Source organism: Microcaecilia unicolor, chromosome 1, assembly GCF_901765095.1.
Source record: "Microcaecilia unicolor chromosome 1, aMicUni1.1, whole genome shotgun sequence".
In the NCBI taxonomy this organism is placed as follows: domain Eukaryota; kingdom Metazoa; phylum Chordata; class Amphibia; order Gymnophiona; family Siphonopidae; genus Microcaecilia; species Microcaecilia unicolor.
In genome coordinates, this window is record NC_044031.1 from 670,096,298 (window position 1) to 670,168,386 (window position 72,089).

Consider the following 72,089-nt stretch of genomic DNA (forward strand, 5'->3'; position numbering starts at 1 on the left):
TCTCAGTGCAATTAGTGCTTACCATCTCCGTGTAGGAGGCAAGCCCATCTCTGTATAGCCTCTAGTTGTTTGTTTTATGAGAGGTTTGATGTTGACAAAGCCCACCCGTCAAACCTTCCACCGTCAAACCTTAGTACAAGAAGAGTGCTGGGCAGACTTCTACAGTTTGTGCCCTGAGAATGTCAAGGACAAATCAAACTCTGGTATACATATAAAGTATCACATACCATGTAAAATGAGTTCATCTTGTTGGGCAGACTGGATGGGACCATACAGGTCTTTATCTGCCGTCATTTACTATGTTACACTGTGTCAAGGGATCTCAACGCTGTTCTCACCCAGCTGATGAAAGCTCCTTTTGAGCCACTTGACTCCTGTCATCTGAAGTTTCTGACCTGGAAAGTTGTGTTTTTGGTGGCAGTCACTTCAGCTCACAGAGTCAGTGAACTTCAGGCCCTAGCAGCTGATTTTTTTTTTTTTTTTTGTTACATTTGTACCCCGCGCTTTCCCACTCATGGCAGGCTCAATGCGGCAGGCAATGGAGGGTTAAGTGACTTGCCGGGAATCAAACTCAGTTCCCCAGGACCAAAGTCCACCACCCTAACCACTAGGCCACTCCTCCACTCCACCTTAAACTAGGTTTCATCATAATAGAGTAGTTCTATGCTCACACCCTAAGTTCCTTCCTAAGATGGTGTTGGAGTTCCATCGTGACCACTCAATTGCTTTTGCCAACATTTTTCCCAAAGACACTTATACCCATCCTGGTGAAGGCGTACTGTATACCTTAGACAGCAAGTGAGCCTTAGCTTTCTATCTGGAGTGGACTTAAAGCCCATAGACAGTCCATCCAGTTTTTGTTTCTTTGGACCCCAACAGGATGGGGGTAGCCATCAGCAAATGCACAATTTCTAGTTGGCTAGCAGATTGCATCTCTTTCACTTATGCCCAGGCTGGGCTGACTCTTGAGGGTTATGTCAAGGCTCATGTCAGAGCCAAGGCTATATCGGTAGCCCACTTGAGGTCAGCCTCCCTAGAGGACATTTACAAGGCTGTTATGTGATCTTTGGTCCACAAATTTACATTTCACTACTTCCTTGAGTAGGATACCCAACGTGACAGCCGGTTCGATCAGACAGTCTGCAGAATCTGTTTAGTGTCTAGAATCCAACTCCATCCTCCTAGGCCCAATTTTGTTAAGTTCCAGGCTGCACCTTCACAACTAGTATATTTATAGTTTCAGGATAATTGACTTCCAGGCCTTGGTGTTTTGAGTCCCTGTTGTCCTAGCATTATTGTTTTCAGTGAGCCTGGTAGCCAGGGATTCCCACATGTGAGAATACAATTGGGCCTGCTTGTCATTGGAGAAAGCAAAGTAAATTACCTGTAACAGATGGTCTCTGAGGACAACAGGCCAGGTATTCTCACATACCCTTCCACCTGCTCTAGGAGTTGTATTCCTTTAGCGATATTACCCGACTGAAGGACCCATACTTGTGTGTAGGAAGGCATCCGTGCATGCACAGTGGTACATTGCTAGAATTTTCTTGAAACATCTATACACTAACCAGTGTCCCCACCGGGCTCCATCAGATGACCTCACCCACTTATGAGCACACCTAGCCTGCTTGGAGAACACCTGCTACAGGTGAGTAACTTCACTTTACCATCGTCTTGACTTTGGTTTGCCCTCCTATATATTCATACAGACATATGATAATCTCTTTTTTATTCTCTAGTCCCTCCCTAACATTTTATTTGCTTTTTTGGCTGTTTCGGCACCCTGAACTGAGGATTCATTGTATTGTCCACAGTGACACCAAAATGCTTTTCCTGAGTGTGGTAATTCCTAATGTGTAACCCAGCATTACATGTGTACACCAGGTTTGATGCAAAGTATATGCATGCTTTCCCTTTGAAAATTGCTGAGAGTGCAAAGTACCCACAGACTTTACATTTGCTTTTGTTACAAATAAAATTTCAATGGAAAATAATGATGTAACTTTAAAAATACAATCTACCAACATTATTTTCTGACCCTGCCCAAAACAACTCCTCTCCTCCCCCCCCCCCCCTTATTGTGGCTAAAAGTATGCAAGTTTTGAAGCAGTGCACATACTTTAGTTGCTGGACAAACTTCAGACAGCCTTCCTTAGTTAAATAAATAGCTTTGATAATTGCCTTGTAGGGGGACCTGTTTGATGAAGGTTTCTTCTTTCATTGTACCTTTGGGAAAAATGCTTATTAAATAGTGATATAGTTGGGATTTTGAATTTTCTGAACATGCATCAGTTTATGCTTGTCCACATTAAATTTAATCTACCTTTTTAGACATCTAGTCCCTGTGCCAAGATTGTTGTGATCCACTGGAGCAGATTCTATCTGCAACCTGCAGACTCATGCAACTTGTGCAGTGGCATGAATTAAATTTTTGTGTATGTGTTCTGCCTGGACAGTTTTAACAAATCTGCACCACAGTGGGGTGCCCTGGAAGAACGAGGAATTAACAATTCCTGGCCTTAGTGTTAGGTGAAAGAGTGTTTTGGGTTTATAATCCCATTAGTGAACTCTCTATCAAAGAGTTAGTGGCATTAGACTATAGACTTTTCTGCATTGATCTCCTTTAACAATGGAATTGTTATTATGGGACAGCTGACCTCTGGTTAGCTATAAGTAACTAAGGTTTGGTGGCATCAGCTGAGACCTTTGTAGCAGGTAAATTGCTCTGCAGGGAAAACTCCAACAGGTACTGTGTGACAATTATGGCTTTAAGCAGTCTAATCTTCTAACCCTCAGCCACAACAAAATTTGAGTTGCCAGGAGCATGTTGCTGAATAGAAAAGGAGGCAATGAGAGGTAGAAAATAGGATCACTGCTAATATCTGGTGGTGACATTATTCCTTTTTATGTTTTCTCTTTGCAGTATGCTGTACTCTTTTTACTGGGTCTGTTTGTGCTGGTCCACCGAGAGTAAGCAGTGCTGACTGCCCTTCAGAGCCAAGGTGCTGATGCTTCTGGCAGCATAGTGTCTCAGAAGAGACCAAGGATCCGTGACATGCATGAGGAAAAACATGCAGAATATTATTGATGCTTCTTGCCAGCACAGGATTTTAATTTTCTTTTTTTATTTTTTTTATATATTTCAGCAGTGTTTTCTTTTGTAAGAGTAATAATCACAGTATTTAAAATGTACTCATCTGTCATACTGTGTAGCCTTTTTGTACATGGGTGAAATTTTTTTATATTAAAAGTTAAAACCAAAGTCTTCAGTGTTTGTACATAGGAGCCCAGATTTCCTTTTCTAAAGTGCCTACCCACGAGTGCTGTTGTATGTAAGTGACATGCTGTAGTGACTGATACCTGTAATGCTGCCTTGCTTTTTTTTTTTTTTTTTCTGGCGGTGCAGATGGGGGCTGTAGCCGAGTTGATCACCACTCTAGGACCTTTGTCCCTGAACTTGAATAAAAGACTTTGCACATCGTGTCATTTCTCCTTTCCCGGTCTTGCTTTTTAGTCAGAGCAATAGAAAACTCATTTTGTATTGCAGCCCCAGGGAGAAGCTTCTTCTGTTTACAAAGAAAGGATCAGCTGTGGGATTTTATGAATTACAGCCTTGCCTTAGAAAGGGACTTTAGTAGCCCTGAAAACATGCATCTGTGAATATCCTTTAGCCTTATAAAGTTATTATCTCTACTCCGTTATTGGTTTTATTTCGATGGATTTGATTTTTGTTAGGCTAACCTGGTACTATTTATGATGTATGTTATCACTGGAAAACAATGTCAGATGCTGTTTTAATAAAACACCAGTTGTGAGTTTGGCTTCTGTTCCTTTGGTCTGGTAAAAGCAGTTATTCATAATCTTTTGTGGTACTCTAGCAAAACTATAAAGAATGAGTTATTTTTTGATGCACTTATTCCATAATTTATTTTGATGTAATATGATGTTTCTCTTCATTTTTGCTCATTAGAGAGATTGTGCTGATAGGATACAGGAATTCAATATCCTCCTCTAGCACTGGGGCATGGAGTTCCTTTGGCAAGTGAATAGATACTGTCATGTGTTATCATTCGCGTCCTATATTCTGTTTTGGAAGTGTTCACTTTCATGTAGAAAGGGATACCTTAACTACTGCAAGTTCCTTGCTGGTCACTAGTGACCAAAAGTTGTCATTCTCTGACTGCCATTTGGTTGTCTGTCTACATAAGCTGATGGTCTTAGTCCTGCTCCAAGTGAACAGGTGACATCACCAAAAATCACTCTCAATAACAGGCACTTTCATTGGCAGTTTCTTATACATTGCCAAACAAGAGAGGCTAACATCTGCATCAGCCAATGGTAAAGAGTCACAGCAAATCAATATCGCAAACCAAAGAAAAAAAGATGAATGTAAGTTTATGATGGCGGATGTTCTTGTTTTGGACATCTGAAAACTGGCAATTAGATGTCCATATTGCATAGACATCCAAATCTCAATTTTACAGAAGCAGAATATGGATGTCTAACACTGCAGTACATCCATATGGCAAGGGCTGTGTCATCTGTGCTTGACTAGGGAGGGCCCAAAATAGGAAGGCTATACTCTGATGACAGAAGGGGAAGAAACATCTATATCAAAAAAGATGGATGTTAGACCTGATACTTGTCATGTCCAGGTTACAGAAAGGTGCTCTGATTGAGCAGCTGCCCACTGGAAGAATTAAGGCATGACACCTCGTTAATCCCCCAATGGTTGCTGTATGCTATTCTCCTCCTCCTCCTCCCCTAAATGTGAAACTTCATGGGATACCAGGATCTATGACAGCTTCAAGTATTTATGGCCATTCTTAGTCTACTCAGATCTGCATGTTGCTTTTCTAATGGTTAATGCAGTAGACTGTGAACCATGGGACCAAGGTCAGGGGCATAGCCAGGGGCGGGCCCATCACCCAATTTGGGGTCAGGCCCGCCCAGCAGCAGTGTTCCTTCCTGCACAGCGATTTCGGTCACAGGCTCGGCTCGCAGCGATTCCCACACGCTGCCTGCCGGCTGCCGCTCAACAATCTCCTTGCAGCTACTAAGCACTAACCTGGAAGCCGGAGAGGCTTCCGGGTTAGCACTTAGTAGTTGCAAGGAGATGAAGGGAGAGATGCAGCAAAGGGGTGGAGGGGCGAGGAAGGGAGAAGTCTTGGCTGCATATGAGGTGGAGGGGAGGGAGACATGCTGTATAGAGAGGGGATAGGTGGTGAGAGGGGGAGAAATGGTGGGCATAGGGGTGGAGGGAAGGGAGAAATGTTAGAAATGATGGTAGGAGGGGAGGAAGGAAGAGATGCTGCATGGGAAGGGGAGAGAGATGTTGGACCAGAACACAAGGGAGAGGGAGAGAGAAATGTTGGACATGATGGTAGAGGGGAGAAAGGTAGAGATGGTGTATGGGAAGGGGAGAGAGATGTTGAACCCAGAACACAAAGGAGAGGGAGAGAGAGATGGTGGACAGCGGGAATGAGAGGGGGAGATGGACGAGGGGGTGGATGAGAGGGAGGGAGAGGTACACAGTAGGTGGTGAGGGGGGGGGGGATGCTGGGCCATGGGGGAGAGGACAGGAATGAAGAGAGAAGGGGCAGGAAAATATAAGGCTACCAGGGAGGGGTGGGGAGGGGATCAGATGCTGGTTAGAAGGGTGGTGGGAGGAAGACGATGGGAATGGTGGAACCCTGTGGGAGAGGCCAAGAGGGGGAGGAGGGGTGGCAAGGAAATGAATGAGAGATAGTGATTAAAGAGGGTAGAAATATGGTAATTGGAAGTAGATTAAAGATAAAAGAGAAAGTAGAGATGGGGAAGAGTAAGATGGGAAATGGGAGAGCTAGTGGGTGAAGAAGATGAAAATTTGATAGGTAGTTGAAAAGTAAAAAGGAGATGAAGGGTGAGAGAGAGGCAGAAAAGAGCTACAAAGGAATGAGCAATATGTCAGAGGCAGGAATAGTGAGGGAACAGACAGGAGAGGAGAAAAGACAAATGGACTGCAGCCGCTTGAAGAAGAATTAGCAGACGACAGAGAAGAAAGCAGAAAATAGAAATGGTAACCAGCAAGATGGAAAAATAAAATGTCCAGACAACAAAGGTAGAAACAAATCATTTTATTTTGAATGTTTTAAATGGAATATGTTAGCTTTTGGAAATGTGCATAGCAGTATTCTGTAGAAAAGGAAATGCATCTTTGTTTTATGTCTCCAGTGTTGCAGTAATGCTATGTTTAACTTCTTGGGGTTCCTTTTCAATTTTTGTCTAAATATTTTTATTTCTAATTTGTGATCCCTTGTTCTGTATTTGGTTAGGGTCTGTTGGTGTGATACATACAGTGGGGGAAATAAGTATTTGATCCCTTGCTGATTTTATAAGTTTGCCCACTGACAAAGACATGAGCAGCCCATAATTGAAGGGTAGGTTATTGGTAACAGTGAGAGATAGCACATCACAAATTAAATCCGGAAAATCACATTGTGGAAAGTATATGAATTTATTTGCATTCTGCATAGGGAAATAAGTATTTAATCCCTCTGGCAAACCAGACCTAATACTTGGTGGCAAAACCCTTGTTGGCAAGCACAGCGGTCAGACGTCTTCTGTAGTTGATGATGAGGTTTGCACACATGTCAGGAGGAATTTTGGTCCACTCCTCTTTGCAGATCATCTCTAAATCATTAAGAGTTCTGGGCTGTCGCTTGGCAACTCGCATCTTCAGCTCCCTCCATAAGTTTTCAATGGGATTAAGGTCTGGTGACTGGCTAGGCCACTCCATGACCCCAATGTGCTTCTTCCTGAGCCACTCCTTTGTTGCCTTGGCTGTATGTTTTGGGTCATTGTCGTGCTGGAAGACCCAGCCACGACCCATTTTTAAGGCCCTGGCGGAGGGAAGGAGGTTGTCACTCAGAATTGTACGGTACATGGCCCCATCCATTCTCCCACTGATGCGGTGAAGTAGTCCTGTGCCCTTAGCAGAGAAACACCCCCAAAACATAACATTTCCACCTCCATGCTTGACAGTGGGGACGGTGTTCTTTGGGTCATAGGCAGCATTTCTCTTCCTCCAAACACGGCGAGTTGAGTTCATGCCAAAGAGCTCAATTTTTGTCTCATGTGACCACAGCACCTTCTCCCAATCACTCTCGGCATCATCCAGGTGTTCACTGGCAAACTTCAGACGGGCCGTCACATGTGCCTTCCGGAGCAGGGGGACCTTGCGGGCACTGCAGGATTGCAATCCGTTATGTCGTAATGTGTTACCAATGGTTTTCGTGGTGACAGTGGTCCCAGCTGCCTTGAGATCATTGACAAGTTCCCCCCTTGTAGTTGTAGGCTGATTTCTAACCTTCCTCATGATCAAGGATACCCCACGAGGTGAGATTTTGCGTGGAGCCCCAGATCTTTGTCGATTGACAGTCATTTTGTACTTCTTCCATTTTCTTACTATGGCACCAACAGTTGTCTCCTTCTCGCCCAGCGTCTTACTGATGGTTTTGTAGCCCATTCCAGCCTTGTGCAGGTGTATGATCTTGTCCCTGACATCCTTAGACAGCTCCTTGCTCTTGGCCATTTTGTAGAGGTTAGAGTCTGACTGATTCACTGAGTCTGTGGACAGGTGTCTTTCATACAGGTGACCATTGCCGACAGCTGTCTGTCATGCAGGTAACGAGTTGATTTGGAGCATCTACCTGGTCTGTAGGGGCCAGATCTCTTACTGGTTGGTGGGGGATCAAATACTTATTTCCCTCTGCAGAATGCAAATAAATTCATATACTTTCCACAATGTGATTTTCCGGATTTAATTTGTGATGTGCTATCTCTCACTGTTACCAATAACCTACCCTTCAATTATGGGCTGCTCATGTCTTTGTCAGTGGGCAAACTTACAAAATCAGCAAGGGATCAAATACTTATTTCCCCCACTGTAAGTACATAAGTAATGCCATACTGGGAAAAGACCAAGGGTCCATCGAGCCCAGCATCCTGTCCACGACAGCGGCCAATCCAGGCCAAGGGCACCTGGCAAGCTTCCCAAATGTACAAACATTCTATACATGTTATTCCTGGAATTTTGGATTTTTCCAAGTCCGTTTAGTAGCGGTTTATGGACTTGTCCTTTAGGAAACCGTCCAACCCCTTTTTAAACTCTGCTAAGCTAACCGCCTTCACCACATTCTCCGGCAATGAATTCCAGAGTTTAATTACACGTTGGGTGACGAAAACTTTTCTCCGATTTGTTTTAAATTTACTACACTGTAGTTTAATCGCATGCCCCCTAGTCCTAGTATTTTTGGAAAGCGTGAACAGACGCTTCACATCCACCTGTTCCACTCCACTCATTATTTTATATACCTCTATCATGTCTCCCCTCAGCCATCTCTTCTCCAAGCTGAATAGCCCTGGCCTCCTTAGTCTTTCTTCATAGGGAAGTTGTCCCATCCCCACTATCATTTTAGTCGCCCTTCGCTGCACCTTTTCCAATTCTACTATATCTTTCTTGAGAAGCGGCGACCAGAATTGAACACAATACTCAAGGTGCGGTCGCACCATGGAGCGATACAACGGCATTATAACATCCTCACACCTGTTTTCCATACCTTTCCTAATAATACCCAACATTCTATTCGCTTTCCTAGCCGCAGCAGCACACTGAGCAGAAGGTTTCAGTGTGTTATCGACGACGACACCCAGATCCCTTTCTTGGTCCGTAAATCCTAACGTGGAACCTTGCATGACATAGCTATAATTCGGGTTCTTTTTTCTCACATGCATCACCTTGCACTTGCTCACATTAAACGTCATCTGCCATTTAGCCGCCCAGTCTCCCAGTCTCGTAAGGTACTCTTGTAATTTTTCACAATCCTGTCGCGAGTTAACGACTTTGAATAACTTTGTGTCATCAGCAAATTTAATTACTTCGCTAGTTACTCCCATCTCTAAATCATTTATAAATATATTAAAAAGCAGCGGTCCTAGCATAGACCCCTGAGGAACCCCACTTACTACCCTTCTCCATTGTGAATACTGCCCATTTAACCCCACTCTCTGTTTCCTATCCTTCAACCAGTTTTTAATCCACAATAGGACATTTCCTCCTATCCCATGACCCTCCAATTTCCTCTGTAGCCTTTCATGAGGTACCTTGTCAAATGCCTTTTGAAAATCCAGATACACAATATCAACCGGCTCCCCTTTGTCCACATGTTTGTTTACTCCTTCAAAGAATTGAAGTAAATTGGTCAGGCAAGATTTCCCCACACAAAAGCCGTGCTGACTCGGTCTCAGTAATCCATGTCCTCGGATGTGCTCTGTAATTTTGTTTTTAATAATAGCCTCTACCATTTTCCCCGGCACCAACGTCAGACTCACCGGTCTATAATTTCCCGGATCTCCCCTGGAGCCTTTTTTAAAAATGGGCGTTACATTGGCCACCCTCCAATCTTCTGGTACCACGCTCGATTTTAAGGATAAATTGCATATCACTAGCAGTAGCTCCGCAAGCTCATTTTTCAGTTCTATCAGTACTCTAGGATGAATACCATCCGGTCCAGGAGATTTGCTACTCTTCAGTTTGCCGAACTGCCCCATTACGTCCTCCAGGTTTACCGTGAAGTCAGTAAGTTTCTCCGACTCGTCCGCTTGAAATACCATTTCTGACACCGGTATCCCACCCAAATCTTCCTCGGTGAAGACCGAAGCAAAGAATTCATTCAGTCTCTCCGCTACGTCTTTGTCTTCTTTGATCGCCCCTTTTACCCCTCGGTCATCCAGCGGCCCAACCGATTCTTTTGCCGGCTTCCTGCTTTTAATATACCGAAAAAAAATTTTACTATGTTTTTTTTTGCCTCTAATGCTATCTTTTTTTCGTAATCCCTCTTGGCCTTCTTTATCTGCACCTTGCATTTGCTTTGACACTCCTTATGCTGCTGCTTGTTATTTTCAGACTGTTCCTTCTTCCATTTTCTGAAGGCGTTTCTTTTAGCCCTAATAGCTTCCTTCACCTCACTTTTCAACCAGGCCGGCTGTCTTTTGGAGTTCTGTCTTTGTTTTCTAATTCGCGGAATATGTATGGCCTGGGCCTCCAGGATGGTATTTTTGAACAGCGTTCACGCTTGTTGTACAGTTTTTACTCTCTCAGTTGCCCCCCTAAGTTTTTTTTTTACCGTTCTTCTCATTTTATCATAGTCTCCTTTTTTAAAGTTAAACACTAACATATTTGACTTTCTGTGTACAGTTACTTCAAGGCCGATATCAAAACTAATCATATTATGGTCACTGTTATCAAGCGGCCCCAATACCATAATGTCCCTCACCAGATCACGCGCTCCACTAAGGACCAAGTCTAGAATTTTTCCTTCTCTCGTCGGCTCCTGCACCAGTTGCTCCATAAAGCTGTCCTTGATTTCATCAAGGAATTGTATCTCTGTAGCATGTCCCGATGTTACATTTACCCAGTCTATATTTGGATAATTGAAGTCACCCATTATTATCACATTGCCCATTTTGTTCGCGTCTCTGATTTCTTTTATCATTTCTGTGTCTACCTGCTCATCCTGGCGAGGCGGACGGTAGTACACTCCTATCACCGTTTTTTTCCCTTTTATACAATGATTCAAAGGTGTGATTTGTGTCCTGCTGAATTTGTAATCTATCTGAGTCAAGGCTCTCATTAATATACAATGCTACCCCTCCACCAGTCCGGTCCACCCTATCACTACGATATACTTTGTACCCCGGTATGACAGTGTCCCACTGGTTATCCTCCTTCCACCAGGTCTCAGTAATGCCTATTATATCCAATTTTTCGTTTAGTGCAATATATTCCAACTCTCCCAGCTTATTTCTTAGACTCCTAGCATTTGCATATAGACATTTCAGAGTATGTTTGTTGTTCTTATTTGCATGATGCTTAGTACCTGACACTATTGATTTGACATCTTTTGTCTGATCTTTAGTTGTATTTAAGGGCACCTGGTCTACCACGGTCTGTTGTGCAACCTCACTATCCAGAAACCCTATCTTCCCTGTTTGTGAGGTATCTTTGCAAGATACCTTTTCCTGAACCATGCGCTTTTGAGCGACTGTCGGCCTTCCCCCCATTTCTAGTTTAAAAGCTGCTGTATCTCCTTTTTAAATGCCGACGCCAGCAGCCTGGTCCCACCCTGGTTAAGGTGGAGCCCATCCTTTCGGAATAGGCTCCCCCTTCCCCAGAATGTTGCCCAGTTCCTAACAAATCTAAAACCCTCCTCCCTGCACCATCGTCTCATCCACGCATTGAGACTCTGGAGCTCTGCCTGTCTCTTGGGACCTGCACGTGGAACAGGTAGCATTTCAGAAAATGCTACCCTAGAGGATCTGGATTTGAGCTTTCTACCTAAGAGCCTAAATTTGGCTTCCAGAACCTCTCTCCCACATTTTCCTATGTCATTGGTACCCACATGTACCAAGACAGCGGACTCCTCCCCAGCACTATCTAAAATCCTATCTAGGTGACGCGTGAGGTCCGCCACCTTCGCACCAGGCAGGCAAGTCACCAGGCGATCCTCACGTCCACCAGCCACCCAGCTATCTATATGCCTAATGATCGAATCACCAACTACAACAGCTGTCCTAACCTTTCCCTCCTGGGCAGCACTTGGAGACATATCCTCGGTGCGAGAGGATAGTACATCCCCTGGTGGGCAGGTCCTGGCTACAGGAGTACTTCCTACTTCACCAGGGTGATGCTCTCCTTCTAGGGGACCTCTCTCCTCCAAGGTAGCACAAGGGCTACTAGACTGGAGGTGGGACTTCTCTACAACATCCCTGTAGGTCTCCTCTATGTACCTCTCTGTCTCCCTCAGCTCCACCAAGTCTGCTACTCTAGCCTCAAGAGAACGGACACGTTCTCTAAGAGCTAGGAGCTCTTTGCATCGGGCGTAAACATATGACATCTCACCAACTGGGAGATAATCATACATGTGACACTCAATGCAAAAGACTGGATAGCACCCCTCTCGCTGCTGGACTGCTGACTCCATCTTAGTGTTTTTGAGTTTTTCAATAATTTAAAGCTTGCTACAGTATTAAGGATATTAGCCTAATATAAAAATGTCTTTTACTTTATATAGTATATTGTATGATTTATTTAGTAGTTCCTTCTTAGATGGTGATGAAATGTATTTAAAACTCTATAAAAGCACTCCTTGCTTGTTACCCTAATTACAATAACTGACTATAAATGAGGAGTTGTCCTAGGGGTGGGGGGGAATACTAAATTAGATCCTGCAGTGGCTGTTAGATTCTATCTGTTAATGCTGTGGTACAAAGCTTTTAAAACTAAGTGGAAAAGACTATGGAGATTAGCTGTTTTCTGTTAGATGTTGAAATTTGCTTTTTAATTTTGCCTAACACTAACCTACAATTCATCCTTTAAACCCCAATCTTTAAGTTCCCAAAGCACAAAGCAAAGTAGCGTTCACTTACCAGAGAAATGTCCTCTTCTCTCCAAACTTCTCAGAAAGATAGTAATGGCAGGTGGGAAATTGGAGGGGAGCCGAAGTGGAGAGGGGAGCCCTCCTTTATTTTCTCACCTGGGCCCAAGCAGGTCTAACACCAGTCCTAACCCTTGCTGTATAGCTGGTGAGGATTCCTAAACATCCCCAGCTAAGGACCTCCTCGAAAGGCAGCCAGAACTCCTTTCTACCAAGCTCTGGCAACAGCATCCTTGAGCCATCGACAGCTAAGCAGGTGTGGGGTGCTGGCACCAGTGGCTTAGGGTCATTGCTGCTGCCGCCTGCCAAGCTTGGTAAAAGAGAGCTCTGGCCATCTTCAGAGAAAGTCTTCAGCTGACTGAGCTTGAGGATCCTCATTAGCTAAAGTATTTGGGTGGGCCTGAGCCCAAAGGGGGTGGGCACAAACTTTTCTCTGCTCCAGCCTACCTCCACCTCAAAATAACTTTATATTTTGAGGTGGAGGTAGGCTGGAGCAGAGAAAAGTTTGTGCCCACCCCCTTTGGGCTCAGGCCCACCTAAAACTGGTGGTTTGGCTACGCCACTGACCCAGGTTCATATCCTAGTTCAGCTTTTTTTTTTTTTTTAATTGTTAGCCCCACAGAGAATCAAAAATATCTACCGTACCTAAAGATATACGTATAATGCCTGCAAGCCTGAAGGCTATTGGCTTTCTGCTAGGTACTTGTGACCTGGATTGGCCACTGCTAGAAGCAGGATACTGGTCTAGATGGATCATTGATCTGACCCAGTATGGCTATTCTTATGGTATACCCTCAGGTACTTTTCTGTTCCCGGAGGACTCGCAATATCACAACATCTGAAGTGGGATTTGAATCTGGGTCTCCTGATTACCAACCCAGTGCTCCAACCATTAGGCTACCCTTCTGCTCTGCATAGATAACTGTGTGGCCATTTTATAAGATGGACGTTCTTATTCTGTCACACAGACATCCATGGCCTTATTTTCCCCATTCATAATTTGAACATTTGTAAAACAGATGTTCATGCTGGACATTTCCAGAACATGGATATCCATCTCACATATATTTTAGAATAAACTGTTCTAAAATACATGTGTGATCGATGTCTATTTGTGATGATCTGATTGGACATTTATAGTCTGAGTTGGATGTCCTTGTAAAATTCAACTCCACCTGTACTATAGCACTTGGAGGCAAATTAAAAATCACAACTCCACCCAGCTGTGTTTTGCCAAAATGGCTGCATCAGGGGTAAAGCAAAGGCAAACCAGACAAGAACAGTGTAATAGGCCACAGATGGAACCAATAGGCGGAGCCAAGTGTGAGAGGAAGCAGCTTTCATTGACCCGACATGGCCCGCGTTTCGATGAGTGCCTTCATAGGGGCTCTACAAACATAAAAATATTACAACTGCATGTCAGATATGTATGTGCTGAAAAAAAAATAATTAAAAAATAAATAATTGTAATATAATTTAAATGTAGATAAAAAAAAATGAACATAGATACTAGAGTGATGCTAAAACAAGCAAGCTTCTTGTCTGAATTCAACAGTAACAGTGTTGCAAAATCCAGTAAATTGTGAAAAGACAACAACTATCTTTAATTATAATACAAAGTGAGGACAAATTGTAATAAATACTACTACAAAATGAGTTGTATTATGAAAAAATTCCATCTTGGTAAACAATAGAAGATAAAAAACAAAAAAAAGTCATAGATTCCGGTTAGTTGGGACACACCAGGACTCCTGTACTTTGCCCCACTTAAGCAGCTGCCCCAAATAAATAACATAGTAACATAGTAGATGACGGCAGAAAAAGACCTGCACGATCCATCCAGTCTGCCCAACAAGACTACTCATGTGTGCTACTTTTTGTGTATACCCTACTTTGATTTGTACCTATGCTGTTCAGGGCACAGACTGTATAAGTCTGCCCAGCACTATCCCCGCCTACTACTACTATTATTTAGCATTTCTATAGCGCTACAAGGCATACGCAGCGCTGCACAAACATAGAAGAAAGACAGTCCCTGCTCAAAGAGCTTACAATCTAATAGACAAAAAATAAAGTAAGCAAATCAAATCAATTAATGTGAACAGGAAGGAAGAGAGGAGGGTAGGTGGAGGCGAGTGGTTACAAGTGGTTACGAGTCAAAAGCAATGCCAAAGAGGTGGGCTTTCAGTCCAGATTTAAAGGTGGCCAAGGATGGGGCAAGACGTAGGGGCTCAGGAAGTTTATTCCAGGTGTAGGGTGCAGCGAGACAGAAGGCGCGAAGTCTGGAGTTGGCAGTAGTGGAGAAGGGAACAGATAAGAAGGATTTATCCATGGAGCGGAGTGCACGGGAAGGGGTGTAGGGATGGACGAGTGTGGAGAGATACTGGGGAGCAGCAGAGTGAGTACATTTATAGGTTAGTAGAAGAAGTTTGAACAGGATGCGAAAACGGATAGGGAGCCAGTGAAGGGTCTTGAGGAGAGGGGTAGTATGAGTAAAGCGACCCTGGCGGAAGATGAGACGGGCAGCAGAGTTTTGAACCGACTGAAGAGGGGAGAGGTGACTAAGTGGGAGGCCAGCAAGAAGCAGATTGCAGTAGTCTAAACGAGAGGTGACAAGGGTGTGGATGAGGGTTTTGGTAGAGTGCTCGGAAAGAAAGGGGCGGATTTTACGGATGTTGTAAAGAAAGAAACGACAGGTCTTGGCAATCTGCTGGATATGAGCAGAGAAGGAGAGAGAAGAGTCAAAGATGACCCCAAGGTTTCGAGCTGAGGAGACAGGGAGAATGAGAGAGAGCCATCAACAGAAATAGAAAACGGGGGGAGTGGGGAGGTGGGTTTGGGGGGGGAAATGAGAAGCTCGGTTTTGGTCATATTTAATTTCAGGTGGCGTTGAGACATCCAGACAGCAATGTCAGACAAGCACGCTGAAACTGGTTTGGATGCAAGGTGAGATATCAGGGGTAGAAAGGTAGATTTGGGAGTCATCAGCATAGAGATGGTAGGAAAAGCCATGGAATGAGATTAATGAGCCAAGGGAAGAAGTGTAGATAGAAAAGAGGAGGGGACCAAGAACAGAACCCTGAGGTACGCCGACAGGCAGAGGGATAGAAGTGGAAGAGGAGCCACCAGAGTGAACACTAAAGGTGCGGAGGGAGAGGTAGGAAGAGAACCAGGAAAGGACAGAGCCCTGGAATCCAAGTGAGGACAGGGTATCGAGAAGTATGCTGTGATCGACAGTGTCAAAAGCAGCGGAAAGATCAAGAAGAATGAGGATGGAATATTGACCTCTGGATTTAGCCAGTAATAGGTCATTGGAGACTTTAGTAAGCGCAGTTTTGGTTGAGTGGAGAGGGCGAAAACCAGATTGTAGTGGGTCAAGAATAGCATGTGAGGAAAGAAAATCAAGGCAGCGGCGGTGAACAGCACGCTCAAGTAATTTGGAGAGAAAAGGAAGGAGGGAGATGGGTCGGTAATTAGAGGGACAAGTAGGGTCGAGTGAAGGCTTCTTAAGGAGAGGTGTGACCACAGTATGTTTAAAGGCAGCAGGGACAGTCGCAGTGGAAAGTGAGAGGTTGAGAATGTGACAGATAAAAGGAATAAGAGCAGGAGAGATGGCATTAAGAAGGTGGGTGGGAATGGGATAAGAGGAACAGGTGGTACATTTTGAGGAAGAAAGGAGAAGTGTAGTTTCCTCAATAGTAACTTCAGGAAAGGAGGAAAGGGAATGAGGGGAAGGAGAGAGAGGGGAACGGACTAGTGGAGGGAGAGGTGGTGAGGTAGAGAAAGCAAGGTTTATCTTTTGAACCTTGTGAAAGAATTCAGCAAGGGTCTGAGGAGATAATGAAGGGGGAGTTGGCACTGGCATTGACCGTATAAATCTGCCCAGCACTATCCATGTCTCCCACCACCGGCTCTGGCACAGACCATATAAGTCTGCCCAGCACTATCCCCGCCTCCCAACCTCTAGCCCCGCCTCCCACTACCGGCTCTGCTATCCAATCTCGGTTAAGCTCTTGAGGATCCATTCCTTCTGAACAGGATTCCTTTATGTTTATCCCACGCATGTTTGAATTCCGTTACCGTTTTCATCTCCACCACCTCCTGCGGGAGGGCATTCCAAGCATCCACCACTCTCTCCGTGAAGAAATACTTCCTGAGATTTTTCTTGAGTCTGCCCCCCTTCAATCTCATTTCATGTCCTCTCGTTCTACCGCCTTCTTATCTCCGGAAAAGGGTCGTTTGTGGATTAATACCTTTCAAATATTTGAACGTCTGTATCATATCACCTCTGTTTCTCCTTTCCTCCAGTCTTCAAGGTATTGTGAAAAATGAGTACAGTACAAGCACAAGATGAAAGTACAATTTTTCATTTGTTCTGGAACACAACGCAACAAACACAAAAGTTGAACACAGCCCAGATTGTTAAAAAACAAAAGTTGCAAAGCACTGATAAATACTCATTGAGAACAGTATTAATGTTGGAGGTATTGACTGAGCATACCTTGCTGAGCTTTCTTCAGTGGTAATGAAGCTACCTATGAATTATCCTCTGCAGACTGCTCTCTTTTATCAAAAGGATTATCCGTTGTACCTGCCAAAAGTTTTGATATGCTTCAATTTCAAGTGGATTTGTAGAGATTTATACAGAAACGTCAGTTGCAGATTTATTTCAGCAATAAGCCTGTGGAAAATGACAGGTCTTGTCTCTGCCCTAAGTCTTCTTGGATGCCTCCTATTCTTATTGATCCCATTGTGCGTATTTTTAAGGAAGTGGTAACTCTAGAAGTAAAATCAGCACTCAATATGAATTTCTTTTGGTGATAATCTGACTAGACCTGAGAGGACTTTGTTGGCAACTTTCAAGATTCTGGTAGACGATCCTACATGTGCTGTGCAATCTAAAATAAAAGATGTAACAAATCAAGGTCTAGAAGATTTTTTTTTTTTACCAAAAGAGAAGTTTTTGAATGTTAAATTCTCTAGAACTCCGATATTGTACACATTAGCAAAGGTACATAAAATTGCAGAGGAACCTCTGGGGCGACCGATTTTGTCAGCTAGAGGCTCAAGAGGCTCATTATTGGAGCCAGTATGTGAATTTGTGTACTATTGTCACAAACCATTAGTTCGTTTGACATCAGCTTATTTGTGGGACACTAAGCATTTGCTTAGGGGCCCTTTTACCAAGCTGCAGGAAAAAGGGCCCTGCACTAGCGGTGGGGACCGTTTTTCCCACATGCCAGGACCGGTTTTTCCACAGCCGGTAAAAGCTGACAAAAAAAATATCCACGTGATGAGATAACTTACCACATGGCCATGCGGCAGGGAGCCCTTACCACCACCAATTGAGGTGGCGGTAAGGGCTCCTGCGCTAACCCGGCGGTAACTGGGCAGCATACAGCAATGCCTGATTACCACCAGGTTAGCGCCGCATAAGCCATTTCTGGGGTTTTCTTTTTCCCACGGAAATGGTGTGTTCTCGGGGCGGGACTACTGCCAGTGGCCGCATTGGTTTGGTGCTAGTCCCAGAAGAGCGAGCGGTAAGCCTGCTCTGTAAAAGGGTCCTTAAATTGTTACAAGAACTCAGGATTGATGTATCAGAAAAGATAATTTTGGTTACATTAAGCATTAAGTCTTTATATACTTCATTCTCCGAGGACAAGCAGGCTGCTAGTTCTCACACGTGGGTCGACGTCCGCCACGGCCCAGGAATCGGCAAAAAATTTTGCAAGCAAAATAAAATCAAAGTCTTTTGAGAGAATTCCATCGCGTGAACATGCCTCGTCAGTTCTTTTTTCTCCGCGGTGAGGTCCGTTTTTTCTGATCGCTCCTCTCTCAGGCCCAGGAAGAACTTCAGTGATTTCGAGTTCGGCTTTCACTTCTTTTCCTTTTTGAGCTGTTAAAAAAAAAAAAAGTATTAATAGGATCGTTTCCCGTACTTTCTTTTACTTTTTTCCCTGTTAAAGTTGCCTTTCTTTTTCGACTCGGCCGGGTTTTTCTCTTTTTTTGTGCTTTTTCTTTCTTGGCATAATCGTGTCGTTTGATTTCGCCGAAGCCGTTTTTTCTTCCATGTCATCAAAGACACCCAGCGGCTTCAAACGTTGTACTTGGTGCAACCAGACCATCTCAGGTACAGATACCCACACCTGGTGTATCCAGTGCCTCGGGCCCGACCATAGCCCAGCCATTTGTAGTCTGTGTCTTCGTATGAAGAAATGGACCCAAGCGTCTTGAGATGCCTGAGAGAAGCTTTTTGGGGCCTGGTCCGGTGCTTCGACGTTGATATCGACATCGGTACCGAGGTCGTCGGTGTCGACATTGACAGGAGCATTGACGTAGAGGAGAGAGAGGTAATGCCTGCTGAGAGACCAAGATTGGTTTTACATTTACCTTCTTTTAAAGCTGTTAGATACAAAAGGATATTTCAAACTTCGTATTCCTTTATAAGAGTTAAATTCTGGAACAACCTACCTGTAATTGCTAGATCTTTTATGACCTTATACGATTTAGAAAGTATTTGTACTGAGCTTTTAAATGTAAGTTAACCTTAATCTACTTTTAGCTATCATGTGTTCTTATTGTAATTCGTCATTTATGCTGGTCTCTTATTATTTGTAAACTGCTTAGAACCCACAAGGTTATTGTGGTATAAAAGTACTTTTTACTTCAGTTAAGTGTAGTACCAGAAGGAATTAGCTGTTTTTAATTCAGAAATGCTGCTTTACTGGTACAGACATCAGTTGCTCTGGGAAACAAAACTACAGAGATAAAATCAGCCGCCTCCCCTTAATGTAGAATGCCAAGTCCTATGTAGATTTTCTGAAGGAAAAAGCCATGCACAGCTGTTTAAAGATGTTGCTCTTTCAAAAGCAAGGTATAGTGGAATTTTGTTGGCTGTTGCAGCTCTTCTAAGGCTACGATTTACTCTGAGCAGACATACAGTCTGCAATTCACCCCTGGAATCATTACTCAGTGCCTACAGTCTAACAGCTGAATAATACTATAGGAAGGGCATGTTGACTTCTCTTATTACATGCTACATATATTATTGAAGATAAAGGAAAATCATCTTCTAAGATTCAGCAATGAGCCAGATTTGCTACTTGCCTTCAAGCTTTTGAAGCTGAGACCTTTTGTGTGCACAAGTGGCTTTTCAAAGACACTTTTAAACCCTGAGATATCATCTGGTCAGGTAAGAATGGAGGATGACCTGGCAGAGGACTATCTTGGCACATAAGCCTTCTCCCCTTTTGGATTAGGCCTTGTTGTCACTGACTAGTTAAATTAAAGCTTTGCTGAGAGCCAACGAGAATGACAGTGTTCTCAGAGATTAGCATCATATATTTTTAATTTATAAAAATAAAGCAAGACAGATGATTCTTCATTTCTAACGTCCGTGATAATCCTCCAGAACAGGCACAGACTGCTGGTGATTGCTTCCCAGATGCTTTGGAATTTCCAGACACAGAGAGAAGCTGCAGCCAGAAAACTGGGCTTTCTGATCATTCTAATATTAATTGTCTGACTAATAATATTGATGCAACACTAAATCTTCAATTTCAAAATGAGGATGTGCTCCTCAGCAGACCTTTTCTTTGGCATTAAATGGCAAATATCTCCATGCCTGCTTTCTGGATATGAATGTGAGTGCAGTGTATCCCAGTGAGGGAGGGGTAGATATCTTAAAGTTCAATTTAGCAAGTAAAATGTTTTTAGTAATACTGTTGGATTGGTGGTTTAATCATTAATTGATAATGAATTTGACTCTTGGACAGACTGAATGGACCATGTAGGTCATTATCTGCCATCACTTACTATGTTACTATGTAATATGTATTTAAGATTATGAGCATGCTTAGTTTCACTAAAAGGAGCGTGCCCGACATGAGGGGAAGACAGAGCAGGACAGACAATGCAGCGGCACCACCGCAGACCAGCATTAGATGAAGTCTTCAGCTGGCGGGGGTTGGGGACCCCCCCAGCTAACCAGGGGCCCAGAGCAAATTTTTTTTGGGGGGGCCAGGCCCCTGTGGGCCCACCTAGCTACACCAGTTGTAAATTTTAGCCTGTGTAGACACGTGTTAATGCTTACCACAGCTTATTAAAAGGACCCCTTAGTGAGGAGAGGTTTTAGAGTATTTGCCTTAATTTACAGACTTCCAAAGAATCATGTAAATCTAAATCTGGGATACTGTAGACTCCAGTATGAGCTCCCAACATGCTAACCGGTCCTTTTACCAAGCTGTAGTAAAAAAAATAGCCTTAGCACACCCTTACCAGGGGTTTTTCCTGCACCCTAAGGCCATTTTTACCATACTACTACTACTTATCACTTCTATAGCGCTACAAGGCATATGCAGCTCTGTACATCATACATGAAAAGACAGTCCCTGCTCAAAGAGCTCACAATCTAAATAGGACAGGCAAACAGACAGAACAACTAAGAGGTAAGGGAATTAAAGAGGTGGGGATAAAAATGGCCCTTTTCTATTTTTCCCCATTAGTGGTCTTGAGCTAATATTTTAGTTTGTACTACTATCACAAAAATTGAAGGTAGTGAGGCACTACAAGTAAAGAATGTGCTTTAAGGAAGGTCCCGCTGATTCCTGACGCAGTTTTTCAAAACACTGGCCATTGTCGGTAGCGGATCCTGTGTTACTAATGCTGCTATGAATATGGGCACTTCCAGAGAAGCTAAGTGTTTACTTCAGTTATGATAAATCTTAAAAATAATGATTGTAGATAAATTAAAGTACCATTGAAAAGATCTTTGGAGGGTTTTTTTTAATGCCACTGATTGCAACTAAGCCCGTAACTGACCGTGTTATTTTAGGTCTGAGTTTGCTGAGGCTTTTTCCTCCACTTGAATTTCAGTGGTTTCTCATGTGAGGATATAGAGCTGAGGTATCCTTTTACTAAGATGCGCTGAAAACTGGCCTGCGCTGTTGTAGGCATGTGTATTGGATGCGCGCAGGTCCATTTTTCAGCAAGTCTGAGCCTTTTTTTGGCCAAAAATGGACGTGCGGCAAAATAAAAATTGGTTCGCGTCCATTTTGGGCCTGAGATCTTACCACCACCTGTTGACTTAGCGGTAAGATCTCACGCGCTAACCGGGGGGTAATTGTCAGCATGTCACTGCCGATTACCACCCGGTTAGCACCACCTGGTAGAAAATAAAAAATATTTTCTGCCTCGCATATTGGATGTGTGCAAAAAGTGAGCCCCAGGCGGTTGTTCCAAATTGACACAGATTGGATGTGCATAGGCTCCTATGCATCTTAGTAAAAGGGTCCCTGAGTTTTGTGGACATGAGCTAATATTGCCATTAGCATTTGGCCATTAAAAAAAAACCTACCTTGTTCATGCAGTAATCCTACGCCAGTTACTGCATGGTAATGTAGGTGTGCTAACTACTTAGTACAGGAATACTCACTCTCTGCCCCCAGACACACCCCATCAAAAAAAATGCACATTTTCTGTAGTGCATGGTGGCACACAATGATTCGGCACTTACTGCAGGATGCCTGCCAAGTACATCCCTTGGTACACCATTTTAAACTGCAATAGACCTGAATTAGTGCCTAACACAGCTTAGTAAAAGGCCCCCTAAATTGTGGAGACAACCAGTGTAAAGGAAATCTGGGCTTATTTAGCTAATTTCTGCAACTTTAAGCTCATTATGGCGTCCTTTTACTAAACTGTGGTAAAAGGGGGCCTCAGTGCACATCAAAAAACACATGCTGACGCAGGCCCCCTTTTACCACAGCGCGTAAAAGGCTGTTTTTTTTCTCAAAAAGAAATGGCCGTGTGGTAAGTGAACCACTTGCTGTGTGGCCAGTTCAGGGGGCAGCACTTACCGCCACCCACTGAGGTGGCGGTAAAGGCTCCCACACTAACCTGGCAGTAACCGTGCCTTGCATGGTGCTGCCCAATTATAACTGGGTATGCACCGGCACTAAACAAAAAAAATAGAAAATATTTTTATAGCACCGGAAATGATCCGCGCTGGGGGTGGGAACTACCGCCGGGCTCCTGCAGTAGCCTGGTGGTCATTCCAGATTGGCACATGGCAAATCTGTTGCTGCACGCCATAGAAGGGCCCCTATTTCAGGAAGGTGCACATTTGCTCTGTAAGACCCCTATTAAAGATACCTTTATGGCATATATATCTGTTTATACTGGGCATCTGAATCTAAAAAAAATGCTGTAAGCTGCCTTGAGCATTATTTGGAAAGATGTTCTAAAAACAATCATGGAAAACAAAGCCATAATCTACAAGAAAAGAATCCCACCAGGAGCAAAATGAGATTTCCACCCTGGAATTGTACTGATAAAAGCTTTGCATCTTGTCCTCTGGTTTACGAAGCAGCCACAAGCTCTTGACAGAAAACAGGCAAGTAACTAATGGAATTCTATTTAGATTTCTGTTTTTGATCTTTAGCTCATCAGAAATTAGTCTTTTCCTTTTAGCGCCAGCTGCAAACATTGCACAAAATGATTTTAGAAACTATGAAGCAGGTTGCTGAAAAGTAACATACTTCTGAGAAGAAAGTGTAATTCTAATGAAAGTGGGCCTGTGGGATTTTGCATATCTCCTGTAAGTAGGGTTTGATATCCCCAAGAAATCAAATTTCTGCAGTCTTTTATAAAAGAAAACATTCTTATCTTAGTAATGTTTCTGTGCAAGGGCTCAATCATTTCACAGCCAAGTCCAGTTTTAATCTATATTTAAATCACGTAAAAAAAAAAAGTTGTCACCAAATCACAAAAATCCAAAGAGTGTTATGTAAAATGTGCTCATAAAGATCAGTCTCAAATACATATCACACAGCCCAAATACTCTCCAGAATTTTCTAATCATCAGTTCCCAAGGAAAACAAAATTCATTTTTGAATTTTCTATGCGGATAACATGTTAATTTCTCTGCAAAATGGTTAAGGGAGGCAATTCTCTAACTAGATGCCTTCACTTAGGCCCACTAAAGCAATGCACTGAGCACTATCACGTCATTTGTGTGCCAAGCACTGTTCCCTCTAAGTTGAGCTGGAGTCCTCCAACTGCATTGCTGCCAGTGGAGGGCAGTGATTCAACATTGTGTTTTCAATCACTAGGGACAGGCAAGTTCTCTAGAATCCTGCAGAGCTTGCCTGTCCCTCACTATTGAAAATATGATAGTGAAATAGCGCTCCCTACGGTCGGGACTGTAGGTGGAGGACTCCCGCTCAACTTGGAACAGTGGCCAAGATACTGTTTTAGAATACTAGTAAAAAAAGCCAGTTTCTGACACAAATGAAACGGGCACTAGCAAGGTTTTCCTCGGAGTGTGTATGTTTGAGAGAGTTTGTGTGAGTGACTCTATGAGAGAGAGAGTGAATGTGCGAGTGTGTGTGTGTGACAGAGAGAGAGTGAGACTGGGTGCAAGTGTGTCTGTGAGAGAGAGAGTGTGTGTGTGTGAGAATGAGAGTGTGTGCCAGGGGCCCCCCCTCCCTCCCTCCCAGTTCCAGGGTCGTCCCCTCCCACCCTCCCTCCGTGTTTCAGGGTCGTCCCCTCCCTCCCTCCCAGTTTCAGGGTCCCCCCTTCCTCCCTCCCTTCCTCTCTCTTCCCCATCCCAATTCAGCATCTCCGTTCTGTCACCCTACTCCCACCATGTCTACTATCTACCCTTCTCTCCCTGAGCAAGCATATTTCCTTTCTTTCCATCCTTCCTTGATCCAGTATCTCCTGTCTTCCCTATCCTCTCTACTCCTCTATCCAACATCTTCCGTAGCAAGGGTGGGGCCCGTGGGGACGGTCCGCCCCGGGTGCACGCCGCTGGGGGGGTCTCGGCTCCGCTGGTTCCCTGCTCCCTGTGCCTCGGAACAGGTTACTTCCTGTTCGGGACAGAGGGAGCAGGGAACCAGCGGAACTGACGCCCCCCCCCCCAGTGGCGTGCACACGGCAGGCAAGAATGCACTCGGGGGGGGGTTGGATGATTCGCTGAGGGGGGGGGGTTGATGCGCTGAGGGGAGTGTCGTGCTCCCCAGGTGTTTTGGGAGGGCGGCTGTTGAGCGCATCAGTGGCGTCAGGCAGGCTCGAGCCTTTTTTTTTGTGTTGCTGTCAAGCTGTATGGCAGTTTGGGAGGGGGGGTTGGATCAGCTGTGAGGCATGTTTTGTTTGTTTTACCCCCGGTTCTGATGTTGACGTCACAATGTGTTTGCTGATGTCAGCCTGTGCTACAGAGCCTAGCAGACCAACTCCGAAGAAGTCACGAACACAGGCAGCAAGAAGCATAGAACGTTGGAGGTGAGAATTATTATATAAGGAGGACTAGTTTAAATTGGCATTGGCATGTTTAAAATTAGGTGTGATCATTTATGCCAAGCATAAATGGGTGTGTCTAAGTGTTCCATGCTATGCATGCAACTGATAGTATTCTATAAGCTGCGTGCATAAATTGGCGACAGGCCCATGACCCTTCATTGCTCCACCCATGTATATGCCCCTTTGCAGTCATGCACTAAAACACCTAGGACCAGATTCAGTAAATGACACTCAAAATTCTGCACGAAAACAATTGACCCTGAACGATATTCTATAATGGGTATATTGAGATCGGCACCCTTTATAGAATAACATATAGCGCCAGGATCCACGCCTAAGTTTAGGCACAAGGAATTACACCAAGTGAAATCAAGTGTAAATCCCAGTGCACAGATCCACACTATTCTATAACACTGCTTGCATTTTAAGGGAATGCCCCTGACCCGCTCATGTCCTTCCCATGGCCACACCCCTCTGCAGATCCGCACAGAAACACTTATGCGCTATTGTACACTAGCCAGATTCTGTGAATGTTTAGTTGACACTTTTGGGTTTGTTTACTGTTTTGAGTCAAATTTAATAAAACTCATTTAAATAAAACTGGTGTGCAAGAGTGTTTTTGTGTGGATCTGCCTTTTCCATTCCGTTTTGGAGTCTTGCATCTGTTAGAACACTTTTCCTGCACTGAAAATTCAGAGTGGAAGTAACACCTAATGTATGGCGCTGTATATAGATTTTCCCCCTTAATGCGTTACCTTAATAGTGCTGTATCGTTATTCTGAGCACTTTTACATGTGCAAGGCACATATAACCATACGCAGCCAGTTATAGAATTGTCCTGTTGGCTCTTTCAATCATGAATCACCAAGGAATACAGTATGTTGATGGTGACAATACTTCATGCAGCAAGGTTGCCCTGAGAAGCTTTTTTCAGATTAGCTACTTATCTAATGTACATTAGACCATGGAAGGGAAGCCGGATATGAAGAGATATTATCAAATAATGGACTTTCTTGACGTATATCTATCAACTGATTATTTGCATTGCTGAAAATATCTTTCCATGAAGTGCAAGCCATGGACCAAATATAAAAAATCAAGATAAAATAAGTCTAAGTGCACATTTACTCCCTTGTTCTATAACATGAGTGCCTAAATGTACACGCCATTTGCACGCCTGGATTATAGAATACTTCCACTTACCCATGTGACTGCTACAGATTCTCGTGCAAGAGCTTGTTGAGTAATAAATGGTATGCTGTAATCTCAGGGCCCGATATTCAGTCAGCGTAGGCAGTACTTTTGCTGTCTGCCGTCGGAATTAAGCCTGGATATTCAAAGCCGGGCTGTTTCTGGTGACCGACATTGAATATCCAGGGGTTTTTCACTGCTAAAATGTTAACTGGTTAAGCTAATATTCAGCGCTAACCAGTTAACTTTTTAGTGGTTAGAAGATGAGTTTGCTATTTATGTGACCTATTTTAACCGCTGAACATCCGCACTTAATTGGTTATGTTGCATGATATAGCTGCTAACTGCGCTTTTTTTAGTGGGAGATAACCAGTTATCTCCCACTGAATATCCAAGGTTAGGTGCCGATATGCTATGCAACCGGTCAGCAGCCGTGTCTGGCTGGTTAAATAGCTTTGAATCTCAGGGGGCGAGTGTACAACTTGCAGAGTGTGCAAATGTGAGGAGGCATTCACATGAGCGGGGTATGGGTATTTCCCACAATTACATGCACATGTTATAGAATAATGTCATTTATGTGCCAAAGTGCAGCATTTAGAGGGGAATAATCGAACGGCGCCGGCGAAATAGATTGCCAGCGATCTATTTTGGCGGCGCTGCAAACAGCTGGTCGAACTGTATTATCGAAAAAGATGGTCGGCCATCTTTTCTTTCGATAATACGGTTTGGCCCGGCCAAATGCCAGAGTTCGCCGGGTTTGAGATGGCCGGTTTTGTTTTTCAGCAATAATGGAAACCAAAAGCAGTCATCTCAACCCCGGCTAAATCCAAGGCATTTGCTCGTGGGAGGAGCCAGCATTTGTAGTGCACTGGTCCCCCTCACATGCCAGGACACCAACTGGGCACCCTAGGGGGCACTTATAAAAATTAAAAAATATATATACAAATACCTCCCAGGTGCATAGCTCCCTTACCTTGGGTGCTGAGACCCCCAAATCCCCCCAAAACCCACTCCCCACAACTCTACACCACTACCATAGCCCTTATGGGTGAAGGGGGGCACCTACATGTGGGTAGAGTGGGTTTTGGGGGGTTTGGAGGGCTCAACACTTACCACCACAAGTGTAACAGGTAGGGGGGATGGGCCTGGGTCTGCCTGCCTGAAGTCCACTGCAACCAACAAAAACTGTTCCAGGGACCTGCATACTGCTGTTAGGGAGCTGGGTATGACATTTGAGGCTGGCAAAAAAGGTTTTTATTTTAATTTTTTTAGTGTGGGAGGGTGTTCGTGACCACTGGGGGAGTACGGGGAGGTCATCCCCCATTCCCTCCGGTGGTCATCTGGTGAGTTGGGGCACGTTTTTGAGGCTTGGTCGTGAAGATAAAAGGACCAAGTAAAACCAGCGAAATACTGATTAACGCCACTTTTTTTTCCATTATGCGCTGAAGCCGGCCATCTGGTAGCCACGCCCATGCCCACCCATGTTCCGCCTTTGCTATGCCGCCGACATGCCCCCTTGAACTTTCACCGGCTCGGCAACGGGAAAGTGGCGATGGTGTCAAAAAAGCAGCTTTCGATTATACCGATTTCGCCGCTTTTGAGAGATCGCTGGCCATCTCCCGATTTATGTCGGAAGATGGCCGGCGATCACTTTAGAAAATAAGCCTGTTAGTCACATGCATTTATGCTTCCCATAGACACGGCATAGCGAAATGCTGACCTGTAAATGCCAACTTACGCTAGTATTCTATAACAGAATCTAGGCACCCAGATCCCCTTATAGAATTCTTACTTAGCACCTAGCATTGTGGCACCTATAGGGCCCTTAGCGGACAGATCTATAACAGGTATTCTAGAATGGCATCTGGGCACCCAGACTCTGTTGTTGAATACTAGAAGTGGAACCCTACTTATGCCCCTCCCATGCTCTGCTTCCTTGCATTTGCCTGCTGGGCCACTTCAACACACCCATACAGAACAGCGCTCAGTGGATTTGCAGCCACTTACATGCATAAGTGCTGGTTTCTGTACATTTCTTCATGCTTTCCTGCCTCTTAACTCTCCTTTTGACTTGCAGTCTCTTTTACTCTATTCTGTCTTCCATCTGTCCCTCTCTGTTCCTCAAACTCCTATTTTTTTTTATAGTAAACTGCATTGATTCCTCCTCAGCCTCTAGTGGTATATGAAATGCAATAAATAAATAAAAATGCACCCAGTTAAAGAATTGCCCTTTTATAGTGAGACAAAATGGCGCATTTCTCCTACCTCCATTTGCAAACTAATGCATGTGTGGTTGGCGGCTGGTAAAGTGTATCTTGTTAGGGTGACATGGGCTCTATGAAACAGATGGATGTGTCTTTGTGTCTATGGCCCTGATATTCAGACCGCGGGAGATAGCCAGTCTGTTTCCCGTGGTCCGTGTTGAAGCCAGATATTCAAGGCCGGGCCATTTCCAGTGACCAGCAATGAATATCTGGGGTGGTTTTTGGGCAGTTTGAAGATAGCCAGCTATGTTGATATTCAGACATAGCTGGTTATTTTTAAACCGTCTGAAGATATACCAGGGTTTGATGCGGCCAAATATAACTGCCAAACCCAGTTTAAAAATCAGCAGATAGCCAGTTATATCACGTGATATAACCAGATATCCGCCAGCCACCATCTGTGGATATTCAGTGGAGGATAGCCGGTTATCTCCCGCTGAATATCGGCGGATAACCAGTTAAGTGTCTGTTCTGACCAGTTAAATAGCGCTAAATATCAGGTGGTATGTGTACAGACGAACAGGCAGGCAGGTAGATGGAGCCTTCCCAATAGGCGCTATCACTTGAGTGGCATGCCCCTAAAATGGTCACCACCCCACCCCCTCAAAAAATGTCTATAACCTTAACAGTCCTTGAAAGTGATGATCGAGTATGACAGTATGTAGCCATTTGTTCCACTATAGCCATTTTCTCGGATTGACCCAGAGCTATACCCTGGAATGAAGCAACCACATTTGGTATTGTAATATTTAGAAATATTTACTGAATCTCCCTTCAAACAAATAACTCATGAAGGCAATTTACAATAAAATTATTAATAATAAAGAGGGAAATTCTATAAATGGCGATCAAAATTTGGCAGAAAACACCAAGCATCGAACAGTAGAGAAGAAAAAAAAGAACCTCTCGCAGATGGTGTCTTGGAGAAATCTTTATTAAACAACAGTCTTCAATAAAAAGGGGACCTGACACGACTCGTGTTTCGGCACTACTGGCCTGCATCAGGGGTCTAGGAATTTATCATGTGAAACATATTCCCAGACAAGTCATGAAATAAAGTCTCCTATTGGCAATCTCTCTCTCTCTGTTCGAAAAATTATGGCACAGACCGACTCTCAAAAGCGCAGGCCAGTAGGCCGAAACACAAGTCATGTCAGGTCCCCTTTTTATTGAAGGCTGTCGTTTAATAAAGATTTCTCCAAGACACCATCTGCGAGAGGTTCTTTTTTCTTCTCTACTGTTCGATGCTTGGTGTTTTCCTTCAGTAGATCATTTTCTTCTGTTTGTGTTTGATCAAAATTTGGCACCAAAAAAATCAGTGCTGAATGGCATTCTAGAACAGGTTTTCTTTATAGGATGGCACATAGTGCCAGGATTCATGCTCAACTTTGGGTGGAGGAGTTAGTCCAACTGAAACCAGGTGTAAATCCTAGTGCCTAAGTTACATGTTGCTTAGTTTAGTTTGTTTGAGCTTGATATCCTGCCCTTCAAGGCAATCAGAGCGGTGTACAACAAAAACAATCACAACAGAAAAAACTCCATAAAACATTAAAAGAATAGAAAAGAGTAAGTAATAACTGGAACAAAAGAAAAGTTACTAGATAAAGCTGAGAGTGGCATGTCCCAGGGCAGACACCATGGCCAACTCAAGTCAGAGGTGACCTGCCCATGACCCTCCTATAACCACACCCCCTTTTGAGTTGTGTACTGTAAGATTTGCATAAGGATCTTTATAGAATAGCACCTAGCAAGATGCATGTGCAAATCCAAATTGTTGCCAATTAAGGCTAATAATTGATTGTTAGCACCCAATTATTGGCGCTAATTGGCTTGTTGGCCAATTTAGTTCTGTGCACATCTCGGGATAGTGTGCAATTTTGCACATGGGAATTTGCATACCATTTATAGAATCTGGACAAAATGTGCATTAATCAACTTATGACTGTCATCTGCACCTGATTTTTGTCTTTGTACTTTCTTCTCTGAGGCACTTAATAAGTATTGTCTACTATTACTACTACTACCACTTATCACTTCTATAGCGCTACAAGGCATACGCAGCACTGTACACCATACATGAAAAGACAGTCCCTGCTCAAAGAGCTCACAATCTAAATAGGACAGGCAAACAGACAGAACAACTAAGAGGTAAGGGAATTAAAGAGGTGGTGATAAGAGGGTACAGGGCAGGTGAGTAATGGTTAGGAGCAGTGGCGTTCCTAGGGGGGGCTGACACCCGGGGCAGATCGCTGATGCGCCCCGCCCCCCCCGGAACAGCACAACACCCCCCCGGTGAAAGAACCCCCGATCCCCCGGTGAAAGAACCCCCCCCCTGGGTGCACGCCGCTTGGGGGGGGGTGCCGCACGCCTGCCTGCTCTTTGTTTTCATGCTCCCTCTGCCCCGGAACAGGAAGTAACCTGTTCCGGGGCAAAGGGAGCATGAAAACGAAGAGCCAACAGGCGCGCGGCACCCCCCTCAGGGGCGTGCACCTGGGACAGACCGCCCCCACCGCCCCCCCCCCTTGGTACGTCACTGGTTAGGAGTCAAAAGCAGCGTTAAAGAGGTGGGCTTTTAGCCTGGATTTGAAAACGGCCAAAGACAAGGCTAAACGTACAGGCTCGGGAAGTCTGTTCCAGGCGTGAGGTGCAGCGAGATGACTTGTTTTCCATCACTAGATTTAGGCAGCAGGTACACGCATAAATGCGGGTTTTCTAGTCATTTCCGTGTATATGTGAGCGGTTTCCAGCTATTTATTTTTTTATTTTATTTATGACACTTCTATCCCGCATTAGCCCGAGTAGAACTCAAGTTCAATGTGGCTTACATAACAATTAGAAAAGCATAAATATGCTCAAAATATATTAACAGAAAGTAAAATACATCATATAATGTTAGACCAATAAAACTTGAGTTAGGAACAGATGTAATTAAATACTTAGTTCCCTGTTTACTAAGGTACATAAGTACATAAGTATTGCCATACTGGGAAAGACCAAAGGTCCATTAAGCCCAGCATCCTGTTTCCAACAGTGGCCAATCCAGATCACAAATACCTGGCAAGATCCCAAAAAAGTACAAAACATTTTATACTGCTTATCCCAGGTAAGCTAGCATTTTTAGCGTGCGTTTACATTAGAGACAACCATAGGAATATATGGGCGTCTCTAGCATTAGCGTGTGCAAATTTTTAGCATGCATTAAAAACGTTAGCACGCCTACAATGCAGCTTAGTAAATATGGAGGAAAAAGGTAAAGGGTTAGGATTAACTGGGATAGACAGTAGTAGTGGAGATGAGATGAGGTAAAAATTAATGCCATGGGTTTATTTGAGAAGAGTGCTTATTTCCTTAAAGGCTAGACTGTAGAAGTGAGTTTTCAATAGACTTCGGAATAACAAATAATCATCAGTGCATTTGATGGTGCTATGGTGCTAGGCACTATTCTGTAAGTGCTCACCAATAGATTTTGTCTTGTTTTGAACTAAGACCATTGAATGTGACATATCTCTGAAGGTGTGGTTTTTTTTGGCTTTGACTAATGTTGATCAAATCTTTTTCTCCATGATTTATTTGAAATAATTTTGAAAATCCACTTTATGGAGCAATAGTGTCAATAATAGAGCATTATCTTTATTTTTCTCGCTGGCAATATTTGCAAATGTGAGTTGAAAGATCCTGAAGTCTCAGCTCTTATTTTTTGTGTGTTTAAAATGTATCTGGCTGAATATCAGCCTGTGGCAGTCAACATTTTTTTAAATGCTGACCGTCACCAGTGCCCCATAGCTTATGTGGATCCTGGCTGAAAAATCAGCTGGGACCTGCATAAGGTTTAAAGTGTTCTTCAGCCCCTCTGATCCCCTTCCCACTCTGCTGAAGCAGCCCCATACCCCTTGATAAGGGCCATATCTCCCTTCCCCCTCCCAACCCCCCCCCCCCCAAATAGGAGGAAATATTTTTTCACTCAACAAATAGTTAAGCTCTGGAACTCTTTGCCGGAGGATGTGGTAACAGCGGTTAGCGTATCGGTTTAAAAAAAGGTTTGAGCAAGTTCTTGGAGGAAAAGTCCATAGTTTGCTATTGAAACAGACATGGGGAAGCAACTGCTTGCCCCAGGATTGTTAACATGGAATGTTGCTACTAATTGGGTTTCTGCCAGGTACTTGTGACCTGGCTTGGCCACTGTTTGGAAACAGGATACTGGGCTAGATGGGCCATTGGTCTGATCCAGTATGGCTACTGTTAAGTTCTTATGAAAAGTCTGGAAGCAGGGTTTTTGTCAACTTTTGAGCACATGCAGTCACATCTTTTTCAGCTGCTGTTGTTTCTTGATGTAGATTTAATTATCAGAAGTGAGAAATGAGCATCAAGAGGAAGTGTGTGGAAAATCCTCAGTAAGGATAGAAGTTTAGCTATCTGTGTCAAGTCACCTTTTTACGACTCAAACCTTGTGAGCTCTGTGTTCTGCCATATTAACTCCCACTCCTTTTACCTCCTTCATGTTATTTAACATGAAAGCATATTACTGGTAGGCTTTCATCATCTGGAGGCTGAGATGTAAGTGTTAGTTTTATCAGATACTGTTATAAACATTTCCAAAGCATCTGGCTAACGCATTCATTTGGAGAGTTCCATTAAAACACCCTCTAAGGCTCCAGTGTTAAAAGCAAGTGCACAGATGAATGGAGAGCAATGAAGAAGGTAACAGGCCTTCAAAGGCTGAAGGACTCCACTTACCATGCATCTAGTAATGTTTGCTGAAGACTTGGAGAACATGAGTTTTCTGATTATTTAATTTATTTGTTGGGATTTATGAACCATTTTAATGAAGAGATTCACATTCACCCAAGGCGGAATACAGCAGGTTAGCAACTAATGAGTTGCAAAAGGGACACCAAAGATATAGGATCAATTGGTTAGAAGATGTCTTCCCAAACCTGTCCTGAGGACCCCAGAGCCAGTCAGGTTTTCAGGATATCCACAATGAATATATATGAGAGAAATCTGCATGTACTAGAGACGCATATGCAAATTTATCTCAGGCATATTCATTATATCCTATACTACTATGAGATCTCCATTATTCCAATCCAGGCACAATCTAATGCCTAACTATCAATAACGTGACTGCTACTCACTTGATTAAGCTATATAAACCACTTTATTTATAAGCTACATATATTTTCTTTAATGTGATAGTGGCTGATATACATGTACCTTCCTATAATAATATTGCATTGATCCATTCATCCTCACACACTCTTAGATAATAATACCTCTATTTACATGTTACCTGGGTTAGAACAGGGAACTTGACTATTACAGAATAACCCTATAATAAATACCATACATATTTATTTATTTTGTTACATTTGTACCCTGTGCTTCCCCACTCATGGCAGGCTCAATGCAGCTTACATGGGGCAATGAAGGGTTAAGTGACTTGCCCAGAGTCACAAGGAGCTGCCTGTGCCTGAAGTGGGAATTGAACTCAGTTCCTCAGGACCAAAGTCCACCACCCTAACCACTAGGCCACTCCTCCACTCACATGAACATTGATTTAATTAAGGACACCTCTAGACTGATGTCACCAATAACCCTACAATCACATGTCTTTTCCAATGTATTTATTTTTATTACATTTGTACCCCACGCTTTCTCACTCATAGCAGGTTCAATGCAGCTTACATATTATATACAGGTACTTAGTTGTACCTGGGGCAATGGAGGGTTAAGTGACTTGCCCAGAGTCACAAGGAGCTGCCTGTGCTGGGAATTGAACCCAGTTCCCCAAGACCAAAGTCCACCACTCTAACCACTAGGTCACTCCTCCTGTTCAATGTTCAGTATTCAAACTGATCCTCTGAGCAATCCTTCTGGGCATCTGCTATAAATAGTTAGGCATATTCATTATGGATATCCTGAAAACCTGATTGACTGTGGGGTCCCCAGGACAGATTTGGAAATTCCTAAGTTATCAAACATATAAACGGCAAGTGACCGACTCACCTGCAAATGCGCAGTAGAGACTTCCCTCTCTGTCCCGCCCTCGCGTCAAGATGTGATGACGTCAGAGGGCGGAACAGAGAGGGAAACGGAGTCGGAGTCACTGTCGGACACTGCTGCCTGGAAACGAACATCGCGCGCACCAACCTCCACCCTCCCCCCTCATCCCCGCTGCTGCTTCCGCCCTCCTCCGCATCGGGCCCCCTGCACTGACCTGACAGTGCCTCTCCCCTCCGTGTCAGATCAGTGCAGGGGGCCCGGCACGGAGGAGGGAGGGAGTGGCGGCGAGAAGGGTAGCTGGAAATCTCGCCCGTTTTTACGGGCTTAACGGCTAGTAAAACGTGGAATGAACATTGTGATGCGGTGTGATAGTTCATTCAGGGGCCCTTTCACTAAGCCGCATAGGCACCTACGCGCATCCAACATGTGCCAATTTGGAATTAACGCCCAGCTCCCATGAGACCTGGGTGGTAATTTCATTTTTTACGTGCGTCCACTACGCGTGCCAGAAATTTTCCAGCATGCGGTGCTAATCGAGCGGTAATTGGCAGTGTGCACGTTCTGACGATTACCACCCGGTTAACGCGTGAAACTTTATTGCTAAGTCAATGGGTGGCAGTAAGGTCTCAGGCCCAAAATGGACGTGTGCCAATTTTAATTTTGCCGCACATCCATTTTCGGCCCCCCAAAAAAGGCCTTTTTTGCAGGTACGCTGAAAAATGGACCTGAGTGTGTCCAATACATGCGTCTACACCAGCGCAGGCCATTTTTCAGCGCACCTCAGTAAAAGGACCCTTTAGTTCCTGGGTCTGCTTGCTGGTTCACAGGTTGGCAATGGTGAGATTGCATGTACATTTATGCGTGTTTGATGTAGGCATGTTCTGGGGCAGAGTTTGGGCAAGGCGTGAGCAGCGTTGTGATTTAGGTGTCCTTTTACTAAACTGTGGTAAAAAGTGGCCTTAGCATGCCCTTACACAGGTCATTCCCACATGCTAAGGCCATTTTTACCGCAGCAGTAAAAATCCTGATTTTCTATTTTTTTTTATGTTTAATCGTTTTTATTGCAGAAAAATATATGACATTACAATAACGCAATTATCACAGACTTGTTTTTATCAACATCCCCCCCTACCAACACCCTCCCTTTCCTTACCCTTCCCCTCCCTATCCCCCCATCCTATCTTATATCCCCCTCCCTCCCTTTATCCCTCCCGCCCTACTTATGCAAACACTAAAGTACCCTTAATAATTAACAAGTCTGCTTCTGGCAGCCGGGGTCATTGTATTGAGGAAAGGGCTCCAGATGTTCTGAAATTGTTGTCCAGCTTTGGATTTGAAGTCTGCTACTCCCAATCTTTCAATTCTCAACAATGTTATCATACGTGTCCGCCACTGGGAGTAAGTGGGATCTTGTCGGGACATCCATTCTGCTAGTATCACTTGTTTGGCTACTATGATAGATTTCTGAACGAAAGCTACAAACCCCGTCGGGACAGGATGTATAAGTTTTGGACGCCCCAGTAGTAGGGCAGAGTCATATTTCCAATCTGTCTTCCAGATTTTTGAAATGTATTGAGTCAAGTTTGTCCAAAAACGAACCAAGCCCCCACAAGTCCAGAGCATGTGTCCCAGTGTGGCTCCATCTCCCCCACACTTAGGGCACTCCCCCCAGGGGGAAAGTCCCATGTGGAAGGCTCTTCTCGGGGAAATGTATGAACGGAGCGCAACTTTATATTGGGTTTCCCAGTGCGAAGTTAAAATAGACTGCTTGCATATCGCTAGGATGTGTGCTTTAAATTGTGAGACCGTCAGATCTATTTGTATGTCCTGTTGCCACATGTCCAACATTTTAGCATAATCTAATTCTTCAGCAGTATCTCTGATATGTCTGTGGTGAAATTTAAGTGGGACCCTTTGTTGTGCCGCCAGAGAAAGGCCGATGCCAACTCCTCCTGAACATCCTCTGCTAGGTCCTCCCATGGCAGGGACTGTACATAGTGTCTCAGCTGGAGGTAATGGAATTTATCTGTTGGAAGTAATGCAAATTCTTTCTGCAGTTCTTGAAACGACTTGAGCTTTCCCTCCGAGGTGATAACATGGGATAAAAACACCATCCCTTTCCGCCTCCATCGCTGGAACGCTGGGTAGAGTAGGCCAGGCCTGAAGTCTGGGTTTCCACATATTGATAAATACGGAGTGGTTTTTGCCGAGAACTTATGGAGCTTGCAAATCCATTTCCATACTGCTTTTGCTGCTCCCATTATTCCAGTTCTTCTCAATATGTAAGGTATATGGGAACCCTTTGTGTGCAGGTAGCTACTGAAATGAGTTCCAGGGTATATCTGCAGCTCCAAGGACGTGTTTGTGTAGTCTTGCGTGTCTCTAAACCAGTCATTTATGTGGCGCATACCACTGGCCACAGTCATGTACTTAATGTTCAGGAGTCCCAGACCGCCATATTCTTTCGGTATACACAATGTGGTGTAAGGAAGTCGAGGCCTTTTCTTTTTCCATATAAAAGTCTGTATGATTTTTATCAGCCTTTGTTCGTCAGTCTTCTTTAGGAATAATGGGAGAGTTTGAAACGTGTATAGCCACCTGGGGACTATGACCATGTTGACCAGAGCAATCCGTCCCAGCAAGAAAAGCGGTAGTGGCCCCCAGGCTAGCAACTGCTTGCTGGTTTCTCGTAATAACTGCAACACATTCTGTTCATAAAGCTTGGACAGGTCCATAGGGATCAACACTCCCAGGTATTTCAGTGAGGTCTGTGCCCACTGCAGAGGGAAGGTCCCAGGCCATGTCGTGCGCACCTCCGGGAACGCTGGGAGGGCAGTGGATTTATGCAGGTTTAATCGGAAGCCTGAGTATCCCCCATATATCTCAATAATCTCTAACAGTTTCCTCAACGTTCTAGTGGGCTCCCTCACTACCACCAACAAATCATCTGCATAAGCTAAAATCTTTATGGTGTGACCCGCCAGTGTGACCCCCTGTGGATCTGGAGCTGCAAGGACCATCCGTATCAGGGGTTCCAGAGACAAGAGGAACAGCAATGGGGACAGGGGGCATCCCTGTCTTGTACCCCGCCCGATCTGGAACTCCGGCTCTCTAATGCCATTCACTAATACTCCCGCTCGAGGTTGTTCATAGAGTGTTCTTATAGCTTGCATAAACCATCCCTCCAGGCCCATTACTTTTAACGTTTGAAACATAAAGTCCCACCCGACCCAATCAAAGGCCTTTTCGGCATCTAGGCTCAGGATCAAGGTGGGCACCTCAGCTTGCTGACTGGACGCTATAGCCAGCAGAGTCTTCCTAACATTGTGAACTGACTGGCGGCCTCTCACAAACCCCACCTGTTCTGGGCCTATCAGCGATGGCAAGCATTGTGCCAGACGCTCTGCCATCATTTTTGCCAGTATCTTTATGTCAACGTTTAACAAAGATATCGGCCTATAAGATTCTACTTTATCGAGGGGCTTCCCTGGTTTTGGAATTAATGTTATCAGCGCTGTGTTGGCGTATCTTGGGAAACTTCCCTCCTCAATGACCTCCTGGTAGTACTCCAAGAGTGCCGCCAGTGCTTCCCCTGGTAAGGTTTTATAGTATTCCCCGGATAACCCGTCTGGGCCTGGCGCTGACCACAGTTTTAAAGTTTTAATCCCTTTTTGTAGCTCAGACAGTGCTAGGGGTTTGTTTAAGATCGCCAACTGCTCCTCCGTCAGCTTGGGAAGGCCTATCTTCTGTAAATATTCTCGCATTTTTTGTTCATTGGAGGGCGAGTTTGCCTGATAAAGGCCTTTAAAGTACTCTGTAAATGTTTGCCCTATCTTTTTGCTGTCTGTGATGAGGTTACCCTTGGAATCTTTAAGTGAGGTCACCACTCTTGGCGCACCTACATTTTTTATTAGACGTCCCAGCATTCTACCTGTCCTGTTTCCAAATCTCTGCAGCTTATACTTGTAGAACAAAGCTGATTTCATTTCTCTCTCATGGAGCAAGCTATTTAATGCTATTTGGGTGACTTTCAATTTTTCTAGAGTGGCGGTAGTGGGGTGGCGCAAGTATCCTCTTTTGGCCTTTTGTAACTGCCTCTCTAATAGTAGAATGCTAGCTGTTTTCCTTTTGTTTTTGACGCTGCAATAGGCTATTATAGCACCTCGTAAAACAGCCTTGGAAGCTGACCAGAATAGTTCAGGCTGGGTATCTGCATGAATTTTATTGTTTTCTATATACTGTCCCCAGCTTTTCTGTATATGCTCCCGCAAATGAGGGTCAAAGTGCAAATGAGCTGGGTATCTCCACCCTATCCCCCCTCCTGGGTCTGGCGTAAGTTTGAGGTCCACCCACACTATAGAGTGGTCCGATATTACCTCTGGGCCAATGACTGCTGTGTCTACCAGGTGAAAAAGAGAGCGAGCTAACATGATATAATCGATTCTAGCAAACGTGCCATGAGCCCTTGATCTGTGCGTATAATCGCTCTCTCCGGGGTGTAATATCCTCCACGGATCTACCAGATCAAGGGTTCTGTTAAAAGTTTGGAATTCTCGAGCCCGCGTTCCTCGGTACTGAGAAGCCACATTGTTTGTACAATCCTGAAGGGGGTCTATTACTGCGTTAAAGTCTCCCACTACTATCAAGTTTCCTCCCCCACTCTGCAAACATTTCCCAGCTAGAGTTTTAAAGAATGTTGCATCAAAGTTATTAGGCCCATAGAGGACCAACAACAACAAATCCCTCCCTGACATCCATACTTTTAGTAAAATGAAATCTCCTTTGGATCCTTTTTCCAGCACTGTAGCCTTATATGGCAGTCCTTTACGAAATAATACAGCGACTCCCCCTTTCCTACCCTGAGGAGGGGCCGCAAACACTTCTCTAACCCATAATTTTTGTAATTTAAGGTGTTCTCTGTCTGTCAGGCGTGTTTCTTGTAGGCATGCTATGTCAGCTTTATACCTTTTTAGCGTAGTTAGAATTTTGGATCTTTTAATCGGGGAGCTTATGCCACCAACATTCCAGGATATTATTCTAGTGGTCATAAAGTCCAATTTTGCTGTCCTCATCAAATTTACCCCTCATTGTTTTGGCTCTACTCCCTCCCCTGAGATTTTCATGGTCCCCCCAGCTCCAGGTTCTCTCATTCCATCTATCCCCTTTAATATTGGCCCCATTGTAAACTCTTATGACCTCGTCTTGCCTCCTGTCCAAACTTTTGGTACCTCTAACTTCTTTATTTGACCCATTCCCTGGCTTCCCCCCCCCCCTAAACTCCCCCCTCTCTGTCCAACCCTTAGCCATCTGCCGGGCCAAAGCCTGGTTTCGGCTCGAGATCACCTGATTAGCCGGGAGCCCTCACCTCCATTCTGTTGGATTATTTGTAGTAAATAATTAGCAGATTTTTATACACACAGCTTCAGCTTTAGAAATGTTAATTTCTTTCTTCATCTCTCTCATACACCCCAGAATAATTCACTGCTGAGTCACTTTAAAGTTGAAGTAACAAAACATCTGTTTACTCACAGTTTGTTGTTAGATTATATTCAGACAGGCTTATATATACATAATACTATACATTTGGATTATCAGCTCTTTCCATGTGCTTAGATGGTAATGGATGCTCACACCACCATAGATCCTCTCAGCTTGGGAGAGAACATGAGCTCCATGTGCTGTGCCTAACCCCCACAGGAAGTTGCATAGCTGTGACCTCTCTAAGTAATTCACATCAGAGGTCACAGAGTAATCACAGAGAAAAAATTGGTGACAGGCAATGCATGTAAAATACAATACATTCCAACAAACCCCTTCTCATGCATAACTGTCATGCAATTATTAATTCACACAAAGTCCAAGCTTTATACGCAGATTCTCAAAACGTTCTCTGGGTAACGGTTTGGTCATGATGTCAGCTGTCATTTCACTGGTGTGACAATAGTGTAGACTGATGACCCCTTCTTTCGCCAGCTCTCGCACGTTGTGGTATTTCGTTGCGATGTGCTTGGTGCGTGACTGAACCTTGTCATTCTGTGACAGTCGGATGCAGCTCTGATTATCTTCCATTATCTGGATTGGTCTCTTTTCAGCTATTCCAAAATCCAGCAAAAGTTTTTCAATCCACATCAGTTCTCTGCATGCTTCCGATACGGCCACATATTCAGCTTCTGTAGAAGACAGACTCACAATACTTTGTTTATGACTGGCCCATGAAATTTGTACATTTCCATACATAAACACATATCCACTTGTGGATTTATAATCAGAATGATCCCCTGCCCAATCTGAATCACAGTAACATATTAGTTTTGGATTACTATTGGCTGAAATCTTTAATTTACAATCAATGGTACCTTTTAAATACCTTACCATCCTTTTAACTGCAGTCCAATCTAATTTGGTAGGTGAGCTGACCCTTCTGCTCAAAATTCCTACTGCATTTGCTATATCAGCCCTGTATGTGGTAGTCAGATATAAAAGCTTACCTATGGCTGATCTATATTGGATGTTATCTGGTAAAGGTTCTCTTACTGTTTCATCCTTCAGAAAATCAGTGATCATGGGAGTGCTTACAACTTGGGCATCTTGCATACCTAAACTTTCAATAAGCTCATTTATTTTCTGCTTCTGGCTTAGAAGATAAGAACCATCATTTTGTTTCTCAATTTCTATACCAAGATAGTATGACACATTACCAAGTTCTTTTATCTCAACATTCAGGTTTAAATATTTTACAATGTCCTTGTACTCTTGCTCACTTTCGCTTGCAATGAGCAGATCATCAACAAAAGCTAAAATGTATGCATATTGTCCATTTCTGCACCTAGTGTACAAGCATTTATCTGCTTCACCTTGCTTAAATCCTAAATTTGTCAATATTTCATGCAATTTGTCATTCCAACATTTTGCACTTTGCTTTAATCCATAAAGACCTTTGTTTAATTTACACACTAGCTGTCTTTGTTTTGTATTTATGAAACCTGTTGGCTGTTCCATGTACAAGTCTTCAGTTATATCTCCATGAAGAAATGCTGTTTTCACATCAATGTGGTTGACTTGCATGCCTTTTGAGACTGCAATGCTTAGAAGTGTTCTAATTGTCTTGTGTTTCACTACAGGTGCAAACACTTCATCAAAATCTTCTCCATATTTTTGAAGATATCCCTTTGCGACTAATCTGGCTTTATACCTTTCCACTTTTCCTTGTGCATTCCTTTTTAACTTGAATACCCATTTGCATCCTATAGCTTTCTTGCCAGGAGGTAATTTTGTAAGAATCCAAGTATTATTTTTATCCAATGCATCAATTTCTTCTTGTGCAGCTTTACGCCATTCAGCAGCTTCTTCTGCTGGCATTTTCTCAATCTCATCCCATGTTAAGGGCTCTTGAGCTTCTGCTGACTTTGTTAGGTAAGACAGTCTTGGGGGTGGAACACCTTTGTTTTCCCTGGATGAGCGTCTGACAACAGGTTGGTCTGACCTTTCCGCATCCTCTAAATCTGAGAGTCCTTCTCCAATTGATTCCCCTTCTCCAACTGTACTGTCTCCTGCAATGATCCTTTCTGTGTCTGCTTCCTCTGCCTGTTCCTCGTTAGATACAGGTGAGTTGCTTTCAGACATCTGCCTTGGTATGGCATTTATATACACTGGCATGTCTATTATGGTTCTAGTTTCATATTCTGGATGATAAGGCTCATCTGGGATAATCCAGCCTTTATCAACCCTTTTGTTTTCATCAAAATATGTAACATGTCTTATGCCAACAATGCCAGTTTTTAGATTCAAAATTCTATATCCTTTGTGTCCTGGAGCATAGCCAACTAAAATGCCCCTTTCTGTTGTGGAATCCAGCTTATGCCTTCTTTGCTTTGGTACATGAGCATATGCTGTACTTCCAAATGTTCTTATGTGTGACAGGTTTGGCTTCCTACCATGCCATGTCTCATGTGGTGTGCGCTCAGCGCCTTTAGTTGGCATTCTGTTTTGTAGGTACACTGCTGTGAGAATGGCTTCCCCCCATAGTCTTTTAGGGAGATTGCTATCTGACAGCATACATCTGGTCATTTCCACAAGTGACCTAAATTTTCTCTCTGCAACAGAATTTTGCTCTGGTGTATAAGCTACTGTTGTGATATGCTGAATGCCTTCTTGTTCTAGAAATGTGCGCATGCTTTGTGAAGTGAACTCACCACCATTGTCGGTCTGAAGAACCTTTGGTTTTCTTTCAAATTTATTGCTCACCATGGCTACGTATTTCTTCAGCATGTCTGTGACTTGACTTTTTTCTTTCAGCAAATAGGCCACACAGTATCTAGAGAAATCATCCAAGAATATTAGCACAAATCTGTTATTTCCCAGTGATGGGATATTAAACGGTCCACATAAGTCACTGTGTATTAAGTCCAGTACTTTATTACTCCTATTTCCTGTGTATGCAGGAAATGAGGGTCTCACACCTTTTTGAGTAACACAGTCTATGCATTTCTCCATTTTACCAGCATCTGCACTTATCTGAATGCCGGTGGCTAGTTGCCCACTGTGAAGATCCTGGATCACCTTAAAATCACGATGTCCCAGGCGGCGGTGCCAGATTTCCAGACTACATTTACCATCATTCTTCCTTACTTGCGCCAGATGTGAGGCTTCACCTGAAATGCTCAGTTTATAAACATCATTATGCATAAAAGCTTCAGCATACACTTCATCATTTTTAGAGATTGTGCACTTACTGTTTTCAAAATGAATCACAAATCCCTTCTTATCTAATGTAGATACACTAAGCATATTGCAAACTGCTTGGGGAATATACAAGACATCACTTACAGGAATTTCTTTAACTTCATTAGACACTTTGCATTTTAAGAATCCAATGCCTTTTGCTTGGATCTTAGCAGTCCCTGCATTTGCAGTATTAAGAATACCTTCTTCTGGACACATTTCCTGAAAGAAATCCTTAGAATTGGTTAAATGGCATGTGCTCCCCGAATCCAAAATCCAAGTACTTTCATTTGAATTATTATTTACCATAGTCAAAGATTTTTCTGCCATTAGAAAGCCCTTATGTTTATCATTGTCTTTCATACATTTTCTGCTTGGAAAATTCTTTAGTTCCATTGGCTTAGGTGAGCTAGAGGGAGTGTTTTGTGTTTCCTTACACCATTTAGATACATGTCCCTCCTTTCCACATGAATAGCAAATCAGCTTGCCCTTGGGTGGAGTTTTCCCATAGCTCCGCCTTCCTCTGTTCTTTGCCAAGAAATTTGTTTCATTTCTCTCTGACTTGCTTTGAGAACACATCTCCTCAGAATCATTTATTATGCATTCCTGCCTTAGTTTTGATGCTGCCTGTTCAAAAGATTGCCCTTCAATGGCTTCATTTACAGACCTAAAAACATCAAAAGACCTAAAAACATCAAACTTCTTTGATAGTGAGGTAAAAAGAAATGCTCTTTTCAATGCATCACACATGGGAATTCCAGAAAGTTCTAGCTTTTGAAATGAAGACATAAGATGCATAATGTGATCATTACATTTACTTTTATCCCTTAATTTGGTTTCATTCAACTCTGCTAACCAAATTGGTTGCTGTTTTGCATATGTAGTTGCATACATAGTTCTCAGTTTATATAAAATGTCCTTTGGTGTATCTTTTCCCTCCACTAATATGGCTTGTTTCTCTGAGAGAGCTTCCAAAAACATGCACTTCACATAATAGTTTGCATTGTCCCATTCAGCCATATTTTCAGCTGTTCTGTTTTGGTCTAAGCATATATTTAATTTCTTTGCTTGAAGGAGACATATGAATCTTAGTTCCCACTGCTGATAATTAAATTCAGTTAATTTAGGCACCTTGAGAGAGTGGAAAAATGGTGAATTTCCTCCCTCAGCCATTTTCTTAGCCTTCTGTCTGGTGTGTGGGGGGGAGAGAGAGACAGACTGAATCTTTCTTTTAAAACTTAAGAGAAAAATGTGGCTTTTTTACTGCCTGGTAATATTTCTCTTCTTTTTCAATTCCTGGCCCTGGGCCCATAACCCTTTTGTTGGATTATTTGTAGTAAATAATTAGCAGATTTTTATACACACAGCTTCAGCTTTAGAAATGTTAATTTCTTTCTTCATCTCTCTCATACACCCCAGAATAATTCACTGCTGAGTCACTTTAAAGTTGAAGTAACAAAACATCTGTTTACTCACAGTTTGTTGTTAGATTATATTCAGACAGGCTTATATATACATAATACTATACATTTGGATTATCAGCTCTTTCCATGTGCTTAGATGGTAATGGATGCTCACACCACCATAGATCCTCTCAGCTTGGGAGAGAACATGAGCTCCATGTGCTGTGCCTAACCCCCACAGGAAGTTGCATAGCTGTGACCTCTCTAAGTAATTCACATCAGAGGTCACAGAGTAATCACAGAGAAAAAATTGGTGACAGGCAATGCATGTAAAATACAATACATTCCAACACATTCAACATGCAACTTCTTACTTACTGTAATTATTTTATATTAAATCGCTGCCTCACAGCCAGATCTAAGTGTGCCCTCAGTCCTCCTCAGAGATGCCATGTTCCTGCAATCCAACTTTAGCCTCCTCTGGAGTTTTAAACAAGCGCCATTGTCCTTGTAGTGAGACTTTCAGCAATGCTGGATACTGGAGTATGAAGCGAGTTTGTTTCTGCGCTAATGCTGCGCATATTTGATGAAATTTTTTCCGTTGCTCCTGGACCCCGGCGGAGTAATCCTGAAACATAAGTACTGGTCGCCCCTCGTGTTTTAAATCTCCTCTGCGGATCTTAAATCCATTTAGAACTTCCAATTTGTGGCGATAATTAAGTATCCGCGCCACTATCACTCGTGGTCTTGTCTGGGTATCATTTTTACGTCCCACGCGGTGCGCGCGCTCAAGCACCAAGGGCCCCAGTGAGTCTGACAGTGCCAGTTCTTTGGTTAACCAATCTGTAAGCCATGTCACTAAATTTCTATCTGGAATATTCTCTGAGATACCCACAATTCGTATGTTGCTTCTCCGGGAACGATTTTCTAGGTCTTCTAGTTTATCTGCGTGTTCCCGGAGTTGTTGCTTTATTTCACGAATATCTGCGCTGTATCCCTGTGAATCGTCTTCTAGGGCCGAGACCCTTGTTGCCAGATCTTCCATACGTGTCTCCAATCCTTCTAGTTTGGTATGGTAGGCGTCTATCTTAGATTCTAGAACGTCCCATTTAGGCTGCCAGGCCCTCGCTACCGCCGTTGTCAATTGTTCAAGTTGCGATGTTGAAAAAACCGGGTCAGCCTGCAGCGGTTCGCCCGCCATTTTGAACTCCGGGGTAGGCACTTTACTCTTCTCTTTTTCCTTTTTCCCAGTGCGCAGCGCCATTCCGACTGGAGTTTTATTTATATATTTGTCCATATAGTCTCGCCGCGGCCAGCGATCGATTTCAAACCGCTAATAAAGCGATGCAAATGTAAGTTCAAGGTGAGGGTCCTCGAGCTGCAGCAAAACGCGTCTGCTCAGCTCATTGCACCACGTGATCTTCTTCTTCTATTTTTTTTTATTATTGACTACTAGCGCACAGCCATTTTTAAAAATGATCACTCTCATTTTTGCTATCAAGATTTAATCTTGTAATATTATGAGACATTTCATAAATAAAAAAAATGATTGCAGGAATATTTACTACCACCTATTTTGTAGGCAGTTAGGGCTCCTGCTTTATCTGTGTGCTAACCAGTTAGCATGTGGTAATGTAGATGTCAGGGGCGTAGCCAGACTTCGGTGGAAGGGGGGTCCAGAGCCCGAGGTGAGGGAGCACATTTTAGCTCCCCCCCCGGCACCGCCACCACCCCTCTTCCATCCCTTTTGACCCCCCCCCTCCAGTGGCGTTCCTGGGGGGGGTGGGTGCGGTCCGCCCCGGGTGCACGCCGCTGGGGGGGTGCCGCGTGCCTGTCCACTACGTTCGTTCTGTGCTCCCTCTGCCCTGGAACAGGTTACTTCCTGTTCCGGGGCAGAGGAAGCATGGAAACGAACAAAGCGGACAGGCGCGCGGCACCCCCCCCCAGCGGCGTGCACCCGGGGGGGGGGGTTCCTTCGCTGGGGGGGTCGCACTGCACCCGGGGGGGCGGGGCGCATCGGCAATCTGCCCCGGGTGTCAGCCCCCCTAGGAATGCCACTGCCCCCCTCCTGCCACCACCAACCCTCCCCCGCCATCGCCAGGTACCTTTCCTGGCAGGGGTCCCCAACACCCCCCCCCCCCAGCTGGTCCTCTTCAGCGCCGGAGACCGGTGCTGAAGAGGACTTCAGCTGGCGGGGGTTGGGGACCCCTGCCAGCAAAGGTACCTGATGGTGGCGGCAGGGGAGGGTTGGCGGTGGCGGGGGGGGGTCAAATGTGGTGGGGGAGGGTCGGCGGCCGGGGGGGGTGAAAGCAGGGGGGCCAGGGCTAAATCTACGGGGGCCCATGCCCCCGTGGCCCCACCTAGCTACGCCCCTGGTAGATGTGCTAACTGGTTAGTGCAGGAATGTCCACTCTCTGCCCCTGACATGCCCCCTCAAAATTATTTAGCGCACAGTTAGCATGCAGACATGGCAAAACTAACACAGAACCTTTTAGCTCGTCCCACGTTAGGCCATTTTCACTGCAAGTTAGCGCCTAATGCAGCCTGGTAAAAGGGCCCCTTAACAAGTATACCACCCCTTTTACAAAGCCGCATGGTAATGCCAGCACAGCCCAATCACTTGAATGGGCTGTGTCGGTATTACCACATCTGCAGCCACTAGCACAGCTTTGTTAAAGGGGGGGGGATACTTTCAGGGCCACCAAAAGAAGAGGGCAAAATTCCCTGGGCCCCGCCTCCAAGGGGGGGGGGGCCCAACGCTGGGGTATCTCTCTCTCTCTCTCTCTCTCTCCTGCTCCTGATGGGACCTGGGTGATCGCATCCCGACAGGAACAGGAGAGACAAAACTACTTACTACTACTACTTAACATTTCGAAAGCGCTACTAGGGTTACGCAGCGCTGTACAATTTAACATAGAGGGACGGTCCCTGCTCAAGGAGCTTACAATCTAAGAGACAAGTGAACGGACAGTCCGATAGGGGCGGTCAAATTGGGGCAGTCTGGATTTACTGAACGGTAAGAGTTAGGTGCCGAATGCAGCATTGAAGAGGTGGGTTTTAAGCAAAGACTTGAAGATGGGCAGGGAGGGGGCTTGGCGTAAGGACTCAGGAAGGTTGTTCCAAGCATAGGGTGAGGCGAGGCAGAATGAGCGGAGCCTGGAGTTAGCGGTGTTGGAGAAGGGTACAGAGAGGAGGGATTTGTCCTGTGAACGGAGGTTACGGGCGGGAACATAGGGGGAGATGAGGGAGGAAAGGTAGTGAGGGGCAGCAGACTGAATGCATTTGTAGGTAAGAAGGAGAAGCTTGAATTGAATGCGGTATCTGATTGGAAGCCAGTGAAGTGACCTGAGAAGAGGGGTGATATGAGTAAACCGGTTTTGGCGGAATATGAGATGTGCCGCAGAGTTCTGGACAGATTGAAGGGGGGATAGATGGCTAAGTGGGAGGCCAGTGAGGAGTAAGTTGCAGTAGTCAAGACGAGAGGTAATGAGAGCATGGACGAGAGTTCGGGTGGTGTGTTCAGAGAGGAAAGGGCACCAGGCACCAGGTCCCCCCTTGCATTGCCTGCCTGGCAACTGCTGGGCCCTCAGGCCACGCATGCTCAGTTTTGAGACCGAGCATGTGCAACCTGAGGAAAGCAGCCGCAGGAGCAGGCAATGTTGAGCAGAGGAAGGAGCCGCACTGCAAGCAGCTGGCAGGGCCAGCCAAGGTACTTCAGGCGGGCAGAGGCAGCGATGACGATTCTTGGGGGGGGGGGGGGGGGAAGAGGCAGCGATCCTGGGTGGGCGGCCCTGCCCTGGGCCTGGCTCACTCTCTCGGTGGCCCTGGATACTTTGGGCTCTTTTCACAAAGCAGCGCCAGCGATTAGCATGCGCTGAATATGAAGAAGCCCATGGGAACTGAATGGGCTTTTTCACATTCAGCGCATGCAAATCTGTAGCTCTTTATAAAATACTCATAATTGAGGGGAATGTATGTGTATATAATTACCCCTCCTTGAGGCATCTTATGTATCTTAATAAAATATTTTGCATGCAGATGCCTTTTTACCGTCTTAATACAGGTGACCAGTTATAACATTGCTTTCTCTTTAAGCAGCAAATATTTAGGGGGCAATATGTAACCCAATAAGAATATTAAGAACAGCTATATTGGGTCAGCCCAGTGGTCCATTCAGCCCTGTATCCTGCTTCCAGCCGCAGCCAGTCCAGGTCACAAGTACCTGGGAGAAATCCAAATAGTAGCAACATTCCATGCCACCAATCCCGGAGTAAGCAGTGGCTTCCCCATGTCTATCTCAATAGCAGACTATGAACTTTTCTTCCAGGAACTCGTCCCAACCTTTTTAAACCCAGATACGCTAACTGATGTTACTACATCCTAGTTACAGAGCTTAACTATTCTTTGAGAGGCCCTTTTACCAAGCTGCGGTAAAAAGGGCCCTGCTGTAGCAATGGTGGTCATTTTTGCCGCACGCCAGGGTGCTTTTAACTGCAGTGGGTAAAAAAAGATTGAAAATCAACGTGGCCATGCGGAAAAATTGCATTTACTGTGTGGCCATGTGTGGGGGGTGAGGGCACTTACCTCCACCCATTGAGGTAGCGGTAAGGGTGCTTGTGGTAACATGGCAGTAATCAGGCAGCGTGTGGTGCTGCCTGATCACCACTGGGTTAGTGCTGCACTAATAATTATGGAAATATTTTCTGTAGCACTAGAAATGGCGCACGCTCAAAGCGGAACTACCACCAGCGGCTACGTTGGGCCGGCGATAGTTCTGGGTTGCCACACGGGCAAGCCCTTTGCCGTGTGGCAACCGTTTAGTAAAAGGGCCCCTCAGTGAGAAAATATTTCCTCCTCTGTATTTTAAAAGTATTTCCATGTAACTTCATTGTCCCGTAGTCTTTGTACTTTTTGAAAGAGTAAAAAATCAATTCATCTTTACCCATTCTATACCACTCAGGATTTTGTAGACCTCAATCATATTCCCCCTCGGCCATCTCTCTTCTCTTTATCGATTTGGTCGCCCTTCTTTGAACCTTTTTGTAATTCTGCTATATCTTTTTTGAGATACAGCGACCAGAACTGAACGCAATTCTGAAGGTGAGGTCACACCATGGAGCAATACAGAGGCATTATAATATTCTTGGTCTTTTTTTGCATCCCTTTCTTAATAATTCCTAGCACCTTGTTTGCTTTTTGGTCACTACCACACACTGAGCAGAAGATTTCAACTTATTGTCTACAATAACACCTAGATATTTTTCTTGGCTGCTGACTCCCAAGGTGGACCCTAGCATTAGGTAACTATGATTTGGATTATTCTTTCCAATGTGCATCACTTTGTATTTGTCCACATTAAAATTCATCTGCCATTTGGATGCCCAGTCTTCCAGTTTTCTAAGGTCTTCCTGCAATTTTTCATAGTCCGCATGTGTTTCAACAACTTTGAATAGTTTTGTGTCATCTGCAAATGTAATCACCTCACTCATCATTCTGATTTCCAGATTGTTTATACATATGTTAAATTGCACTGGTCCCAGTACAGATCTCTACAGCACTCCACTATTCACCATCTTCCATTGAGAAACGTGGCCAATTAATTCTACCCTCTGTTTTTCTGTTCAATAACCAATTCCTAATCCACATTTGAAGATTGCCTCCTATCCCATGACTCTTTATTTTTCTCAGGAGTGTCTCATGAGGAACTTTGTCAAAAGCTTTCTGAAAATCTAGATACACTACGGTGCTCATTTTCAAAAAAGAAAAAAGTCTAAAAAGTGGCATAAAGCAGCATTTGGACGTTTTTCTCACAAAAACATCCAAATCAGTATTTTCAAAACCTATTTTTCAGACATGTTTCTATGCTGTTCATTTGCAGTGTGTCCAAATCTCAAGGAGGCATGTTGGGGAGGGGATGTTAAGAGTGGGATTTGGACATTGGCTCCATGGGCGTAGTTTGACTGTTTCATTGGGGGGGGGGGGGGCAAAGGATGGGGCGGAGCATATTAGCATATTCATTTGCATATATATATATGCAAATGAATATGCTAATATGGAGGAAAGATACACAATTTCTCTTTGTGGATTAACTTTTCACCTCATCTTAAATGGATATGTTAACATGTATGCAGTGATTTCTGAGAAATAGCAGGCACTATACAGGACATTCATCTTCTGATTTTGGACACCACATGTTCTCAACCCACAGTAAATTATTAAATTCAAACATCTCAAAACACTCCCCTTTCTGCATGCACACATGATTAGCAGCACAAGCTTAATTTCACCCATTTCAGTTTTGGCTTTATGTGTTTCTAGTGAACTCTAAAGCAGGGATGAACACCCTCGGTCTTCAACCCAGTCAGGTTTTCAGGAGGACCCCAATGAATATGTACGAGACCTATTTGCATACACTGTCATACATTTTCACAGAGGAAATACTGAAAACCTGACTGAGATTGCCCACCATTTCTTTAAAGTGACCCTGCCCTCTCAGCGTCCCGCCTAAAAGGAAATGACATCAGAGGAAGGTGGGACGCAGAGGGCAGGGAAGTGACGGACGGAGTCGATCCTGCCTCCTTGTTGCTTTTACTACCGCAGCGCTGCCTGCCCATTCGTCGCTGCGACTTTGGGTAAAAGTCGCCGTTCCAGTCATCGTCGTTTGGGGAGGGCAATGCCCCCCTCACCCCAGTCTACACCCATGATTGGCTCCTCTAGGTATGTGCACACACGGAAGACACCGATTTAAAGGGCCAGCGGCAGGAGAAGCTCTGGGATGCCCAATGATGACATCACAGCTGGGGGCCTTATAAGAGATCTGAGAACTCTTCTGGCTGCCTTTGCAACAAGTCATCTAGCCTGCCTAGGGGGAGTTCCAGTCTTGCCTCCAGCCTTGGTTCCTGCCTTGTCTTGTGCCTTGTCACCAGCCTTGTCCCCTGCCTTATTGCCAGCCTTTTCTTCTGCTTGGTTTCAGCTTTGCCTCCAGCCTTGCCTTCAGCCTTGTCTTTAGCTTAGTTCTAGCCTTTTTCCAGTTTGTAGCCTCAAACTTGTTCCTGCTGAATTCCAGTCTGTCCCTGGCTCCTGGCCTTTGGATCTCTTGGTGTTGTATATCTTATTACTCAAATAATGCACACCTAGACAAAATACGTTTGTTTGCCAAATTCTACACTGGCTTCATCTTAAGGATACAGAGATTATTTTTGAAGTTGTTTGCTTACTGAAACTTGTAAAGTTGAAGGAAACTGTAATTTAATTAACTGCATTTTGTGATTTGCTATAAGATCTGCACTTTTTACACATTGTGTGTGCGGCACAGGGCTGTATCTTCCCACTCATCACAACAAGTGACAGATAAATGTGTTAATTGGAAGCTCTACACCAATGCAAAATAACATCAGCCTTTATTTTTATCTTTCGTTTACATGATGAAATTCAAAATCAAAATTAGCAAGAAGTCTTTGTAATTAATGAATAATGCAATGTTTTTAGACGAGTATTCATCCATTGCATTTCCATGTCCTCCTCTCAGGCAGATGGCTTTATCCTCATTCTCTCACTTTTCCTATTATACTTCCTCTCATTTGAATATCTACACAGGAAAATTGAACTGTGCTTCCATATAAATCATTTCCTTCCATAACTTTCCATTGGGTTTGCTTTTCATTTATTAATTAAGGTGCTCTCTTGCTAGGTTGAAAGACTCCAGAGCTCTCTTACTAGGCTGAAAGACTCCAGAGCCTTTCCAAACTAAACTAGAATGTACACTGCAGTTAGAAGTCATAAAATAATGTTAAATAATTGTACATCATTGCTTGCTTGAGGATATGATTAAATATCACATTTTTAACAGTGCACTTGCATACAACACCAAAATCAATGGCAAGTGTCTAAGGAATGCAACCTGTGACGGACAAAGGTTTTTCAATTGAAAAATTGTTACTGTGTTAACTTCCTGCATACAAAGGAAGGAACTCAGTAAACTACGGTCAAAATTCCGATGCAACTGCTGCTTCACAAGTCCCCTCACTCTAATGCAGAGCTTCGGTGTCAACTCTCTGGGAAGGTGGGTAGCTTTGGAGGTCTGGTTTATCCTGTGGTCTGTAGAGAGCATTTATTACAATTATACAACTTTGCTTTCTCCATCAACATGGAGGATAAATCAACCACACAAGAGGTTAATCCCAAGATGAGGGCTGTCTATATGTTTAGGATTTTGCTGCAGGGATCTGTACTGGGACTGTTGCTATTTAACATATTTGTAAATGATCTGTAAATCAGAATGACGAGTGAGGTGATTACATTTGCAGATGACACAAAACTATTCAAAGTGGTCAAAACACATGCTGATTGTGAAACTTCAGGAAGGCCTTAGGAAACTGGAAGACCTGGCATCCAAATGGCAGATGAAATTTAATGTGGACAAATGCACATTGTGAAGAATAATCCAAATCATAGTTACCTGATGCTGGAGTCCACCGTAGGATTCAGCACTCATGAAAAAGATCTAGGTATCATTGTAGAAAATATTCTGAAATCTTCTGTTTAGTGTGCGGCTGCAGCCAAAAAAGCAAACAGGATTCTAGGAATTAATAGGAAAGGGATGCAAAATAAGACCAAGAATATTATAATGCCTCTGTATCACTCCAGGGTGCAACCTCAATTTGAGTATTGTGTTCAGTTCTGGTCAGTGCTTTTTTTGTAGAAAAAAAGGTGCCGGTACTCATTATGGGCGGAGTCACCACATATGGATCCACCCCTATGATAGCCACACCCACATTAGCCACACCCCTTATACCAGCCATGGCGCATATAAACAGACATCATTGAAAATATACTGGTATAGTAGAAAAACAATAACGTGATTTTTTTTCATTATAAATCATTTCTGTAAGATGTTACAGCTCCAGTATACCCAGTGCAAAATAAGACAGCAGATGCAAATTCTCAAATTGGACAAATTCCAAACACTAAAATGAAAATAAAATGATTTTTTCTACCTTTGTTGTCTGGTGACTGTTTTCTATCCATACTGGTCCAAGTGTCTGATTCTGCTGCTCTCTATCTGTTCTCTTAACTCCGTTTCCAGGGCTTCCTTTCCATTTATTTCTTTACTTTCCTCCTTTATTCTTCCATGTACAGCATTTCGCCTCTCTCCCCGCCAACCCCTCCATCCATCCATGTCCACCAATTCTCCTCTATCTCCTGCTCTCCTCTCCATCCATTTCCAGCATTTCTCCTTCCTCCCCTGCCATCTCATCCATGTGCATCTCCTTCCTATCTTACCTCCCCTCCATCCATGTCCAGCATGTCTCCTCTCTCCCCTGCCCTTCCATGTCCAGTGATTCTCCTCTGTCCCGTCCTCCCCTCCCAGCAATGTCCAGCAATTCTCTGTTCCCTCCCCTCCCAGCCATGTCCAGCAATTCTCCGTTCCCTGCCCTCCCTTCCCAGCAATGTCCAGCAATTCTCTGTTCCCTCCCCTCCCAGCAATGTCCAGCAATTCTCCATTCCCTGCCCTCCCCTCCCAGCAATGTCCAGCAATTCTCTGTTCCCTCCCCTCCCAGCCATGTCCAGCAATTCTCCGTTCCCTCCCCTCCCCTCCTAGCCATGTCCAGCAATTCTCCGTTCCCTGCCCTGCCCTCCCCTCCCAGCAATGTCCAGCAATTCTCTGTTCCCTCCCCTCCCCGCCATGTCCAGCAATTCTCCGTTCCCTGCCCTCCCCTCCTAGCCATGTCCAGCAATTCTCCATTCCCTGCCCTCCCCTCCCCTCCCAGCAATGTCCACCACCAATTCTCCGTTCCCTCCCCTCTCCTCCCAGCAATGTCCAGCAATTCTCTGTTCCCTCCCCTCCCAGCCATGTCCAGCAATTCTCCGTTCCCTGCCCTCCCCTCCCCTCCTAGCCATGTCCAGCAATTCTCCATTCCCTACCCTCTCCTCCCCTCCCAGCAATGTTCACCACCAATTCTCCGTTCCCTGCCCTCCCCTCCCCTCCCAGCAATGTCCACTACTAATTCTCCGTTCCCTCCCCTCCCCTCCCAGCAATGTCCACCACCAATTCTCCGTTCCCTCCCCTCCCCTCCCAGCAATGACCACCACCAATTCTCCGTTCCCTGCCCTCCCCTCCCCTCCCAGCAATGTCCACCACCAATTCTCCGTTCCCTCCCCTCTCCTCCCAGCAATGTCCAGCAATTCTCTGTTCCCTCCCCTCCCAGCCATGTCCAGCAATTCTCCGTTCCCTGCCCTCCCCTCCCCTCCTAGCCATGTCCAGCAATTCTCCATTCTCTACCCTCTCCTCCCCTCCCAGCAATGTCCACCACCAATTCTCCGTTCCCTGCCCTCCCCTCCCCTCCCAGCAATGTCCACTACTAATTCTCCGTTCCCTCCCCTCCCCTCCCAGCAATGTCTACCACCAATTCTCCATTCCCTCCCCTCCCCTCCCAGCAATGACCACCACCAATTCTCCGTTCCCTGCCCTCCCCTCCCCTCCCAGCAATGTCCACCACCAATTCTCCGTTCCCTCCCCTCTCCTCCCAGCAATGTCCAGCAATTCTCTGTTCCCTCCCCTCCCAGCCATGTCCAGCAATTCTCCGTTCCCTGCCCTCCCCTCCCCTCCTAGCCATGTCCAGCAATTCTCCATTCCCTACCCTCTCCTCCCCTCCCAGCAATGTCCACCACCAATTCTCCGTTCCCTGCCCTCCCCTCCCCTCCCAGCAATGTCAACCACCAATTCTCCGTCCCCTCCCCTCCCAGCAATGTCCACCACCAAGTCTCCATTCCCTCCCCTCCCCTCCCAGCAATGACCACCACCAATTCTCCGTTCCCTGCCCTCCCCTCCCCTCCCAGCAATGTCCACCACCAATTCTCCGTTCCCTCCCCTCCCAGCAATGTCCAGCAATTCTCTGTTCCCTCCCCTCCCAGCCATGTCCAGCAATTCTCCGTTCCCTGCCCTCCCCTCCCCTCCTAGCCATGTCCAGCAATTCTCCATTCCCTACCCTCTCCTCCCCTCCCAGCAATGTCCACCACCAATTCTCCGTTCCCTGCCCTCCCCTCCCCTCCCAGCAATGTCCACCACCAATTCTCCGTTCCCTCCCCTTCCCTCCCAGCAATGACCACCACCAATTCTCCATTCCCTGTCCTCTCCTCTCCCATGTCCAGCAATTCTTGGACCTTTTTTTTGCCCCCCCCCCCGCGACATTCCCGGCGAGTCCTGACCTTACTTTTTTTTTTAAGACTCAGAACGCGCGAACGATGCAGCCGGCAGCGATTGAAAGAGGCTGTCTGGCATCTACGTCCGAGCTTCCCTCACCCTCTGCGAGTCCCACCTATGCGGAAACAGGAAGTTGTAACAACGAAGGCGGGACTCGCAGAGGGTGAGGGAAGCTCGGACGCAGATGTCAGACAGCCTCTTTCAATCGCTGCCGGCTGCATCGTTCGCGCGTTCTGAGTCTTAAAAAAAAAAAAGTAAGTGCAGGACTTGCCCGGAGTGTCGCGGGGGGGGGGGGGGGGGAGGCAAAAAAAAAAGGTGCCGGTACGCAGTACCGTGCATACCGGCACAAAAAAGCACTGGTTCTGGTCACCATATCTCAAAAAAGATATAGTGGAATTAGAAAAGATTCAAAGAAGAGCGACCAAAATGATAAAGGGGATGGAACTTCTCCAATGTGAGGAAAGGCTAAAGAAGTTAGGGCTCTTCAGTTTGGAAAAGAGAGATGAGGGAAGATATGATTGAGGTCTATAAAAGCCTGAGTTGTGTAGAACAGGTAAACATGAATTGATTGTTTATCAAAAAGTACAAAGAATAGGGACCATTCCATGAAGTTACATGGTAATACTTTTAAAACAAATAAGAGTAAATATTTTTTTACTCAATGAATGGTTAAGCTCTGGAACTCATTGCCAGAGCAGATGGTACAGCAGAGAGTGTATTTGGGTTTTAAAAAGGTTTGACCTGGAGGAAAAGTCCATAATCTGCCATTAAGATGAACATGGAGAAAGCAACTACTTATCACTGGAATGGGTAGCATGGAATGTTGCTACTGTTTGGGATTCTGCCAGGAACATGTGACCTAGATTGGTCACTGTTGGAAGCAAGATACTGACTGGCTGTGGCAGCCATTTTGAGATTGAAGCTAGCATACGTTTACAAGGTAAATGAAAAGTAAAGGGCAGGGGAATGAGATATCTTGCTAAAGACATAAGACACCAAAAGTATAGACGAGGGACTTGAACAGAAAGAAGCACAGGGAAAGAGAGATACAAATTCATATTAGGGAAAGTAGGGGAGGTGAGAAAAGGCGAGCTGGTACAACACAGAATGCTTCTCGTCTTTCATAATTCGTGCATCAAGCCACCAACAAGATACAGAGGCAAGCATCCATGGAGGTCAGATTTGGGCAGCAGATAGAAAGGCCTAGGTGAAAATGAATGTCTCTGGGATTTCAATTTATTCAAGGATGGTTCAATCCTGACACATAGAGGGAGGAAATTCAAGAGATTACGATCAACTATGCTGAAACAGGATGATCTGTTAGTCTCAAGTTATATTTGGCAGATAGAAGGGACAGTTAATAGCAGTGGCGTAGCCACAGGTGGGCCAGGGCCCACCTACTTAGGGTTCAGGCCCACCCAACAGTAGCACACATTTAGTGGTAGCTGGTGGGGATCCCCAGCTCCACCAGCTGAAGACTTCCCCCTGATGGTAATGAAAATGCTACTGTCCTTGATACTGGCACCTGCACATGCTCAGTCTTCAACGCATGCCTGCTGCAGACTGTCAAGGTGGAAAGAAGCGTTTTCTCGCCAGCTGAGATATTTTTTTTTGGTGGTGGTGCGGGGGAGAACGCTTGGTGCCCACCCACTTTTTGCCTAGGCCCACCCAAAATCTGTTATCTGGCTACGCCCCTGGTTAATAGGCATTGTTGGGATGAACGCAGGCTCCTGGATGAAGTGTATGGGATGAGAAGTGAAGCCAAAAAAGAGGGGAGACCCAAGGACTATATCTGGTAGCACAGGACTAGGATATTATACAGTTTTCTACAGGCTATTGGGAGTAGAAACCAGTGCTCAGCTATGAAAAGGGGAGAAACTGGGTCAAATGTCTTCTGACTGTGAATAAGTTTAATGGCAGTGTTTTGTGCAAGTTGAAACCTCTGTATTTGGGAGTTCAGAAGATTGGGAAGTAGGGAATTGCAGTAGCCCAGTTTTGAGATTATTAAGCTATGCAGAAGGATACATAGGGATGAGGGTTTGAGAAGAGATCTTATAGAAGGTATTTATCTGAGGATGAAGAAACATGAAAATACTACTTTGGAAATGTGGTAGTGAAAAAAAGACTACCATCAAGGATGGTCCCAAGTATCCTAACAGGGAGGTATAGCAGAGGGGAATCTTTCTGATAGACATTGTGATAATTAATTTTAAGTTGTTCTCAGCGAGCCAGTTTACCACATCCACTTTAGTGGACAGAAGGTTGAGGCTGAAGTGGAGTCGAGAGAAAAGAAGCTGGATATCTTCTGTGTAGATGAAGAAAGTGAAGCCAAGTAATTGAAGAAGGAGAGCAAGTGGGGCAAGAAAGACATTAAAAGGAATTGGGCTAATGACTGACCCTTGAGGGACCCCTGATATTAAAGGTCATGGCACTGAGGTGAAGTCTGTAAAATAGGAGTTAAACCAATGAAGTGCTAGGCCAGAGATATTAAGGTCCTTAAATTGCCCTGATCTGCAAGTCAATTTTGGGCGGTATAGTAAGCTTTTATTAATAATAATAATCATCATCATCATCTTCTTTCAAAAAATGTTTTTCATTTAAAGTAACCTTCAGTGTGTCATTCTTCCTCTTTGAGGTTTCAACAATCAATATCATTAAGTCAAGTGAGCATTTTTTAAAATGGCACACCACTGGACTAAAAATATCTGATCATTTACAAATAGATGTAGCTCCTTCATGATCCTGAAACCTCTGGAAATAGATAGAGTGTGACAATATTGTAAAATGGGGTCACAAAAGAGAGGGAAAACAGCATACAAGTACAACAAAGCAAACAAAAAAGAAGCAAAAACTGGGCCTTCAGGATTGAGAAAAAATGCAGTCCCTTAATATCATAAATACCCGACACGGGCCGTGTTTCGGCGTACAAACGCCTGCATCAGGGGTCAATAAACTCCTATCGGTCAGCTTGCAAACTGAAGCACAAAAGGTAAGTAAACCGATCGGGGTAAGAATCCTGGTGTGCTGGTCCCTCCAGACTCTCCTTCCTCCAAGCATTACCTTGGAGGAAGGAGAGTCTGGAGGGACCAGCACACCAGGATTCTTACCCCGATCGGTTTACTTACCTTTTGTGCTTCAGTTTGCAAGCTGACCGATAGAGTTTATTGACCCCTGATGCAGGCGTTTGTACGCCGAAACACGGCCCGTGTCGGGTATTTATGATATTAAGGGACTGCATTTTTTCTCAATCCTGAAGGCCCAGTTTTTGCTTCTTTTTTGTTTGCAATATTGTAAAATGGTCACATAGGGCCCTGTTTACTAAGCCGCACTATAGGCGCACTAGCATTTTTAGCAGCACACTAATGCTAGAGATGCCCATATGAACATATGGGTGTCTCTAGCATTTAGCACACGCTAATAGCACTATCACACCTTAGTAAACAGGGCCCATAGTGAAGATAATTTCGTATAACATTTTTCTTTAAATTAGTCATCTCAGTCTATGTTAGTCTGATTGTGAGCCCTTGGGCCCTGGCCAAGGCCTAGAATAGGGGTTAGGCCAAGGCCGAGGGTGGGCCGAGCAGGCACTACACACTACCCCAGCTACCAAGCCCTGTACACACATGCAGCAACCAACTTGCACTTCCAGAAAAGGGAAGATAGGGCAATCACATAGTAACATAGTAGATGACGGCAGAAAAAGACCTGCATGGTCCATCCAGTCTGCCCAACAAGACAAACTCATACGTGCTACTTTTTGTGTATATCTTACCTTGATTTGTAACTGTCATTTTCAGGGCACAGACCATACAAGTCTGCCCAGCACTATCCCCGCCTCCCACCACCGGCTCTGGCACAGACCGTATAAGTCTGGCCAGCACTATCCCCGCCTCCCAACCACCAGCTGGAATAGATTCACTCAGAATTCAAGAATGCGGGCCTCACGGCCTAACTGGAACTGACTCATACTTAGGGAGGGGAGAAAAAGACTAAACGAGGGGTCCCCCACGGGGACTGGAGCAGTGGTAACACCCTTAGTCCTGGTAATCAAGGAGAAAGGGAAGCATACACAGAAACATGTCAAGCCGTAGCCCACCACACACAAAGAAGGTGAGGGACTGTAATATAAGATACTGTAGGTAGAGACCCTCAGCAGACAGGGAAGGAAAAAGTCCGCAAAACGGAGTGCGGAGCCTAACATACACACCCAGCACAGAAAGGGACAGTGCTCTGTAATACAAGAGGTAGTTCAGCAAAGAAAGGACTGAAACAGTCACAAAGGGAAGACTGCAGTAAACAGACAACTGCCAGAAGCAGAGAAGCTCTGCAGACAAAGGGTTAAACCAATCTCAGCACACACACAGCGACCAGAGGCAGGGAACACTGCAGACAACGGGTTAATCGGGATTACAATGAAAGAGCAAACAAACAACCCCCCATGGAGAGAAACAAAAGGGTCCCGAGTCTACTACAAGGGCAGGACCTGCCAAGCAGAAAACAAACACGGCACAAAGGGAACTCCGAAGGAAGAGGAAGCAAAACAAACAAACTGGAACAGAACGAGGTAGGAACTCACCACACAGCACCACAGTCAAACAGAGAAACCCAGGTGCAGTGACACCCTCATGATCAAAAGCAAACGCCAGTGCTAGAGGCTGTTAGCGCCGTACTAGTGCCGGTGTTTGCGAACCCCGTATGAACAGAGCCCTTGAGCTCGTGAAACAACGCGCTCGAGGGCTCTTTGCGCATGCAGCATGCAAATGCATGCTAAACAGGGCTTAGCGCATTTATTGCCAATGATCAGCGGCCAGCGCGCCAAAATTTGGGTCGCTGGCCGCGGCAAACCCTACGCCAGCTCCGAGCTGGCGTTAGGGTTTACAGATCATTGGGGAGGAATGGTGAGCCCTGTCCAGCATGCAGTTACATGCTGGCAGGCCCCTGTTTCCCCCCAAAGCAAACCTGCCAACAGGGAGCTGGAGGTCCGGTGGACCTCCGGTCCCCCCGACGACCCCTCCCCCAGGTTCAGGAAGGGCTGGAGATCTGGTGGGTCTCCAGCCCCCCCCAAACCCCCAGAAAAATGACTCCCTGGTGGTCCAGTGGCCGCCGGTCAACCCCCTCCCCCCAGTGAGCGACGGGGGGGGGGGGGCTGGAAGTCCGGCGGACATCCAGCCCACCCCAGCTCCCCCCTCCCAGCATTCTCTGAAGAAATCCATGGTGATCCAGTGGCCGCCGGTCAACCCCTCCCCCCAGCGAGCGACGGGGGGGCTGGAAGTCCGGCGGACATCCAGCCCACCCCAGCTCCCCCCACACAGCATTCTCTGAAGAAATCCATGGTGGTCCAGTGGCCACCGGTCAACCCCCCCCCCCCAGCAAGCGACGGGGGGGCTGGAAGTCCGGCGGACATCCAGCCCACCCCAGCTCCCCCCTCCCAGCATTCTCTGAAGAAATCCATGGTGGTCCAGTGGCCGCCGGTCAACCCCCTCCCCCCAGCGAGCGACGGGGGACATCCAGCCCACCCCAGCTCCCCCCTCCCAGCATTCTCTGAAGAAATCCATGGTGGTCAAGCGAAATAAGAACCCCCTCCTGACCCCCCCTTTTAGTTGGAGGAGGGAGGCAGCCTGCCTCCCTCCTCTTCCTTGGTTGACGACACACAAAATGGCGGCGCCCAGCCCCGACCAGTGCATCCTGGGATGCGCTGGGTGGGGCTACAGACCATATAAGGGAATTGCGATCTGCAGAGTCTGAAGTCCTGCACGTTGTATGTGCAGGACGTCAGACTCAGTCAGAAGAAACCTGACTGGCGGGGGTTGGGGTCCCCCGCCAGCAAAGGTAGCAGGCGGCGGGTTGGCGGCGGGAGGGGGGGTTGAGAGGGTCGCTGGTAGGGGGGTCCTGGCCCAAATCTACAGGGGCCCAGGCCCCTGTGGCCCCATAGCAGCTACGCCCCGTGTACCATTATCGTTTAATTCAAAATACTCTTGGAAATCCTTGCTCAGTTGTTCCTGCAAACTAGCATCCAATAACACCCGCTCATCTATACGCCAATAACGCCTGCCCAACTTAAGTAAGGACTGTCTGAGAACCAACAGTACTGGAGCATGGTCAGACCACACCCTAGGTTCAATAGTCACTTTCAATACCTTTGGGCATTGACCCCGCTCTACTAGCCAGAGATCAATCGTATAAGAGTCATGAAGTGCAGAATAAAAGGAGTAATCTCGCTCTCCTGGGTGATACAATCTCCATACCTCTTCTAAGCCCATCCGGGCTATAAATTGGCACAGTTGCACTCTATCACATTTAGCATATCTAACCTTGCCAGAGGAATTATCAAGCTGCGGCTGAATGGTTAGATTAAAATCTCCTCCCATCATCAGGGTGCCTTCTCTGAAAGCCAGAAGTTTAGATTCCAATGAAGCAAAAAAAAAACATTTGCTCATTATTGGGGGCATAGATATTAACCAAAGTATACAGATGACCATCTATCTCCGCTTTCACAAAAAGGTATCTACCCTCCGGATCAGCCAACATTTCCCGAAAGGCCCACCTAACATTTTTATGCACCATAATAGCCACCCCATTTGTTTTTTTTATGAGCTTTATTTGTAGCCTGATAAACCATCGGATACTGTGGATGACATAAAAGAGAAGCATACTTAGGCATTAAATGAGTTTCCTGAACAAACCCCACATCCATTTTTGTCCTACAAGCTTCTCTAAAAAATAACCGCCTCTTTTGAGGGGAATTTAGGCCATTCACATTATAGGTCAAAAAATTTAGCTTAGCCATGATGTTCAAAATTTAGTAGGGATCAGGCACATACCTTCACCCACTGATCATGCATGAGATTTTTCCATACTAACCAGTAAGCCCCAACAAACACTCTCCAAATGTTCTTGCTACTTTTCAAAGACAATGTATAAATTAAAAGCGAAAAAGAAAAAAAAAACAACAAACATCCACTCCCAAACCTTTGTATCCCCATCTTTAAGCACCACCAACCCCCCATCCCCCTTACACACCATAGTAAAGAAGCCCACAACCAAAATAAGAGGGCTCATTACAGAGGAAGGACAGGTTTAACCTCTAATAGAGCCTGTCGCAGGTGCCAAAAGCACAGATCAAAGAACCAAAGTTATTACTACCAGAACAATCCTAGATTGGTTACATTTTGAGACAGATACTGGCGTTATGAACTGTATACTTCACTTTGTACGTCCAGATTTAGATACTCTCTGCCACCTGGGTCCTTGCTGGGCCTTCCTTGGTGAAACATCCAAATGGGCCGCCGCAGGAACTTCTCGCTCCAAAAGTCCCGCCGCTGACAAATTATCCTTTAATGCAGAGATAGAGGTCGCTGCATAGGTTTTACCTCCAGTAGTAAAGGAAAGACCAATGGGAAAAAGCCATCGGTAATGGATCTGACGGTCCCGTAGCAATTGAGTCCAATATTACTACTACTACTTATCATTTCTATAGCGCTACTAGATGTACGCAGCGCTGTATACTTGAACATGAAGAGACAGTCCCTTCTCGACAGAGCTTACAATCTAATTAGGACAGACAAACAGGACAAACAAGAGATAAGGGAATATTAAAGTGAGGATGATAAAATAAGGGTTCTGAACAAGTGAACAAGGGTTAAGAGTTAAAAGCTGCATCAAAAAGGTGGGCTTTTAGCTTAGATTTGAAGACGGTCAGAGATGGAGTTTGACGTACTGGCTCAGGAAGTCTATTTCAGGCATATGGTGCAGCAAGATAAAAGGAACGGAGTCTGGAGTTAGCAGTGGAGGAGAAGGGTGCAGATAAGAGAAATTTACCCAGTGAACGGAGTTCCCGGGGAGGAATGTAGGGAGAGATGAGAGTGGAGAGGTACTGAGGAGCTGCAGAGTGAATGCACTTATAGGTCAATAAAAGGAGTTTGAACTGTATGCGGAAACAGATAGGAAGCCAGTGAAGTCACTTGAGGAGAGGGCTAATATGAGCGTAACGACCCTGGCGGAATATTAGTCGTGCAGCAGAATTTTGAACAGATTGAAGAGGAGAGAGATGGCTAAGTGGGAGACCTGTGAGAAGCAAGATGCAATAGTCTAAGCGAGAGGTGATAAGAGTGTGGATGAGGGTTCTGGTAGTGTGCTCAGAAAGGAAAGGGCGAATTTTGCTGATGTTATAGAGAAAGAAACGACAGGTTTTAGCAGTCTGTTGAATATGTGCAGAGAAGGAGATGGAGGAGTCGAAGATGACCCCAAGGTTATGAGCTGATGAGACAGGAAGGATAAGAGTGTTATCTACAGAAACAGAGAATGGGGGAGGAGGAGAGGTTGGTTTAGGGGGAAAGATAAGAAGCTCAGTCTTGGTCATGTTTAGTTTCAGATGGTGCTGAGACATCCAGGCAGCAAAGTCAGACAGGCAGGCTGATACTTTGGCCTGGATTTCGGCTGAAATTTCTGGTGTGGAGAGGTAGATCTGGGAGTCATCAGCGTAAAGATGATACAGAAAACCATGGGATGAGATCAGAGTACCAAGGGAAGAAGTATAGATGGAGAAGAGAAGAGGTCCCAGGACAGATCCCTGAGGTACACCAACTGACAGTGGGATAGAAGTAGAAGAGGATCCACTAGAGTATACACTAGTACCGCTGGGAGAGATAAGAAGAAAACCAGGAAAGAACAGAGCCCTGAAATCCAAGTGAGGACAGCGTATCAAGGAGTAGGCTGTGATCAACAGTGTCAAAAGCAGCAGATAGATTGAGAAGGATGAGGATAGAATAGAGACCTTTGGATCTGGCTAGGAACAGATCATTGGAGACTTTAGCAAGTGTTGTTTCAGTTGAATGAAGGGGGCGAAAGCCAGATTGAAATTGATCAAGAATAGCTTGAGATGAAAGAAAGTCAAGGCAACGGCGGTGAACAGCACGTTCAAGTATCTTGGATAGGAAAGGGAGGAGGGAGATGGGGTGATAGTTGGAAGCACAGGTAGGGTCCAATGAAGGTTTTTTAAGGAGTGGTGTGACTACAGCATGTTTGAAGGCATCAGTGGAGGAGTGGCCTAGTGGTTAGAGTGGTGGACTTTGGTCCTGTGGAACTGGGTTCAATTCCCACTGCAGGCACAGGCAGCTCCTTCTGACTCTGGGCAAGTCACTTAACCCTCCATTGTCCCAGGTACAAATAAGTACCTAAGCTGCATTGAGCCTGTCATGAGTGGGAAAGCATAGGGTACAAATAAAAAAAAAAAAATCCCTTTACTCCTGTTGTTGTAGCTGGTGCACTATTAGGGTAAATTTCAATTTCAGCATCTTCCCATATGATAGACCTGCCACTGTGGCGAATCTCTTGAATAGCTTTTTCTTTATCTACATACTTATGAAAACATACTATCACATCTTGAGATTTATTAGCCACTTGTAACCCACACAAGCGATGTGCTCTCTCCAACATCGGTGGAGCCAATGCTGTGTCACCTCCATTAGATTTAAGAACTTTTGCCAGAATCTGGCCAACAGCTTCCAACATGTTAGAATCTGCCACCGTCTCTGGGATTCCCCGGAGGCGGACATTGCAACACCGAGATCGGTTTTCAAGATTTTCTAGTTTGAGCGCTGCAGTCTCCTGCTGCTGTTTCACTTGCATTAGTTTAGACTGGAGGCATTCAAGATCTTCCTCATAGGCTTCTAGGCATTCCTCCGTTTCACCCACGTGGTGCCCGATTTTGTTAACATCCTTTTTTAGCCCCTCTAACGATTCTTGCAACTCCGATCTTACTGATGTTAAATCAGATTTGAGCTCCGCATCTCCGCATGGAACACTGATAGTTCCAAATCCTGCTGGGCCCCCGGTTCTGGGGCTGCCTCTCCTTCTGCCGCCATCTTGGAAACCACTCTTGCTTCCGATGTCCGGAGCATACTTACAGAATATTTTACAGCTGCAGAGTTATGCCGAACTGTCATCGTACCACTGAAATCAGGGCACCGTTCAGACCTCCAGAGTTCCAATTTCTGCAACAATTGACTGATATTTCACATGTTGCACCCGCGACCACTCCGGAGCACCAAGCTCAAGCAGCCATTCAACCCGGTGATGTCACTTCCTCCTACCTGCAAACTTTTCACTGATTTTCAAAGCTGACACCCAAAGAGCCCTCCCACTGAAGACCCCAAGACCCTGTAGACCCTCTCCAGACCAACCTGACTCAATCCCTGGTGATGTAGTGGAACAAGGTACCCCAGTGATGAGACTACTACTCAGGGTCATGGGGGCCATTTTGAACCTGGAGCCACAAAGGGTAGGAAAGACTGGGGACCACTATGCCACCAGAGACTGAGTCAGGTAGGCTTGGGGAAGGACTGTGAGGCATGAGAAGTCTTCAGGGGGAGGAGGGTGTTTGGGATGGGTCATTGACTGGGAGGTCCAGGGGGATGAGGAGGCTTGGACTATGGTTATGAAAAGTGTCTTCAGGGGTGGGAGGTATGTTTGAAGGGGGATGCTTTTGCAGGGGAGGGAGAGGGGGTAGGGGAGAGGGAATCGTCTATTAGTACCCCTTTAGACATTATTTTCCCACAAATATTCCATTTGGAAAATAATGAGGTACTTTGCATCTCATTTTTATGCAGCCCATGATGACTTCAACTAATGTGTGTTACGGTAAAAAAAATGCACACGTATGCTGTTTAACATGCATTAAGGAGCATTATTCTTTAAATGAATCTTACTAACTCTCCCCTTATATGACATATCATAATGAAAAGCTGCAGCCAGTTAAGCCAGCCACATAATTTATCAGCCAGTTTTAAGTTTTAAAAGATTCATCTCAATACATGCACCAGTACTAATTCCAGACTCCTGTTTACCAATTGGCAGTTACTCAGAATGTTGAACTCCAAAAATAATCATGGCTGCTTCATTTTTTCAGATGGGCACTCTCCAAATATAAACTGCTCCACTTTGAATTTAAGTTTCATTTTAAAACAATTTTTCAAATTATTAGTGTTTGATATCTTGTTGAGTAATACTAAGCTTCAAGCTGGATCTGAAAATAAGTATCTCCTGCTGCATAACTTTGGCCTGGCCTTGGTGTTTGGAACGCAGAAGATTTACAATTCATCATGCACTGGAGCTACTGTAGGACATTTCTTTACTGATTCAGATCTCCAACAGGGCTAAGCTCAGACAGTAGCAAAATATTTACACCCATAAAAGGTTTAAATAATCAGCTCATAAGCTCTGTCTTTGTATGACTCTTGCAGTTAAATTAAGCTTTCCAGCTGAAAAGAAGAATTAAAGTATACGGGCTCACCCCTTACACGTGAAACACGGTGCCTCTTATAATCCTACAGATTGTTATATACAATTATACACAACATCAAACACCTCCCACGGATCTCAGTAACAAACCTTTGCTGTTCCATTTGTTTATAATGAAGAAATGCCGGGGAGGGGGTGAGGTGTGATGTATTTTCTACAAATTGGTTGAGTCCTAGCAGTTCTACATATTAATTACTGGAGCTGGAGCTCATATAAATATCCTACATAGTAGCAAGGGATATTAAGGTGAGTGCCAGAGCAGAACCCCACAGACTCTATAATCTTATACAAATACAAATGATTAAGATAGATTTCAATTCAGTTTGGCATCTGTTACTGAAGTCACTTACCTGCAACAGGTGTTCTCTGAAAACAGGAGAATTCCAGTCACACACATGAATGATGTCATTGCTGTTCAGCACTGATGGACAATTACCAGAGCTTTCTAAGAATTATCTTGAAAAGTGCTCTGAGCATTTGTAGGAATCCCAGAGTATGCCTACATCCTGTAATTAAGAATCATTTCCAGAGATCTTTCAGCTGGAGGACCCAAATCTATACGTGAAGAACTCTAAATCCCAGTGACAACGTTAGTTAGAGAAATCAAGTTATACCCAGAATTTAGGGGCAGCCATCTTTGAGTATCCCAGTGAAAAGGAGGGCCCTCAGAATGCCCCAAACCCCATAGATAACCTCCCTGAGGGGAGTAGGGAGGAAAATTCAGGGACTTCAACAGAGCCAAATTGGAAGATGACTCCTTTAGATGAGAACCCCATAGGCAACCAAGACCTCTCTAAGACTTGGTCTCCCATATTTCATAATGAAATATGACTTAGAGGGGCATAATTGAACGGAGCGCCCAAGTTGTCATGAGGGCGTCCTTGCAGGACGGCCCCATAAAAGGGCGGGGCAACCTGTATTATCGAAACAAGATGGGCGTCTATCTTTCATTTCAATAATACGGTCGGGGACGCCCAAATCATGAAATTTAGGTCGACCTTAGAGATGGTTGTCCTTCGCTCGTTTTTGAGATGGTCGTCCCCGGTTTTCGGCGATAATGGAAACCAAGGATGCCCATCTCAAAAACGACCAAATCCAAGCTATTTGGTCATGGGAGGAGCCACCATTCGTAGTGCACTGGTCCCCCTCACATGCCAGGACACCAACCAGGCACCCTAGGGGGCACTGCAGTGGACTTCACAAATTGCTCCCAGCTGCATAGCTCCCTTACCTTCGGTGCTGAGCCCTCCAACCCTCCCCCCAAACCCACTTCCCACAACTGTACACCACAACCACAGCCCTAAGGGGTGAAGGGGGGCACCTACATGTGGGTACAGTGGGTTTTGGGGGGGGGGTTTGGAGGGCTCAACATTTACCACCACAAGTGTAACAGGTAGGGGGGGCCTGGGTCCGCCTGGCTGAAGTGCACTGCACCCACTAAAAACTGCTCCAGGGACCTGCATACTGCTGTGATGGAGCTGGGTATGACATTTGAGGATGGCATAAAGGCTGGAAAAAATGTTTTAAAAATTTTTTGGGGGGGTGGGAGGGGGTTGGTGACCACTGGGGGAGTAAGGGGATGTCATCCCCGATATCCTCCGGTGGTCATGTAACCTGAGGTTAAAGAAAATATTTTTTTTACCTGGGGGAGGTCTCTGGTGGTTCGGCAAGGCCTGGGGAGCTGAAACCTTGGAGAGGGGCTGCGGGAGGCAGCATCACGATTTTCAGTGGCTCGGGGACGATTGGGGGAACGTCCCCGAGCGTTGTGAGCTGCACTGTGTCCGGGGGGGGGGGGAAGAGGCGCAGCGAAGGAGATGCTGCCAGAGGCAGCGCCGCGGTTCTCGGTGGTCCGGGGACAGTTGGGCACATCCCCAGGCGTGGCGAGCTGCACCGGACCTTTCCGGTGTTTTGGGGGCTTGTTTGGGCCTGGTGGCGACTGCTGAGGAGTGTTGCGGAGGCAGCGTGAAGCGCGGGGTGTTTGGGCTGTTCCGATGGGTCCGGGGCCTTTGGGCACTAACGCGTCGGTGTCTTCGGGCCGGTGGGCAATGGCCATCCATGGGGCCGGTTTTTGTTTAGGGCCGGGTTTTGAGGAGAAGGCGGCCAATTGAAGACCGGGATGCTACAGCGTTCCTGGTGAAGAGGGGGGCGGTGTTTTCACGTCCAGCCGCAATCACGCGGGGACGCAGGGGATGCAAGAGACAGAGGGAATGGCCAGCAGAAGAAAGATGGCCGGCGAGAGGAAGAAGAAGAAGTGCGGGCGCGTGCATGCTGCGTGCATGGCCTCATGCACTAATCGGGGATGCGCATCTCGAAAGAGCTCCGGTGAGGCCTAAAAGCCTGGGCCTCGATTTTTAACCAGAGTTCCAGCGTTTTTGCAATTTTTGGCCTGATTTTTTATTTGAACTCCATTTTTGATTTGGGACAAGCGGGACCGGATCCGATGGGAGTCTTCACGTGAGGGAAAATTCAGGATCCAGGTAAGGGGTCATTTTAATTGGTTTATTTTTAAATTGTGGAAATTGGGTTTTTTATTTTTTAAAATTAAGGGGTTAATGTTATTTAAATTTTGCTTGCGGATTTGGGATCGGGTGATTTTTCTTAATTTTTCTGGCAGGTTAGATTTAAAATTTAAATATTTTGGGGGGGTCTTTTTGAGGGGGGTCTAATTTAGAGGGGTTCTTTAAGAGTTAAAATTGGGAATTCGACGTGGTATGTAAAATGTAGATTAACTTAATTTTTGATATGGGTTTTAATTAAATTTGGGGTTTTGAAAGGGGTTTTAGGTGGGATAATTGTGGGGGAACCTTAAAAATGGTTAATTTTAAAATCTAAAAATATAGTTTCGTAGGGAAAGAGGGGGATTAATTGGGATGGAAAATTTAATGCACTTTGGTGTAAGTTAGGGGTTAATTTTTGTAGAAAATACAGATTCTCCATTGGTTTATGGAAAAATATAGAAAAAAAATGGAGATTCAGTTGTGCTGGACAACATTCCGTAGGTCAGCAAAGAAAAAAAGAATTTTGAAAAAGACTTTTTATTGGCTGGGGGGTCCTCGGAACTCCAGCCGAAATTCCGTTTCCTAGGAAATGGCGCTGTGGGCAGTTGGTAGAAGGAGTTGGTGCTGTGGTGAGGAGAGGATGTGTGTTGGTGAGGCTGGTAATGATAGAGGAATAAAAGGGTGAGATACAGTTATAGGATTGGGAATGTAAAGGAGTAAGAACCCAGAGAGTGGATTTTTGAGAGATGTGGGTTAATGCTTGCTGTTGAGAATAAATACCTCTGGTTGTGTGTGGGATAAATAGGGACTGAGAACTGACCAATAGTTTAATTAAGAGTGAAAGAGTACACAGATAGCACATTAGCTGTGTTGCATTAAAGTCCTGAATGTATATTGAGTAAGGAGGGGTTTAATAGAATAAGTAGGGGAAAAACTGAAAAGACAGAATGAATAGTGAGAGTGTTTGCTGAGAGGTGCCTGCTTGAGTGGGTTCCTGCAAATTCTTGGATCGCTCCTTCTTTAGATTAGGGAATATAAAAACAGCTTAGGCTCAAAAGAATAGGGAATATATATTTATATTTGGTTTAAATTAATGAATGCCCACAGTATTGATATCCTAAAGAGTTAATGTCACTAAGTTGAAGCCATTCTATTATGAGAGGGAGAAAGGGTTTTGCCTCCTCTTTTAGTTCTTTTTAGTAAGGTGTAGGAGGAAGGCAAAGCTGAAGATCTGGACATCTGGAAGATCGCTCAGGCCCCTACGTAAGAAAGACAAGCGCCCATTCTGGTGAACTGTGAGGGTGATTGAAAAACATTAATCGCTAACAGACATTAGGGAAAGAAAATATAAGCAAATCCTGAACTCATGAGAAATGGGTAGAAAGGTCCTGTGAAAACAAAAGGGTTTAACAAAGAATCAAATTCTTTACAGATACACATAAGAATAATAAAAGAATTTATGAACAGTTTCATTATCTGACCAGGGTATAAAGGGAAAAAAAGAAAAGTAATACATATCTGATTTAAGTTGGGTGATGAAGTGGTACAAAATGTCCAGCTGAAATACAAAAGGGAAAAAAATAGATGAAAGTTGATACAGAGTAACCGGGTGGTAATTATATAGACACGGACACAAGGGAAAAATTGGTAAGGGGAATACAACGGTGTTGTTTCTTTTTATTGTAAGTTGGAGGACAAGGGTCTGAGTGGCTGTTCTAGTTTAAAGTACTACTACTACTACTACTACTATTTAGCATTTTTATAGCGCTACAAGGTGTTCGCAGCGCTGCACAAACATAGAAGAAAGACAGTCCCTTCTCAAAGAGCTTACAATCTAATAGACAAAAATAAAGTAAGCAAATCAAATCAATTAATGTGTACAGGAAGGAGGAGAGGAGGGTAGGTGGAGGCAAGTGGTTACGAGTCAAAAGCAATGTTAAAGAGGTGGGCTTTCAGTCTAGATTTAAAGGTGGCCAAGGATGGGGCAAGACGTAGGGGCTCAGGAAGTTTATTCCAGGCGTAGGGTGCAGCGAGACAGAAGGCGCGAAGACTGGAGTTGGCAGTAGTGGAGAAGGGAACAGATAAGAAGGATTTATGCATGGAGCGGAGTGCACGGGAAGGGGTGTAGGGAAGGACGAGTGTGGAGAGATACTGGGGAGCAGCAGAGTGAGTACATTTATAGGTTAGTAGAAGAAGTTTAAACAGGATGCGAAAACGGATAGGGAGCCAGTGAAGCGACTTGAGGAGAGGGGTAGTATGAGTAAAGCGACCCTGGCGGAAGACGAGACGGGCAGCAGAGTTTTGAACCGACTGGAGAGGGGAGAGGTGACTAAGTGGGAGGCCAGCAAGAAGCAGATTGCAGTAGTCTAAACGAGAGGTGACAAGGGTGTGGACGAGGGTTTTGGTAGAGTGCTCAGAAAGAACGGGGCGGATTTTATATAAGAAATCTTGACATTAAAATGTTTAATGTTTATAAATCATAACTTGTGAGTTCTCCATTTCTTATTCTCAAATAAGGAAAATCCTGTAATTAGATTAAATTCCTCTCCCCTCTCAAAGAGCCGGAGACGAGGTTAGTGTTTGTTGTTCCCTCCCCATTCCTGGGTACTGGATTTCTGGGAAGTTGTCACGACTACTAACATCAGGCTAACCGGAACCCAGTTTTTATCATACATCTCACCCCGGCGTGAGGGCGTGGCTACAGTCATCTGGTCAGTTCGGGCACCTTTTTG

The 72,089-nt window shown here is 44.9% G+C and overlaps 1 protein-coding gene and 1 long non-coding RNA gene across 2 annotated transcripts in view; both read left to right on the forward strand.

Annotated features, from left to right (window-relative positions):
- SEC11A (SEC11 homolog A, signal peptidase complex subunit) overlaps positions 1–3,815 on the forward strand; it is a 104,536-nt gene extending 100,721 nt beyond the window's left edge. The window contains exon 6 of the mRNA XM_030187233.1: positions 2,924–3,815. Within this exon, the coding sequence (XP_030043093.1) occupies positions 2,924–2,974 (51 nt within the window). The 3' untranslated portion in view covers positions 2,975–3,815. The remainder of the gene's footprint in view (positions 1–2,923) is intronic.
- Positions 3,816–24,131: 20,316 nt separating this feature from the next.
- On the forward strand, positions 24,132–39,086 carry LOC115460596. Its single transcript, XR_003940525.1, has 3 exons — positions 24,132–24,239; positions 24,683–24,685; positions 39,075–39,086. It is a non-coding gene; the product is annotated as an uncharacterized LOC115460596 (long non-coding RNA).
- The last annotated feature ends 33,003 nt before the right edge of the window (positions 39,087–72,089 follow it).